At 36.3% G+C, this 72,089-nt stretch overlaps 2 protein-coding genes and 2 long non-coding RNA genes across 6 annotated transcripts; 1 reads left to right on the forward strand and 3 right to left on the reverse strand.

Annotated features, from left to right (window-relative positions):
- Nucleotides 1-2,369: 2,369 nt before the first annotated feature.
- LOC138910587 (uncharacterized) lies at nt 2,370-3,112 on the reverse strand. Its single transcript, XR_011415726.1, has 3 exons — nt 2,984-3,112; nt 2,761-2,892; nt 2,370-2,527 (listed from the first exon to the last, which is right to left on the reverse strand). It is a non-coding gene; the product is annotated as an uncharacterized lncRNA (long non-coding RNA).
- Nucleotides 3,113-13,887: 10,775 nt separating this feature from the next.
- LOC104111234 (putative GEM-like protein 3) lies at nt 13,888-24,393 on the reverse strand. 2 transcript variants are annotated; one of them, XM_009620890.4, is made up of 5 exons: nt 24,203-24,387; nt 23,747-24,122; nt 22,013-22,114; nt 17,361-17,632; nt 13,888-14,423 (listed from the first exon to the last, which is right to left on the reverse strand). In XM_009620890.4, exons 2-5 carry the CDS (start codon nt 24,066-24,068, stop codon nt 14,241-14,243), a joined length of 879 nt encoding a protein of 292 aa, XP_009619185.1. In that variant the 5' UTR covers nt 24,069-24,122; nt 24,203-24,387; the 3' UTR covers nt 13,888-14,240. The 2 variants fall into 2 exon arrangements, with proteins under 2 accessions (XP_009619185.1, XP_033515886.1); XM_033659995.2 differs by having other exon boundaries at nt 23,747-24,393.
- Nucleotides 24,394-26,172: 1,779 nt separating this feature from the next.
- On the forward strand, nt 26,173-29,734 carry LOC104111233 (uncharacterized). 2 transcript variants are annotated; one of them, XR_011415253.1, is made up of 2 exons: nt 26,173-28,266; nt 29,032-29,734. It is a non-coding gene; the product is annotated as an uncharacterized lncRNA (long non-coding RNA). The 2 variants fall into 2 exon arrangements; XR_689648.3 differs by having other exon boundaries at nt 26,173-26,479.
- Nucleotides 29,735-48,623: 18,889 nt separating this feature from the next.
- Nucleotides 48,624-57,459, reverse strand: LOC138909236 (COP1-interactive protein 1-like). Its single transcript, XM_070200423.1, has 7 exons — nt 56,719-57,459; nt 52,798-53,045; nt 52,431-52,536; nt 51,735-51,947; nt 51,029-51,083; nt 50,121-50,530; nt 48,624-50,027 (listed from the first exon to the last, which is right to left on the reverse strand). Exons 1-7 carry the CDS (start codon nt 57,457-57,459, stop codon nt 48,624-48,626), a joined length of 3,177 nt encoding a protein of 1,058 aa, XP_070056524.1.
- Between the last annotated feature and the right edge of the window lie 14,630 nt (nt 57,460-72,089).

Raw genomic sequence — 72,089 nt, forward strand, 5'->3', positions numbered from 1 at the left:
TTGTAAGCAAATAATTTTTTAAAAATATTATACAATGCATGTAATTTTCGTACACCAAATCAAACATTCGATAAAAAATAATCTCAGCATAACTAATATATGTATAGCTAATACTAGTATAACTAATACTATATAGTATAACTAATACCAACATTACTAATATATTTTAATTTAGCGTCTTTAGTTACTAGTTAGCTCCTAATCTTACTAGTGGACAAACCCAAAAATATCTCCCTACTAAACTCTTCAACTGATTGAACAAGTCCCACGTACATGTGCTCTTACATGTCCTTTGACCAATAAATTAGACAATACAGTACAGAATGCTATAAAAGAGCAAGAAATTATTACAGTATACAAGTTAGCAAGAATTGCAGTAAGGTTTTCAGAACTGCAAAAAAACGTCCTTTAAGGCCCTGAGTACTGACTAAATTCATGTGATCTCTAAAACATAGCCAACTCGGATCGAAAGACCTATGACTAGACATGCTTTCCAACAAAATATGCGACGAAAACTTACTCAGCACTTAGTATTTACACAAAATTGAGTAATGCAATATTTTTATTATGGCAAAATACATGAAGAACCCCTTTAAATTGTGCACAAAAAAAATCTTATCTTAAGGATAGAGAGCCCCGCTTGCCTTTTTAGATACGAGTGAGTGAGCGTTTTTTCTGCTGCCAAAAATCTATACTGGCATTTCAATAGGTCAAGCAAGTCCGTTGGCAAGCCTGTAGGCTATTGTCTTCTTCCTATATCCCTGTTCGGGAAAGCTATTGATTCCATTACCGAAACGACCAGATAGACATTTCAACTGAGCCAACTAGATACCTCAACCGTCTTTTAAGTGCGTCAACTAAACAGCCATGCATGACTTGGCATATCGCTTGCTGCACACTCATGTAACAGCACCAGAGGCGAGCATATTCATGTAGAAGAGGGGACACCGGTCCTTGTTAACTTCGGCAAAAATTCTGAATATATAAGTGTATATATGTTGAAAACGGCTATATATTTTGTTTGGAATCCTTAAGATTAATTAAAGCCCGATGAGGATACTGGTTGAACACTTTACTCATGTGCCCCGCCACCTTCAAATCCTGGATCTGCCTCTAAACAATACGTTGCCTCAAATTTTAACCCATCTCCAGCGATTTATCTGGTCATTACTAAGGTATTATTTAATTTCATGTAAACATTGAGTGTATATTAGTATTTATCCAAACTTCTCATTGCTATCCCCTCTCCAAGGGCGGATCTATAGTCTTGCATATGAGTTCACATTAACGCAATAGCTTTTTGTCCAAATCTTGTAGTATAATTTAAGAGGTTCACTAAATATTTGTAAATATTGATCGCAAATATCTAGTAGTTGTACTTTAATTTAACATCATTATAAAAATTCATAAACTTCAATCTTGAATTCGTTTCTAGGAGTCCGAAACCAAAATGTGGCTCTTTTCACTACAACAAATTTCATTATCAGTGATAAATTATTTTGTCACCTAAAATTCATATTTCGTCACAGAATGCTTTTTGTGATGATTTATTTTTTGTCAAACATTCATCTCTAAAACACCGTCACTAATAGTATGCAACGACAACTTTATGTTTCGTCACTAAATAAAATTATATTAACTACAAAAGCTGTTTTTGTCTCCAAATACATAGTATTTATGACGAACTTGTTTGTCATAAAAAGTGTAAAAATTTTGTAGTTAAAACATTGTGTCGTCGCAAGATCTTTAATACTAACAAATCTATTTTGTCACTAATTATCATTTTAATTGGTGACGATGTCGATTGTCTTTAAAGCTATGCATAATTTGTAGTTAAAAGAATGTGATTTTGTCACTAAATGGTTATGCTTTATGTACAAAAGAAAATTTTCGTCTCTAAATAGATAAATTAGTGACAAATTTGTTTGTCCGAGAAGGAAATAATTTCGTAGTTGAAAACTATTTTTGTGTCTCGACAAATGATACTATTAGTGATAAGACCAATTTGTCATTATATATTAGTCTTAATAGTGACAATTTCAATTGTCATTAAATATTAAATTAATTTGTAGTTAAAATATATTTCTATTATTAATATGAAGGCCATTTCTGGAGAAATAATTTTTTGTTACTAAATGTTTTTTGCGAGAAATTGCATATATATATTTATCGCTTTGTAATCGCACTATTCAACACTGTAGTTAAATAGTTTGTTATTAGTTACATGTCTATTCAGTTTTTTAAAAATTAGCTTATGCAAATTAAAAACATCACAAAAATAAAATAAAAAACGTAATACCAAAAATTCATACAAAATCAGATACTAATACATCTATAATTATTCTAAGAAAAACATGTGACTACAAATTCATTGAGTAAATAAAGTGAAATAACTAAAGCATAAAAAGTCTAATTGAAATACATGAACAATGGTAAACTAAAAAAGACAAGCATGTTGCTTCCTCATGTGCCAATGCAGCGTCCCTTATCTACAAACTTCCCAGACACTTTTTAGACCTTCATATACCTGTGTAAAGAAAAAAAATTATAAATACTTTTGATTTCATTATTTTAAATAAAATAAATCTTCAAACTGAAGTCATAAAAATAACTTTAATTAGTGAATCAATAATAATAAAATAAGAAAGAGATAGTAACTTCTATACAAAATCGTTAACTATACAATATACCCTACATCAAAAAATTTGAAGAACAAAAAAAGTATTTTAGAAAAAAAACACTATATCAATAGAAATTTACCTCATCGTCAAAAGAATATCAAGAACTCCTTCCTTAAACCATAAATTAAGGCCCTCAATTATAACAAAAGACGATTTTCTCATCAAAGGATTGTGGAGTTGCTCCTTGTGTTATTCAACTCCTGCATATAAACTAAAAAATAGAGCATTGGTAAATGTTGTTAGAAAATTTTATTAGGTAGAGAAATTAAGAAAGTCAAAACCAAAGAGAAGAGTTGGTTTACCTGGTTATAGAGGTCGAGGATGATGGCACCTGCGATAGTTGGATGTGGATGGCCATTAGTTGGGATAACAGAAAGCAATTAGGAGAAAAAGAAGAAGTAAAAAATAAATGGTACTAATTTCTCCTTCTTATTGGAGTGTATGTAGTTGTATTAGAGTTGGATACCTCACGCTTATCTAAGTGGGAGATTGTTAGTGGTTTATAGGGCGGGAATTGATGAGAGAGGGAATTTTACACGAAAATATTGGAGGGAAGATAAAATAATTGAAAGTTAAATTTTGTTATTTTATCTTCCCTTCAATATTTTCATGTAAAATTCCCATAATTATGACTTCCTTAAATATTGAGATAAATTATTTTTCGCGTTAATTTTTACCAAATATAGTGATGGAATTATGGCCAATTATTCTGAAAAAATAATTCAAAGTTATACAATAGAACTACGACAAATTTTTGTTGTAATAGCTTTTTACGAGATAAATATTTTATTTATTGCAAGGGATTAGTGACGAATTTTCCCTTGTAATTTTAATAAATTAGATGTGGCCGATAAATTTACGTCAAGAAATAATCAAGACTGCAGATATTGCAACAAGTATAGTATTTTATTTAAATGTTATAAATATTACAGTCTCTATAATTCCTCTGATTCTTCTTTTCAAGGATATAAAATAATTTTAGAGACCTTTGAACTTGATCTTGAGTCTATATGATTGTCACGAATGATAATCTTGAATTCAGCGAACAGATAATTTGCTTCACACTCCTTGAATCTTAATTTATTCTTAGTTCTTAATCGTGAGATTGATTTCCCAAGTGTCTTGTCTAGTATCCCTTCTTGCATTTTTATTAAGTACTCTTTTATTTTTCTTTCTTTCTTTTTCATTGATTTATTCTTTCAAAATTTTCAAGGTCATAATAAAATTACTTTTCTTATTCTGTCACCGTAAAATTTTATATAATTAAATTAAATGTGTATATAAAACTAGTAACAGCAGAGGATGTAGCATATAGTCAATGAAATTTGACTCATCCCAACTTTTTCAGCACAAAGTATAGATATATGTAAATCGTAAAAATTTATTATCTAAACAAATTAATTTTGAACCTATAATTTTAAAAAAATAATAATAATGGATTCAATGGCAAGAATTTAAAGTTTGAAGCCATGAAATTATATCTAAGAAATTCCTCTTCATAACAGTGCATCAATCTTCTCGAAATCTTGAATTCACCATAGTCCTAACAATCTCTAATGTAAATATAAAAGAACATATTTAACGAAGTTATAATTTTGTCCAATCTGACACATTATTTTAAATCGGTAAAAACAATGAAAGACAAATATATACCACTTTATTTTTTCAAAAAAAGAAAAACTTACATTCGCTTTTATTTACTCTAAAAACAGATAACAATTAAATTTGTTAGTGGTTTTAAGGATACATGGGTTAATTCAATACAAAGGATAAATTGTGTTAGATTAAACAGATAAAGGACGTAATAAATTATCAAACCAATCAAGATGAGTGATCCCGAATTTAGTAATAGCCTAATGAAATGCCTGCTTTCGATCCCGGTCTCACGTTACTGATGATTTGATGAACAAAAATAAGAACTATGAATAATAGAGAAAATAAGAGTATATTGCCTTGATGTGCGTGTTACAATATCTCTAATGAATAATCATACCCTCTTTATATAGTAGGGGAGTTTACCCTACGTACAATTCCATAAAAGGTAAAAATCGCATGTTTAACTAATCGTCGGTTCTCTGCCGATACGTGCCGAGATTCACGCCGTGACATCCGGCTGGTCACGGATATCACGGTCTTTTGTTGTCCGTGCTCGATTATCTCGTAATGCTCTCCGAGGCCTTTGGGATTCGAACTTGGGGGTCATGGTCCTGATACTCCCGAGGGCAGATGTTTTGCCTAGACCCCAGCTCTAGGGGCTCTTTGCCTCGACTCTGGTTCCTTACCGTCACGTCCCTCACTCCATTTACTTCATCGTAAATCGAGATGTCCCATGGGTTCAGTTTCGCCCGTATACAGCTTTCTCAACCGACGGAAATCTTCTTGTAGTATTTAAGTTGAAGTAATACGAAATTAAATTAAAAATGTATACTAATTTTGAAATCTAGATTCAAATTTACGACATAAATTTTTTATAAGAACCAAATTGAATGGTTTGTCTCCCACGCAGAATTAAATAAATTGATGCTTTCCCATAAGAACTTGAATTGTGCTCAAAGTAGAAAACAAAATTCCCAAAATTTCTAAGCAAAAAGGGGGTTTGAGTTTCTCCAAATTGAGAATTTTTATAAGATGATTATTTCAATCACAAGTGAAATTAGTCGTAAAGAAGTAAGTATATGTATCGTGCATGCATAAACTTCAGATTTATAATTAAATGCTAAGTATGAGTTTTTGATTTTGAACTACAATTATTTTTTTTGTAGCCAATTATTGCATGATTCAACTACAAAGTTAAGTCGTAGCCATTTAAAATTACATATTTTGTGACAAAATTTTATTGTGACTGAATTGTAAATTAAATAGAGACAATAAAATAATTATCACTAATTGCTTGCACTATTAGTGACAAAAACTAAGGTCACAATTAAATATAAAATTTTATTGCTGAAGTTTACAATGTTTAACTACAAATTCTAATTCGTCACTATTACAACAATATATATTTTGTGACGAAATGTTTTCGTGTCCAAAAGTTAAATAGTTCTAAGACAAATAATAGTTCGTCGCTAATTGAGTACATCATGAGTGACAAAATAATTTGTCATCAATAACTTTAAATTTGTGGCTAATATTACTCAATAAATGATGCCAACTCATTTTTTGGTGGGAAGCTTTAATGGACGAAACTTTGCTACGAATTTTTATGTTTCGTCAGTAAAAGTATGTGGTTCATATATTTAAAGACGAATTGTTATTTTTGTCACGAACAATGAATAATTAGTGACAAATTTTGTATCGTAACTAATAATTTCGTAGCTAAATTTTATATTTGTTGTAGTTTGGACTCAAAGAACTAAAATGTATGGAAAATAAACTGGTGATCATAATATATATAACGTCATTTTAAAAGGCGCTATACCTTAACGGCCGTTTGCCCAATTAAGTATAGCACCCTTATTTAAGGCGCTATATATATAACGCCCTAACATACCGCGCTATATATATTATGTGGCCCACCAATAATTCTTCTGGGCTTAACTGACATAACAATAATTCAACTGGGTATAGCGCCCATATTTAAGGCTCTATACCTCAAATAATTGCATCCCCCCCTCCCGGGACTAGTTTTTGCCTTATTTAAAGAGGTTAAGGATTTTGTAAAAATCCATCCATAAATATTCTCAAGTCTTCTGAAATATTTCTTCGTTAAGTTATTTTGCATTTTGTCATAATGTATGAAGAGCAAAGAATTATGGTTTCATTATATTGGGGGTGAGGGGGGTGAGGTTGTGGTGACGAATAACTCAGTAATCTATAGTTTATCTCCACAGTGTCATGTTAAGTTGCCACTTACAATGGAGTACGATACATTGGTATTGTTGTTATGTAAAAAAAATGAGTGTGAGCAAACGTTCGGTGAATATTAAAGTAATCAGAAGATATCCTGTCACTTCGCAAGGGGTTGCTTGTTATGTTGAGTTTAACATCGAAGACGATGAAACTTTGAGAGATTTTTTGAGGACTCCGGATGAATACCGGGAATTTCTTGTGATAAAAATGTTGGAAATATACGTCAAGGCTGAAGACGTTCGCAATAATGAGGTTGCGCAAAGTAGGGATATCCCTCAGTCATCGGGTGGTTATTTTGGAGCAGTTTTAGGCGAACAGGTTCCAGGTGAAAGAGTTTGGCATGATCTAAACTTATCTCCACGGGTGAATGAGGAGCGAGGAAATAGTTTCTCCCCTAGTTTACATACTCCACAAGTCGAGTGGTAAACTTCAATTTTTCTTTGTGTTACGATATTTATTTTTGATGTATCGAATTTGTATTAACACTCATATATTCGACAGGGGTACCGGCCAGATATGAATTTTACAAGTTATGAACCAACGTCCAGTTGGAATATGCCTAGTATTGATGTGTTGGATCATGGTGGTTCATCCGGAAGTCATCACTAACAGGATAATGTCCATCATGTAAAGTTTGGATCAATTTGAGTAACTTATTATTTTGTTGGTTGTGCAGTGAAAACGAGCAACTTGAAGGTACTGTCCTTATTCAATTGCCCGAAGACGACATATGTAATCGGGATCTAGCAGATGTGCATAGTCAGGAAGAGAATAGTGATTATAACAACAATGCCGATGAGTCTCGAGATGACACACTTTTCCCTAATGAGGGTGATGATGAGGAGGAAGAGAATGCTGAACCTGATTTGACGAGGGAGCATGCTCCACCTCCCGTTAAACTAAGAGTGTACGAGTCCCACGTGTCGTTTCATTCAGGGGAGATTCCCTACCTTGATCATTTGCCAAGTATACCGGATGTGGATGCCCTTACAAGGGATATTGACGAAATTCAGACTGCAATGTGGGATGAATCTAGAGCAACGATGCTGTCAAAGGGCATGCTTTTTTCTGATAAAGCATGCCTAAGCAGGGCGGTGCGAATGTACAACATAATAGAGTGTCGTGAGATCACGGTAGCACAGTCATCTCCGGATGTATATAAGGTTATTTGCCGTAGATGGTTTATGGGTTGTAATTGGATACTGCATGCGAGGAAGAAGAAAACAAATATGTGGGTTGTGGGTAAATACATTGGCACCCACAATTGTGAAATGGACACATTTAGTGAGAATCATTTTAACTTGAATGTTGACTTGATTTCTCTTGTCTTGATTCCACACATTGAAGCGTCCATAAGGTACAAGATCAAAAAGTATATAACATCTGTCCACCAGGAATATGTGTGTTCTATTACCAAAAGAAAGGTATTTCTCGGGCGCAAACATGCGTTTGATATTGTTTATGGTAGCTGGGATAAGTCCTTTGCATCTCTACCCAGGTACATGGCCGCATTGCAATACTTCAACCCCGGGACTATTGTTAAATGAAAGCTTGAGCGGAGTTCGGGAATACCAGAACATATATTCAGATATGTGTTCTGGGCATTTAAACCGGCAATTGATGTTTTGTGCATTGTCCACCGGTAATATCCATATACGGCACTCATGTCTATGAAAAATATTATATTAAATTGTTGATCGTTGTTGCAGTAGATGCTAATGGAAGTATATTTCCCCTAACTTTTGCTATTTGTGCCAATGAAAGACAAGAGACGTTGACACTATTTTTGAACCACTTGAAGGAGCATGTTATCAGACAACGTTCAGGTATTTGTCTAATATCTGATCGGCATGTCGGTATTTTAAGTTCTGTACAGAATTTGCCTGCATGGCAGGAATCATATGCCTACCACCGTACTATGTGAGGCACCTGAAGGCCAATTTCCAGAAGGCACATCTCAACAAGGATTTGCATGATTTAATGTGAATGGCTGCAACAGATCACCAAGAGTGTAAATTCAGGAGGCGCATGGAATCGATCAGGCAGGAAGACCAAAGAGCCTATCGTTGGTTAATGCGACATGAGCTTGACAAGTGGACTTTGCATGCCGATGGTGACAAAAGATGGGGAATTCTAACTACAAATATGTTAGAGTCTTTCAACTGGTTATTGAAGTTTGCACGTGGATTGCCTGTCACTGCCATGGTGCGAATGTCATTCAAGCAGATGGTGGAGAGGTTTTTTGAAAGGGCTAGAGGTGCATCGTCATTGATGGAAATGAGTGTTGAATTTATGCCAATACCAATGAAAAGATTTGAGAAATACAGGAGGCGAGTACATTAGCATTCAAATTTACAGTATTGCAACGAGCGAAATATTTTTGAAGTTCGCACCGCTATCCATCAAAATCGGGGGAATAATACACACACCATAAATGAAGCCATAAGATTATGCTCTTGTGGGAAATGATTCATCTACCACATGTCGTGCTCACATGCCATGAAGTGCTTTCAACATACAGGTTTTGCGGCAACCAGCTACGTTGATAAAGAATATAATGTTGCTGCATACTTAAACACCTATAGTGAACAGTTGCAGCCAGTGGGTGCTGAGCATTATTGGCCGCCAGAATAATTTAAAATGGTGTGTAATAAGGAGTATTTGCGTTAACGATAAGTGCAAAAACGAACGCGTATACGGAACCAAATGGATGTTGGTGATACCGTTTATGCGCGTAAATATGGCATATGCTGGCAAACAAGACACGACCATCGTAAATGTCATTCAGTTGGTTTGGGTAGCGGTAGTAATTCAGCTCCCGGTGGAAGTTCATGCAATGTGCCCAATTATCAAGGATACCCGTAGTGTTGTATTCCAATAATTTATTGTAATAAGTGTATGTACATGTTCATCTTGCAGAATGTATGAAATAAAATTATGTTTCCATTGGTGTTAAGTATTATTGATATTTAGCATTAATACTTCAGTACAACAATTTAACATACACCCCAAGAAAAAAAATTGTCATTTACCATTATCATCGCTGTCTGGCACTATTTCATTGTCTTCATCTTCTCCGTCAACATCGTGTACGTACCCTTTGGGACCGAGGGCATCGTAATCTAGGCTCAAGTTGACACACATTTTTTGCATTTCATCACTATCATCAAGAAGACCACTTGCTTGATTTCTACAGCAATATGGGATTCCTACGTCCAACGTCTGTAGTAGAAACTTAGGTAGTCCCTCCCACTCGACAACTGTTGGGAAAACAAGATAATCATTGTCTCTATGTATTTTATCATTTTCTAATAAATTCCAGTACTGAGTTTTCGTTCCTTCCAGGAAGTTAAGATCATCCATTGCATGATGAACAGCTAGTGCCTTTTCCATCTCTAGAATCTCCTTTATCAAATGTCGAATCACTTCTGGTTCTTCTTTGTGTGTGTTTGTTTGGAAGGTTGCAGAGCTTGTAGCACAACAAGTCCATGCCAGCGACATAGTACTTCGTAATCACACCGTTTTGAGTAAAGGGGAACCCATTGTAGTTTTTCGCCCCAAATTCACATATCTTCAGGCTTTGTAGAATGCGCTTCGCCGTCAATAATGTACCCTGCAACTTTGAGATCAGTGTGTATATTGATAGGCTTATTTTCCAAGGTACGCGGAACACCATACCACTTGTCATCAACCAAGTCAGTGCAGCAACCTAGCATATTTGTTTCAAGGTAGGGATCGATAGTGTTCCATTGGGATCTGTTGAACTACCTTCACCATTTTGCCTCTTTTTGAACCACTTGTTAAATGTTAGTGACATTTTTTAAATGGATGTTGTAATGTTTATTCAAAAGGTCACCGGCATAGTACTTCGTAATCACACCGTTTTGAGTAAATGGGAACCCACTGTAGTTTTTCGCCCCAAATTTGCATACCTTCAGGCTTTGTAGAATGCGCTTCGCCCTCAATAATGTGCCCTGCAACTTTAAGATCAGTATGCATATTGATAGGCTTATTTTTCAAGGTACACAGAACACCATACCACTTGTCATCAACCAAGTTAGTGTAGCAACCTAGCATATTTGTTTCAAGGTAGGGATCGATAGTGTTCCATGGGGATCTGTTGAGCTACCTTCACCATTTTGCCTCTTTTTGAACCACTTGTTAAATGTTAGTGACATTTTTTAAATGGATGTTGTAATGTTTATTCAAAAGGTCTTTGAAATACAGATGATTTGGTTCAGTTTAAGAAGTTGTTTTATATCCGAAAGAATCATTATCACGCGAAGCATAGCGCGGTGAAATACCACATTATGTGTATTGTCTTGTCGACCTGAAAAAGGTGAAGGGGAAGGGACTATTATTTATGTAAGTATAACGCCTTGGGTAAGGGAGTTATACTATAGCGCCTTAAGTTAGCACGCTATACCTTTATAACGCCTTAAATAAGGGCGCTATACTGGGCAAACGGCCGTTAAGGTATAGCGCCTTTTAAAAGGGCGTTACATATATATATTATGGTCATCAGTTTTTTTTCCCCACATATTTTGGTTCTTTGAGTCCAAAAGAACCACATTTTGGTTTCGAACTCCCGTTTCTAGTACCAAAGGGCCAGGGTTCACAGACTGGGACTCTCTCAGTTTTCTGTGTTATTGTCAGCTGGAAGGAAACCAATTATACTAGCTCTAGCCCCAGCATATATTTCTGCATTTGGAGTTGCAGTAAAAAACAGATAAAATATGACAGAAAACATTAGTTTTTTCTTTTGTTATGTCACTATACTTCTCTGTCATACGTTACCCTCTTCTTCCCATTATTATTCTCCCTTTTTCCTCTTTTATGTGGCCTGGTCTTTTCCTCTTTGTAAACTGCTCTGCCAATTGCTTTTCATGATCACACGTTACGCTATATATTTCCTTTGGTATGCTTTACACTATTTATAATCATTTAGTAAAAAAATTAATAGCGCATGATGTTATTATTAGAGGCGGACCTAGAATTTAAAGGTTGGACGTGTATTTTGCAATCAACCAAAATTTGCTTTGTATATAAAGTGTCACTACCAATATATTACTAATTTCTAAAGACATATACAATATACATAGAATTTTGCCAAACTTTCCTGATGTAGATGACCCCTCTTTACAACATAGATCCGTCTCTGATATTATACAAAATGAATGGATGGCAAGAACAAGTGTCCTTTGTATCGATATTTATCAATTAACATGGCTAATGATATACATTTTTATTTTTATTTTTATCTAATAAAGTAAAGTTATTTGGCTTAAGGTAAGTTTTTAAATTTTCTTGTGCCATGCAATATAGCTTTGAAAAAATAACATTGTATAGTCGCTCTCAAATAATAGCCAAATATATATATATATATATATATATTTGATATATATAGATGACCCCTCTCTTTACAACATAGATCCGTCTCTGATATTATACAAAATGAATGGATGGCGAGAACAAGTGTCCTTTGTATCGATATTTATCAATTAACATGGCTAATGATATACATTTTTATTTTTATTTTTAACTAATAAAGTAAAGTTATTTGGCTTAAGGTAAGTTTTTAAATTTTCTTGTGCCATGCAATATAGCTTTGGAAAAATAACATTGTATAGTCGCTCTCAAATAATAGTTAAATATATATATATATATATATATATATATATATATATATACACATTATATTTGTTATATATAAAAATTCTATAAATTTTATACACTTTTTGACAAATATAAATAATTTCTGACGCGAACTAAAAACGATAATACAACTATATCTTTTGCACAACAGTGAGGATCACTTAAATTCTATTGACAGAGACAGGACGAGGAAAAGATTGAGGACCCACTCTAAAGATATTGCTTTGCGTGATTTCATCTTAAATTACATGTAGGGGTGGCACAAATAATAAATACTAACTGATACTGTAATTCGATATCGAAAGTTTACACTTAAATTGACATTTTGGTATAAATGGGTAAAAAGAGGAAGATGTACTGATACTAATATTCTAAATCTAATTAAAATAAGTACTCCCTCCGTTCACTTTTACTTGGTATGTATACTAAAAATAGATTTTTATTTTTACTTGTCACTTTACGCATATTAAGAGAAGACATTTTTTTTTCATGTTATACCCACAATATTTATTACTCATTTAAAATTATTTTTTCAAATTCAATAAAATATGCATCAATTAATATGGGTATTATGGTAAATTCTGCGCTTCATTTATTATTTCTTAAGGAACGTGAAAAGTCAAAACGTGCCAAGTAAAAGTGAACGGAGGGAGTATATTGCACAAGAAACTTAAATATAATCCCAAAGTTATATACATTGTACAATAAACTTAAATATAATCCCTTTATGTGTAACTCATCTTTTTCAGAATTATAAATCCCACATTTTAAGAAAGCTTACCTATAAATTTTTGCATGGGAGCCGATAATGTAAAAGTTCCTTATTTGGATGATCGTCCCTCTTTCTTTTTCTTTCAGATTAGAAAGAGTGAGATTTTACCTATTCCGGGATGAAAGATAAATAAAGGGATTAAGAGGGCTTTAGGATCAGAGAAGAGAAGCGATTAGTAGATGTTGCTAAATTGGTTGAAAGAATTGATAGAAAGAAAAACGAATTACTGAATTCAGATCAGACATTGCTAATATTAACAAAAAAAAGAAAATCTTAAATTGCATATGAAATCACTTATATTCTCAGTATTTAAACAGACCTTAAAATTTAGGGCTTTGACAAAAAAAAGGTATAATTGGGAGGTGCAATTCTGATGTCATATAATAATATTCTACGAGAAAAAAAACTCTAATTCATCTATTTTAATTTTATGTGGCATAGTTCGATAGGTATGGAGTTAGGAAGGAAAAAAATACTTTTAAAACTTGTGATTTAAATATACTACGAAATTTTTGTGGCTATAAAAACATGTTGCAAAGAACAAAATAAAAAAGTTTCAATTTATTAAAATACAAAAAGATACACTTCTTTTAAACAAACTAATAAAAAAATATAATTAAATAGAGATGTGAACATGAGTTGAGCAAGATGCAACAAATGCTTTAGGCTATATAGTGGTGACTTCATTGAAGTAGAGTTTGGCCCCATTTTGGATGTACTTACGTTAAAAGAGAAGTAAGAGAGTCAAATGAGACATACGACTAAGCACTCTTCTCATGACCAACAACTACGTCCCAATCACAAACAAGTTAAAATCGATTAAACCAACATTTAGTGAATGCTTGCTGCGTGTGGGAGTGAAAAAATACAAATGCAGTGGTGATCGGTTGTGAATTGAACAAAGGTGATGGGGTAAGGAAAAAGAGAAAGGAAGGCAAAACAAGCTATCATAGCACAGGAAAAAATGTGTAGGAGCTATTATAAGTGCCTCACATTGTTAGGCATGTTAAAACTGCTAATTATGTTCATAAATATTCGCATACAATACAACAGAGACTAGAGAGGGAAGCAGTTCATTTTAACCTTGTATCTGCCAAAAGAGATAATCCACAAGTGAATACCATGAAATCTGAGTTCACTTCCAAGGATATCAGAAAATTTCATTTAGGCAGACATGTACTTCTGTTTCTTTCTAATATTTATCTTCAGAATTTTCAACAGTGATCACTCCATATAATGAATTATGCCCTCTCAGATAACCAAATTTAAGATCAAGAACAGACTCACACTAAGTTGCGTGCTTGTAATGCCTCCTGCAGGCAATTCACTGCACCAGTGTAATTTAGAAATCCCATAAACCAAAATTCATGGTTATCGACAGATATAGTCTGAACATATCTTTCGGATGGATTGGTCCTGCTTGATGAAGGATTAATTGCCTTAAGCTGGTGCAATGGGATAACTACCTGCAGATTTCATGGAAAAAGTGTGAAATGTTAGTATAAATAATGATTCGTCAAATGAAAAAAAAAAAATTAACTACAAGAATAATGACAAATGAAAACTTATAGACCTATTTACCACATATACATATACACATGCTCATTATCTAAATGAACGAACAGTTAATGAATAAGACAAGAATACTCAAAAGATATATGAGCATAGATTTCCCAGCAAGTAAAGTTGAATTGGCAGGTATTGACAAAGATCTAAACTGGTGGCGCAAGGAAACATCCAAGGTTATAAATGATGGTAATACCTGTTGATATCAAACGAAATACAAATGACACTTCATGCAAACAAGAGAACGTCCCTCGAACATTAAAGGAAACAAGCAAAGGTGAGATAACAGATGTGTTACACTTTGAATGGACTCTGCGATACACAAGTCATGAGCTAAAACATTGTTTTCCAGTATAGAAACAGCTTCTGCAAGGGCTAATTATCCCAAATTTTCCACATCTCAACCACTGTAATTGTAGTTTCTCAACCGAAGTTTCTGTCTCCAAGCTGTCTATGGCTATGACTTCACCTTTATCCTTATGATCTAACACTATGTAATGCAATACCTGGGCACTCTCGGGACTATCTAGATACCCTGAAGTGTTTAAGGAAGTGCTATCTTCACAAAAAACTGCAGTCAAGCAGAAGAAAGCGAATATTTGATGTGCAAGCATTTACAACAACAACAACATACCCACTAATATCTCACACAGTAGGGTCTGGGGAGGGTAGTGTGTACGCAGACCTTACCCCTACTTTGTGAGGATAGAGAGGCTGTTTCCAATAGACCCTCGGCTCAGGAAAGCAGCACCACATTGCTGTGCAAGCATTGATCCGCTTTAATAGTAGGCCTTTGAGGACATTTTCAGTTTTCACTGAACTAAGGGAAAAAGAGGCTATCATGAGGTAGGTAGCATGGAAGACGCAACTATCACAACCACTCATTCCTACAGTCTATTAATGGATAGCAAGACAGATCCTCCAATCATACATAGACAATCATTTGAGCTTGAAGAGGTTTCTTATAAGCAATCAATGAAATATATTTAAGACTTAAGATGGAGAATGCTACATTGTCAAATATACAATAATGTCTGCTCACTGCACGCAAAGTAAAAACTTCGTCAATATCAAAGTTTGTTTCAAATTGACATGACTCAAATTGCTTTGCAAGGTTAGAAGTTTTAAGAATGCGAACTACTTAAAAGTTCATTGACGGAACATGTTGAGCTTGTGACTTCATATACTATTGGGATTACCCAGGGACGCTTGAGAACTGACAAGTATAAATTTTCATATTATATTATATATAATGAGTTTTTCTTTGTAAGAAAAGAAACAATAGATTGGCACAGTCAATGGAGATGTGAGAATTCACTTTAACATACATGGAGTTTTTCTAATAAATAAGTTTGAGCACGGTTCATAACTCGGTGGATAACGCACCCTCTCCTCCCTCTTCTCTATCCTTTCTTCACTTAAATACTAGGCTTTTGCCTGCATCAAGATTCGAACTCGTGACGTGTGCCTAATCCAAACATTACTGGTTGCACTTTGCCACTGAACCAAAATACCTGGGGGAAAAACAACTGGCTTGACAGAAAAAAAGGATACATATGATAGCAAATGGCACCAAATGCTCTTGAGCAATTTTGTGAAGTGTAATATTATTCCTGTCTGTTGATTGTTAACCTCGAAGTTTCAATTATCCCCATTTTCCAGGTCTATTGCCTCTTCGTAAACTTGGCCACGGGAGGAGCATGTGTTATTCACATGATAGAATAAAGGGTGTTTCGATGGATTTCCCGTACAGATTAACTATAGAAAAACAGCATGTAACCCCTTCAGGCTGCTGCCACCTCATCAATACTGCATCCTCTCCCATTTCTAGCCAAACCTCCCTCCTCCCTGGTCCCCTCTGCCACAACGCCCTTCCACCATCTACAAAACCCCTATTGCATCCACTTTCATCCTCCCAAACTCTCTTTCCCTTTCCAAAACCTGGTGTAGACACAACACACACACACGAATATGGATATGAAGGTATATAAGAATCACTAACAATTATTTCCCCTTTTCAACTAGATGACACTAGTTTCATTAATGAGTAGAATGAATCCTCTAACCCTATCTGATGGTTCTTGTGGCTTCTAATTTGCATGAAATTATTATTTCCAAGTAAACTTCTCAGTCTCCAATCATTTTCACCTAATTAGTTGGACAGAGCAGATGATGATGATTGAGGTGCGGAATAGGAAAAAGGACACACTCTTGAAAATTTGGACCAGAGATGAAGATGATTCAAAAACCTGTGACACAATATATTTTGAGACCCAAGTGCTGCAGCACAAATTATTGGGAAGTGAAGCTGGGATGTTAAAGTGGATTTTAGGGGATCGCTACGCAGGAAAAGCATAGTCAGTAACTTTTTTCTGATCCACAGCTGCAGAAGATAATATTTATGTCAATGCTTGAATCCGGTTTTAACAAATGATAGTTGTTATGCACGAAAGCATTCTTCAACTATCTTAAGAATTACTTGAAAATATATGACAGGAAATTTTTTAAGGCAGTTACATAGCCTGAACATAAACAGCACGTATTTTAGTGTGACACGAACTACAACAAGATGAGATAGGTTAATTAAATAAATCTTGCGTGTTCATCCTGTCATCTAGGAATGGATGACCAGAAATATTAGCATCTACATTTTCCCATAGTTATAGAAAACCTACATAAGTGCAGATGTTCTCCAATGTAACAATCACCTCTCACGTTCAGCAGTAATTACAGAAAAGGCAGTATACGTGATAGTCACTAGTGCAGCTCTAGGCTGACAAATAATTAATTGAACACATATATGGGCTTCCAGTACTGAAGGACAAAGTCTAACATACCTTGTAATAGCTCCATTCAGTCTTGTCTTCTGCTTTATAGGAGAGAGGGTTATCACTACAAAATGCAAGCTTAGCTGTGGAGACATATAATACTCCCATAACCGGACCAGCTGATGTGGATAAGTAACATGCAAATGAATTCTGAAGTTGCTCCTCGGGAACAGTCTCAAATGTTTGGCGAAATATCTTATCATAACCACCTTCTGCTAAAACCTTTGTTCCCTGAGCAATTCTTCCCAAGGCAGCATCAGCAAGACTAGGGCCCGTTTTCACTATGTCAGCCAATAAAAGAAACAAAGTTATTGCATGTGAGTGGGTGGAACAGGAGCTCTTCATTTAATTGTATATGACCTAACGTATTAACAATAAACAAAGCTTGCAAGACAGGAAAGCATTAGAATCTTCAACAGATATAAGCCCTCCCCCTCCTGGCCCCAACCTTCACCCCTACCCACAAGAAGGAAAGAAAAGGTTAAGCTTTACATGCCTATTAAGGAAGTTGTCACAAGAAAGAAAAAAAGTTGACAGATGCAGAAACGTAAGGGGAGGATTCCGCACTTCTGAAGCTCACATCATATACATACATAAACTCACAGCAAGAAGGTATTTATAGGATCATATCCTCAACATAAACTCATAGCAAAGTTGGTGGCAACTCTAGAGAAAGTGCTATAAGTTGAGGTATGGCTCTTAGTTGCAAATGACCTATAAAGACATCCACATTGCAAATATGCTTATCACAGACGTCCTAAATATCAATTTAAGCAAAGTGAAATATATTATTATTATTATTATTATTATTGTTATTATTATTTTATCTTTTTGTAAATTTCTTATGAATTCGCAGCAACACCATCTCCAGGATGTGAAAAAATTTTGCCTGCATTGTGAGACTAGAGTATTTTTAAGCTTCACATCGTGGATACAGATAAGAGAGTCTTGTTAGGTAAAATTTCATTTATGGTACCTAATTTTTAAATAATGTGCATTTTTTTTCCTAATTTTTTGAATTATGCACGTAAAAACCTAACTTTAAATTTAGGTGCAAAACAAGATCTCAGCCTAATAGTGTTAACTATTGGAGGGAAAGAAACATGTGCCTTACACATGACCCATTTATTAGTCTATTTAATGGCTCAAAACTCGGTTTTATTTTTTTGAATAAAACTCATCTTTGACAGCGCCAAAGGGTATAGCAGGTTCAAATCCCAGTGAAGACAAAATACAGTTACTCGGCCCCGTGAAGACAAAATACAGTTACTCGGCGGTACTTGTGGTGGTAGGAGATAGCAGGTAACCGATGGAATTAGTCGAGGTCTGCGCAACTTGGTCCAGACGCCACCGTTATTGAAAAAATCATCAATTGACATCAAACCTTCAATATGCATACGAATCCTCTAAATATAGTGAGTAGATTTTTACAATATTCATCATAAAGGCCGTTTCTTTTTCCTTGTGCTTTTTCTTGGTAAATAAAGAATTTTATTGCAAGTAGAATATGTACAACAAAACAAAATAAAAGTACTACAAAGAAAGGAAACTGAACAACAGTTCCAGTTTCCAGTACATCAACTACTCATCCCTTAAGATTAACAACTAGCTACTCAAGGATAGAAATTGTAGTGCTGCAGCTTCCCAGCAACAGTTTCCAGTTTCTTTGTGCTTTTTAAAGTAGGACAAAATTGAAAAATCCTTTGATTTGAATATTAAAAACTCAAGAAACAGAAAAGGAATCTCATTATTGTAAAATTTTACCGTGCTATTTAAGAGGTGGATTTCATTGTTTTTCTACTGAATATGATAGCTTTTTTTTTAAGTAGCAAAGAAGTACAAAAAAGAAAGAGATGCTTTTTGGTTATGAATATATAGTAAGTAAAATTAAAATACTTTTAATCTGATTGAGATAAAACAACAAAAACTTATCGTAAATATTTTGTTAAACAAAGAATAGTATTTACTATATGAAAAGGATCTGTATGCAAATTAGATATTTTACACCAATGACAAGTTTTATTTACACAAAAAACTGATTAATAAGTAAAACCAAGTTTTGAGCCCTTAAAAAGACTAATAAACCCGTCATATGCGAGGTAGACAGAGTCTTTTCCATTCAAAAGTTAACACCGTTAAGATGAAGTCCCACTATTTGCACAAATGTTAAAGTTACGTTATTATGTGTACAACTTAAGAAAACAGGACAATAAAAGCACAAACTCTCGAATCTAGGTATCAAAAAAACAATTTTTCCTAATCTTTATCCTTGATTTTATCTTTGTCTCCAACTTAAAGATAAAGTTTCACGAGTTCAATCTGTTCAACATCCACTGTGATTTTATCTTTGTCTCCAACTTAAAAATAAAGTTTCACGAGTTTAATCTGTTCAACATCCGCTGCTCTATAAATATGGACTTATTTTTGACACTCTTGAGTTAGTGAATAACACTTTAAGAATTAAATCTTCCCTTATTCTTCTCTGTTTCTCCCTATTCTTATCCCTTTTCTCCTTTCTCCCTGGTGCTAGATCACCAAATCAAAACTTGAACTTTGATGGGTTCCTCATACTAGACTTGAACCTTTGACCTAATGGAAGACTTTGAAGCAAGTAAGCACCTATTCAACCACCACACCTAAGGAAGTCTGGTACCAAATCTAAACTTGAACTTAACATTTAAAGAAGTCATAGCATGACTCCTTTTATCCTTTTCTTTATAAGATAACCCAAAACATACTATCCAAAAATCCAACAGTTGCCGATCCCACTTTTGCTCCCTCATTGACTTGAACCCCCAACTTCACCACACATTTGTATATCCTTTCCTTTTTTTTTTATTTGTCTATTATTACCTTTGGATAGTTCACTTACACATGAACATCGCTGCTCAATCATACTTAAATCTTAATTAATATTACTTTTACCGTGCTGCACTAGTGGTTGTCTGCATTTTTCAGAGACAAACTTTCTAATAAAAATCATTAGAGTACTGCTGATATACTAATTTCTACCTTGGATTCCAAGAATTACTGATAATATCCAAGTGAGAGTATTAGAAGTCCATTGTAAGTGAACTCTGGAATCCTCAAGTATTAGGAGGATATACGTTAATCAAGTAATATATACTTGCACTAATAGAAGAGTTCTGCCCCTCTACGACTGCGAAGGTCCCTTTTCATAGGGAAACCCTTCATGACAACGTTTAAAATTTATTAGATTGACACTTCATGTATTTAAAACGTGAGCAAAAGAAGCTCATCTGAAATAAGGCACTAAAAGTCAAAGGACACCACCAAGTGGTCACTAAGATCACTTTCGCTGACCAAGTGACCACTAAGAACTATTAAGAAGTGGGAGGCAAAACTCTCCTATCCTAATAAAATGTTGTATGCTGAAATAAAAAGTTATCTTTCTAAACTCTCTCTCTCTTTCTCTTGTTTCTTTCTTCAATTAAGGGAGGTTGATCCTTAATTGAGTGTAAAATATTAAAATCATAGTAGGAATGAGTACCATGGTTTAAAGATTTTTATTTGGATAAAGGCCAGGCCAGGCCAGGCTAGGTAAATTGTTGGCAAGATGTGTCGTGTTAATGCTAGGCCAGGCAAACCTTCTAAGAAATAATCTTTAGCTATCGGTTCAATCGTAGTTCGCCTACTCAGTGCCACCACGGTACTACACTCATCTCTGAGTTAATGGAAATTAGGCCTTAAATTTCTGAGGGCCCATTCTAAGCGCAAAGCTAGCACTTTCTACAATATATGTTGTCTTATGTATCATATAATCAAGGTACATTTCAAAACAACATAATCTCAAGTTCACTTTATCATGCTCGGACTCTAGGATTCTCTACTCCAAACTCCAAATATATTGTCACAAATTTTGAAACTTGTGTAACACTTTACTTGTTAAATGTGAAATTGGAAGCATAAGAGTGTAGTAAAATTAAAAATTTGAAATGCTTTTCTCGGTCCTATATTACTGAAGGTTCATAATAGTTTTCTCACGTGCTACTATTAAAAGTTCTCTTACTAAATACCCAAACAAAAGAGACTTGTATCATCTCTTAGTTCTTTCAAAGATTTATCCATTGGATGAGAAAGAATACATGAATCTAGAATATTAAGCTAGCGTTTGGACATAGATTTGATTGAAACTTGAAAAAAGGGTTTTTGAAGTTGTGTTGAAAAATAATTTTTTAAATTTGAAGTTATGTTTGGACATGCATTTATTTGAAGAAAAGTTGATGTTTTGAGTGGAAGAAAATTTTTCACCCAAAAACTATCCTAAACCAATTTTTGGGAACTTGAAAATTTTTGAATTTTTTTCCCCAAAACATTGACCATATTTTATAAACAAACATTGTTTTCAAAATTGTTTGGAAAAAATGAAGCCAAAATCTATGGCCAAACGGGAGCTAAGTTTATGGGTTCTGGATAGATTATTTATACATATTTAGGTGAAGTTTTTAACACGAATAGACTGTTTGGGCCAAGATTCTACTGAACCTACAACTTCAACCGTAGATCCACCCTGTGAGCAAGGAGGACCAAATACATCATTGCCGACACCTTTTCTCAAACTAAAACATACAACTAAAAGATGTAACTAGAACATACACACAACTCAAAGAAGCCCAAAAAATGGAAGAGGAAAGACTTACAATGTTGCCATGTATTGCCAGCAAGATCCTCAGCTTTCTTAGTTGCTTCACCAACCTTCTTCCCCCATCTACCGAGCACACCTTTGACACTCTCCATTGTATCTGTTAAGCAAGATGTAGACGCTGCATTATTCTTCTTCTCAACTTGTTCTTTTTTTTTTTTTTTGAATTCTGTTATTTTGGGGGACATTCTATCTTTTAAAAGCTCTCACATCAAACTTTTCTATCCGTATGAACATAATGCAGTTCACGTCAACTCAGGGGCGGCCCTTCCCTAAAGCAAGTAAAGCAACTACTTTAGGCCCCACATTTCTGGGGACCCAATTTTTTGTTACACATAATAGGTTATATATAAATTAAGAAAAAGTTATGAGAAGTGAAAATATTTGATTTCTTTCTTTAACTAATATAGAGAAGAAGGACTTGCGGCGACTATGATTTAGGTCAAGGAAATTACATTTGAAATGAATATCGAACAGGAATTTCGTAAGAAACATGTGATATATAGGAAGAAACAATTTGATAAGAATGTTGATAATGAAATCTCAAAATCTCTCGAAAAGTTTTTAGAGTTGATTATTTTTTATATATAGTAGACAAGGCTATTTTGTCACTTCAAATTAGATTTGAACAATTCAAAGCACATGAAAATATTTTTGGTTTTGTATTTAGTAGTAAAAAATGAGATCACTCGATGATGGAAATTTAATTTGAAAAAATATTTCCTTAATCTTGAATGCTCCTTAAAGCATAATAATCAATATGATATTGAATGTTAGATTTATTTTTTGAATTAAAAGTGTTAAGAAAAATTGAACAATTAGAAGATAACAATTTAATTGATATACTCAATCAAATAAAATGATTTGATTCTTTTCCAAACGCCTACATTGCTTATAGGATAATGTTAAAGGCTCTTGTTACCGTTGCTTCAGCGTAAAGTTTTTCAAAATTAAAATTGATAAAATCTTACCTAAAATCAACAATTTCTCAAGAGAGGTTAAATTGATTAGCTCTATTGTTAATTGGAAAAGACTTATTAGGAGAAATTGATTATAAAAAAAATTATTAATAACTTTGCATCTTAAAAAAGCTAAAAATAGACTTCATATCAAAAATAATATCTTTTTTAGAAAACGTTGAGGCCCCTCGCAAAATTTGGCTTTAGGCCACAAAATTCGTTGGGCCGCCCCTGCGTCAACCTACTTGGTAATTATAGTTAAATTTCTTGATAAACATTAATTGATAATCTGGTAAAAATAGTAACGAATATGCTAGTAATAATTCATTGATAGTGTAAAAATTCTTTTGTATGTGTATATAACTTAAATCTTTTCCATCAACATTTCAAAGCCATAGGAATTGAGACTAAAAATTGCTAAAATATATCGCAATTTCAGATATCGTCAAGTGCAAGAATTCTTATTGCATATGCTAATGTTAGAAATGGTAACTTATTAGTTGCCATCACAAGTAAAAATTCATTGATAGAGTAAAAAATCTGACACTATCAGTGTACGTAACTTAGAAACTTCTATTAACAATTCAAAGCGGCGGGAATCCAGAGCTAAAACAAAAGCTAAACTGTACCGCAATTTAACAATTATCAAGTATACGAATTCGTATTGCATATGCTAATGTTAAACAACAATTCGAGAACTTGAACTGATTCAAAAATTAGATCTCAAGTATACGTATATTCAAACGAATAAAGAAAAAAACATGTATACTGACTTTTTATATTGAAGGAAGATGAATTGTCGGACGGAGCAGGAGAATAAGCCACATAAGGATTCGATCCACGGTCATCGGAAGGCATAGATCTTGGCGTCGGCGATTCCATCACCAATTCCTCGCTCCAGCTCACCGATTTCTTCGACTTATTCAAACCGTTCGCCGATTCGCCATTTTGTTTCTCATCGATAGCGGCAGTATTGTCCTGTAGTTGAATTTGCTCTAAATCGGGTCGCGGATCCGGTTTCGGAATTCGATCCGAATCCTGACCCGAAATATTTTTCTGATCCGTCTCTGTCGCTACACCGTTTGGCTGCTCCATTTAAAAAAAAAGCGGTCCGTGATGGTGGTGGCGCGTGAAGATGCGAGTGGAGACCTGGGAAATAACGACTTTTGATGTTGAAATGTGTGATCTGAAGAAAATGATTGGAGGTTTTATTAGATCGACGGTATTACCGGTTATAGCGGTGACGACCGTACGATGGAGGAGTTAGAGGGTGACCGGCTTTTTGAACGCGGGAAGACGCAATATGGACGGATTTCGTGTTCGCACCTTGAAATTCGCATGCAAAACGAGAAAAGCTGTGCCACATTAACTTTTGTTTAGCTTCTCTGCATCTAGGAGTGTTACACAGCGAATCGATATTAGTTTTCTTGTAAAAGAAATATAAATCTATATTATAGACCGATAATTATGATAGTTTTTTTATTTTATAAAAATAAATCGAAAAATATAAAATCGTACCGAATAAATTTTATATATAAAAAATATATTTATATAATAAGTTTAAAAATAATAATGCATTAAATTTTTCTTTGGGCCTTGAAACTATGAAAACTTTTACAAGTCAACAAGTAATTAAACTCAAAATACTAATTTCTAAAACCTATTATGCTACTTCTACTTAAAACAAGTTATTTCAAGTATCTTTGTTAGCAAGACACATTATTCTAGTGATTATGAATAACAAACTACAATGTATTGAATATGTTTACTTTCATATAATTAAGATTTATCTTTTTGAATATTTAGAGCCCGTTTGGACATAAAAAAAATTCACTTTTTTCGATAATTTTTTACTTTTTTCGAAATCAGTGTTTGGCCATAAAATTTTTAATTTTTATTTGAAGATGAATTTTGAAATTTTCGAAAATTTGAAAAACTCCAAAAAGCTATTTTTTAAAATTTTCACTCAAATCACTCACAAAACTTCAAAAACAACCCAAAATAATATTCATGTCCAAACACAACTCTAATTTTCAAATACCATTTTCACTTAAAATTTTTTTCACTTATTTTGGAATTTTACAATTCTTATGTCCAAACGCTCACTTAATCTTCTATAGACTTTATTCTTGAGTCCCATATATTTTTACTCGTGTGATTTATATTTTCTTTGCCTTTGCTTGGTTTCTTTTAAGTTGTTGTAGAATAGTTGATGGATCTATACTCTAGCCATCTTTTATTTTTTTTTAATTCATCACCCTTTAAATAGTAAAAATGTCTAGAGAGTTTTGCTAAGTCGTATAAAAAAACGTATGTTATTCCATTCTACTTCTACTGGTGAATTTTACATGATATTTAAAAAAATACCGAAAATTAACCGAACCGTACCTATACCGAAGAGAAACCGATATGATTGAGACGATTTAGAAAAGTCTAATTTTAGTTATATATAATAGAATAGCCAAAAATTTTGTATGGTACAAATTTTATAAAATAACCAGCCGAACCGAACCATTGACACCCTTATCTACATCCCAAGATTTCATTTTTTTCTTCATATACATATAATTTATATATATATATATATATATATATATATTTGCTAAATATAATTCTATAATAAGAGTCATTCATTGTAAAAGGTTAAAAGTCAAATTTTTTTCTCCGAACAGACTTTTATATTATATTTAGTATCATTATAACAAATTTTTACCTATAACAATGATAACTATCTTTAGTGGTGGCAAAATAGTTATAAGAAAATAGTTAACCACTCATATTATCCATTAAAAAATGGGTTGGATAATGAACTTTTTAAAAACGGGTCAAATATGGATAAGAACCATATTACCCATTTAGAAAATGGATAACCAATAAGTAACCAATGTATAACCAATGAGTTTAACTTTTACATTTGTAAAAACCTCAAATTGGGGATTCCTCAAGTTTGGAAGATTAGGAGTTCTCCCAAAAGTGATCATATTCAAAAAGTCATAGATAATATGGTTACCTATATTATCCGCCGGTTAAACCGTTTTTATCGTATTAAATATGGATCGGATTGAATAATTTATCCGTTTTTTTATTACCCGTTTTGACCCGAACCATTTTCAACCCAACCCGCCCATTTGTCACTCCTAGCTATCTTTATAGCAATACGATATAGAATCTCTAGGATTATCAATAATAAATCTAGATATTTTGATAAAATATATTAAAATGTTAATACGAATATCCACCGCCCCTTTTCAAGATTTTGTCTTTTTTCGTTCTGAAGAATTCTTCTTTAGAACAAGCAATTTAATAATCTTTTCTTGTAATTCGTCTAAACACTTGTCTCTGGCGGAGGAGGCAGCCATTTCTTCAACAGATTTGTTTCTTCTTTTTGTTCTTCATCTGCAGGAACGTCCATAACAGATTTTGAAGAAATTTTTATTCGATCAGTTGAAACGGTGACGTTTTGAGATTCAGATCTCCCCTGTCCGGCGATCAGAGCTTCCGACCAGGTTCAATCGTTCCTTTTCCTTATTTATTTCTAGTTCTGGTTATTGATTTACTTCGTTAATTCTTCTTCTGCTTTAATTTTTCTACCGCTTATCAATTTTTGGGAATTCTTTATGTTGGTTATATTCTTGCTTAGTTATTTTAACATTATTGCTCCTGAGTTTTGAATCTGAGTAGCATTCTTGCTTTGTTATTCATCGTTTCTATTGGGTATCCCGAATTAAATTGCATTGACTGGATTTCCCCCATTCTTGTTGTGTTCCTCTATTTAGGTAATTCCATCCTACTTGCTTTATTTTGAATCTTTATTGCACATTTTGTTTGTAACCTCTAGTTGTAGATTATAGCCCATTTAGCTCTTGTATTGTATTTTTTCATATATTTTTCTATCATTTAGTTGTAGATTATAGGTCCTTTAGTTCCTTTGTTCTATTTCTTCACCTGTTTGTCTGACCTTTAGTGGTAAATTATAGTTTCCATTAATTCCTTTATTTTATTTCTTCACCTGTTTTGCAACCATAGTGGTAGATTATATTTCGAAATTCATTTTATTTTTATCGCTTGTTTTCGAGATAATGCTTGCGTAGTGACTCCTAGATTATAGTGGCTTTGGTGAACGATGACAGGGTAAGGTCTTGTCCTCGGGGGTGTCAGTGCGGGGAGGGTGCGCGGGGAGGGGGGTAAGAGGGCTAAGGGAGCTACTAGGCTGAGACTGGGGTCTTGGAACATAGGAGCTTTGACTGGAAAATCTGTAGAGTTAGCGAAGATTCTCGAGAAAAGAAAGATTAATATAGCTTGTGTATATGAGACTAGGTGGGCAGGAGATAAGGCACGGGATGTAGGCAGTTTCAAACTTTGGTATTCTGGGAGGGTGGGGGGTAGGAACGGGGTAGGTATCTTGGTTGATAAGGACCTCCGGGAACTAGTGGTGGAGGTTAGGAGGGTGAATGACAGGTTGATGACTATTAAGCTAGTTGTTGGAGGTTTTACTTTGAACATAATCAATGCGTACGCACCCCAAGCAGGCTTGGATGAGGAAGTCAAGAAGCGTTTTTAGGAGGATTTGGATGAGATGGTGCGTGGTATCCCGCATACCGAGAAGCTTTTCATATGAGGAGATTTCAACGGACACATTAGAGCGATGTCTGGGGGGTATGATGATGTGCATGGTGGCTTTGGTTTTGGAGATAGAAACGGAGGAGGAACGTCTCTTCTGGACTTTGCTAGAGCATTTGATTTGGTGATAGCAAACTCGAGTTTCCCGAAGAAGAGGGAGCACTTGGTCACCTTCCGGAGTTTGGTGGCCGAGACTCAGATTAATTATTTACTCTGCAGGAAGTCCGATAGAGGTCTTTGCACGGATTGCAAGGTCATCCCGAGTGAAAACCTCTCGGCCCTTCATAGGCTCCTGGTCATGGACCTTGAGATCACGAGGAAGAGGGCGATGCATAGCCAACATAGGATCAAGTGGGGAGCCTTGACAGAAGTTAAAGCGCAGGAGTTGGGGTCAAGCTGGTGACTATGAAGGCTTGGAGGAGTAGTGGGGACGCAAGCGCTATGTGGACCACGACTGCGCAGTGCATTAGGGAAGCCGCAGGTGAGGTATTAGGGGTCTCAAAGGGTTACTCTGGTGGTCACAAGGGAGATTGGTGGTGGAATAGAGAAGTGCAAGGTAAAGTGAAAACCAAGAAAGCAGCGTATCTGAAGCTAGTGGAAAGTGTAGACGAGGAGGAGAAGATGGCGAATAGGGAGCATTATAAGTTGGCCCCACGATGTGAGTTAAGACTGGGTATGTTGTTGTTGTTGTTGATGATGATGTTATTGTTGTTGTATATTAAAATGTTAATACACCACATATAATAAAGAATATTATGTTACTTGCATAATTAAAAATTTCACCCAATTTTATTAAACGATATGTTTGTATATTTTTATTTAATTGTATAAAAGTTTCTATCATGCCTAATATTTAATATTTAAATATTTTCACTTATCATGACAATTCATATACCCAAGTATCACAACTCCTCTCATGCATAACTCTATGCACTGACTTCTTACTATAAAGAATCTTGACAAAGACACTAACAAAAAAATATTTGTTGTGGGAAAAACTTTTTCCTTTTATTATGTAAAATATTTGGGTTAATAGAAACAATAATAATCATAACAATACTAACTATGCTTTATGTCCCAACTCTTCCAATAGGCATTGGAGTACAAAGTTATAACTGACCGAGAGTCAAATAATAATATAAAAAATTAATTAATATTTTTTGGCTAAAACTATCGAGGGGTTGGTAACATGCAAAGAAAGAGATTGTTGGTATGTTATAGGTTTGAGCAACAGAAAAAATAGAAATTCTTCAACAGTAATGCTGTCTGCACATTCTGCTAACATAATAGTTAACACTTCCTAACATGGCAATTACATCTGTCAAAATGAATCCAGAATACAACTAGAGATAAAATAAAAATTTAGACATAAAATCTAGAACAATTGGAGACATCCAAAATACAACTGTTGCAGCTAACAGTGCTTTAATTTCTGCAGCTTCAAAGTTCAAACAACTTGCAAAGATGAGAAGAGGAATAAGTTGAGGAGCAGCAGATTCAACTGATGCAGCAACAGATTCAGTCAGGAGCAACAATATTCTTGATAACAATAAGCAGATTTAGTCAGCAACAACAATAAGTATATTCAAGCTTATATTCTTGACCAATAGAAGGACAACAATAGACAACAAAAGCCTACAATTAGAGCAACAGAAAAAAGACTTTATTAACTCATCAAGAAGGGACAGAACAAAGCCACAAAAACTTGAGAAAATGCAAAATATGGAAATGCATTATAGAAATGATGCGTGGGACAAATTGTGTTCCTACATGCCCAAGGATTACTACTTGTAGACAAAATGTAATTTACAAGGTCATACTGTTCCAGAAAGTTTGCTCGAATATCCAACTTGTACACAAAATGTAATTCGAGCATAACCAACTAGGGGTGTTCAAAACCGAACCGAAATCGAAAATCGAACCGAAATCGAAGCTTAATGGCTTATTGGTATCGGGTTAACGGTTTAACGGACTGGGAACAGATTGAAATTTTTTTATTAACGGCTTATCGATTTAGGGACGGATTATTCAATTTTCTTAACGGATAATCCGTTAACCCGTTAAGAATATATATACATATATATATAATTTATTTTTATCCATATATATATTAAATATCAAAAACTCTTCCACTTCTTCCAGCTATTAGCTTAGCTTATTCTCCCACCCTACTATAAGATTGTTTAAGCTGCTGTCTATGGTTCACCTCTGCTTTTGTTTTTTAAAACTAATGCCTGTTGTCTATGTTTAATAGAAGAACAACAGTGTTGTTGCCATAACTTTTATCCCACAATATTGACGATAGTACTGTCTTGAATTATGTTCTGGGAAATAGCGCATCTGTGTTTCCTGTAAATTGTTTACTGCTTATAATCCATCCCTATTTCTATACATAACTGCTTTTTGCTCGGTGTTGTTTGTATGGTTAATGATATAGCGTGAAATGCCTGGTTGAGAGTTTAAGTTAGAAATTTGAAGTTGTTGTTTGAACTTTGAAGCTACATAAATTCAAGCTATGTTAGGCGTTAGCTGCAGGCCAAACATTTCTGTGTAGTCTGCTCACTTATGGGTTAATCATTTTGAAATATGTATCCTGGACTCACTTTGAATATAGACTGGAATTTCCTATTTTGAATTTGTATGCTAGGCGTTAACAGACATATGTATGTCTGGACTCATGTAATGTAGTCTGTTTTGGGATTTAATGCTAGGCGTTAACATACATGTATGTCTGGACTCATATGTAGTCTACTTTGGGATGTAATCTAGCCTACAATGTGTTCTACTTTTTTCACTCTACAACACATGACACACTACATCATTCTTATATAGGCGTTAGCAGACATGTTTGTCTGGACTCAATGTGTAATTTCCTATTATGAATTTGTATGCTAGGCGGTCAACAAACAATTAATGCACGCAATATAGATTTAATTAGGCCGATAAACCGCCCGATAAGAGCTAAACCGATACCAATCCGCCCGATATCTTATCGGGTGGCTAGCGGATTAATATATTTAAAAGTCGATAACCGTTAAGCCAAACCGTTAAGAGTAATTAACCGTCCAATCCGCCCGATAAGCAGCCCTATAACCAACTAGACAAAATATAATTTACTAGTCCATACTATTCCAGAAAAGGGGCAATCACAGTATAAAGCCAGACTACCTCATAAACTAGTTCGGCTAGAACTTGGAACTAAGCACTAACACACACGAGTCATGCGATAAATATATTAACAGATTTATTAACACTATATTACAATTGGAATTCTTACTAGATATATTAACACTACACGTTAATTACGTAAGGGTCTTTTCCAACGCTAGCTAAATCTGAAGAAGAAAATTATAATAATGAGTCGTGCGATAAATATAAGCATATCCACAACACTAATATATAACAAATATAGTAACAATATTATTACCTTGTTCAAGCTGCTCAATTTTATCAAGATCTTCCTAACACTAATAGGTTGTTTTAATTTTTCATTTCAAAGCCAATCTTGAAAACACACTGGAGCTTGCACCAATTTAGAAGTTAATGAACTCCTAAATAAATCAAGAAGACGTCCTCCCGTACTAAACGCACATTCAGATGCCACACTTGAAACCGGAATAACTAATACATCACGAGCTATCTCCGTAAGAACAGGAAATCTAGCTGAGTTCAATTACATCAAATTCTTTAGTGTCATCCTTAGTTTCTTCACCAAAATATTTATCTAACTCTGTTCTATTATCCACACCTCCACTCACAGTTTTATATTTTTTTATATCTTGCATGAGTGATTCTAAAAGTCCTGTATTTTGGGTGCTTACTTGACTGCCAAAAAGCCTGGAAGTAGAAGTTTCCAATGAAGAACAATCTGAAGATGAAGCAAACACGACACCTTTTGAGCTGGACTTTACATACTCACTAAATAATGAAGTCATGTACTTCTTCACTTTTGCTTGTATAGTTGCCCCCAGATCTTTACCAAACATCGTTACAAGTGCATAGCCAATTGATTCGAGCTTGTAACGTGGATCCAAAATACTATCACGACCCAAAATCCAACTAGTCATGATGACACTTAACCCAACCCGCTAGGTAAGCCAATTAATAACTATCCAATTCCAATAAAATTCAATAAGACAATTAAGTGAAAGAATATATTTGAATCTTATACATTCCCCAAGGATTACTAGTACAAATCATGAGTTTCTATGATTAGAATTTACAAAGGTGGTATGAAACAAATACATCATCTGTTCGAAATGTACATAAACAGATTTTCATAAATCTAAGGCTACCATGAACAACAGGCAGCTACAACCGGAACACAAGTACGTCTTCAAATCTAGCTCCCGTCGATCACATCAACATCAACATCCAACATCTGCACGCAAGGTGCAGAAGTGTAGTATGAGTACAACCGACCCCATGTACTCAATTAGTAACAAACCTAAACTTAGATTGAAAGTAGTGACGAGCTGGGACAAGGGTCAGAGTCCAACTCTAATAACCAGCAACAGTTCATAACAATATAGTAAAGATGGTGCAAGAAATAACTCAATAAATAAATGCTCAGCTCGTATAAAATTTCGAAAAATAAATGCTTCTTTTCAAGTATATAGTAAAATTCAAATCTTTTGCCGAAATCACCAAAATATGACTAGGTTTGTAAAAATGTGATTATTCCCAAAACTTTTCAACAATACTTAAGATGTTTCATTTTTCAGATAGCATGAGAAAAGTACATCTCTATACCTACATGTCACTATGCATGTGAAATCATGAATGACGCAATATCGTACAACATGATGAAAAATGCATCTCTATGCCTGTATGTCAAGTGTGCATGTCAAATGCAATGTATCTCAGAGATGAACTCATGTACTTACACTCTTAGAGTACTCAATCTCACAGTCTCACACTTTTCACTCATCATGCCAATCACTCAGTACTGTATATGGTCAATTCATCCCAGGGAAGATCCATCCCAAATATATATAGTAACTGACAGGTCAGTCGCTCAGTACTGTATAAGGCCAATCTAGCCCAAGAAAGATCCATCCCCAAATATAAATGCTTCAGGCAAAATCCATGCCCGGGGAAGATCCATCCCTCAATATAATCAACTGCGCTCACTAGGGGGTGTGTGCAGACTCCTGAGGGGCTCCTTCAGCCCAAGCGCCATAATAAACCAGATCCAGGCATAAATCAATATAACATGCTGCGGCGTGCAGCCCGATCCCATAATATCACTCACAATCAGGCCCTCGGCCTCACTCAGTCATCAATCTTTCCAGCCTCTCGGGCTCACAATGCCATGAAACTAGCCCAAAAATGATATGATGTGTTAATATATAGCAACAAAGACTGAGATATGATATGAAATGAATGAACATGACTGAGTATGAAATTGCAATGTAAACAAATAACTCAACAACAGTAATGACCTCAGTGGATCCCAACAGAATAAGCATGTAGCCTAGACATGGTTTCTAACATGGGTCACAACTCAATAGTTCTAGTACGTAGAGATTTCATAGTTACAGATAAGATCAGGTAGCTACACAGTACCACAGAAATAACGGAGTTACGATTCATACGGTGCACGCCCACACGCCCGTCACTTCAACAACAAACAAATAACACGAAATTCGGGGTTTCATACCCTCAGCACCAAGTTTAGAAGTGTTACTTACCTCGAACAAGCCAATTCCAATACCGAGCAAGCCAAGCGATGCTCCAAAAATTCCATATCGCACGTACCAACCTCTGAATGGCTCGAAACTAGCCAACATCAACTCAAATACATCAAATAATGCCAGAGAAAACAAACTCAATCGATAAAGATCAGATTTTTAATCAAAAGCCCAAAATCAACCCAAAAGCCCAACTCGGGCCCGTGCCTCGGAAATCGACAAAACTTATAAAATTCGATAACCCATTCAATTACGAGTCCAACCATACTAGTTTCACTCAAATCCGACTCCGAATCGATGTTCAAAACTTAAAAACTTACTCTATAAAACTTTAGGCTAAAACCACCAATTTCTCTTTAAAATTCATCAACACTTTGCCAAAAATGAAGATGGATTCACGAAATAAAACCAAAACCAAGTGTAGAACACTTACCCCAATCCCTGTGATAAAAATTGCTTCAAAAATCGCCTCAATCCGAGTCCCACATCTCAAAATATGATAAAAGAACCAACACCTCGAAATATATAGAGTTTGCCTAGCAATTTCGCATATGCGGTCACATTGTCGCATCTGCGACCTCCGCTTCTGCGAAGCCCTCTGAAGACCATACTTCCGCACCTGCGGAGCATTCCCCGCTTCTGTGCACACGCAGGTGCGACAAACAACTCACGCTTCTGCGCCACACGCCGCTTCTGCGGCTCAAAATTATGCTTCTGAGGACGCGCATATGCGCCCATCATTCCGCCTCTACGATCTTCCTCACCCAGCTCTCACCTTGCTTTTGCGACTCCTCTGTCGCTTCTGCGACCATCGCACCTGCGCAAACCAGCCGTAGGTGTGATCATACCAGATCCGGCCACCAGCTGCCTTAGCCAAAAATTGATCCAAACGATCCGAACTTCGTTTGAAACTCTTCCGAGGCACTAGGGGCCCTGCCCGAATATACCAACAAGTCTCATAATAAAATACGGACCTAGTCGAGGCCTCAAATCACACATAACAATATCGAACCGATGAATCGCACCTCAAATCGAACTTAAATGAACTTGAACTTTCAACTTCCAAAACTAGCGCCGAAACACATCAAATCAACCCGGAATGTACTCAAATTTTGCACACAAGTCCCAAATGACATAATGAAGCTATTCAAATTCCCGAAACCACAATCCTAATCCGATATCCACAAAGTCAACGTCCGATAAAACTTATGAATTTTTCAAGCTTTTAAATTTTCAACTTTCGCCAATTAGTGTCGAATCCTTCTACGGACATCCCAATGTAAATACGGGCATAAGCCCAAGTCCAAAATAACCATCGAGACCTAACGGAACTATTAAAATTCCGTTTTGGGGTCAAATTCACTAAGTCAAACTTGGTCAACTCTTCCAACTTAAAGCTTAAATCATGAAATTCATTCTTCCAAATCGGTTCCGAATAATCCGAAAATCAAAATCGACGATTCTCATGAGTCATAGTACATCATATGGAGCTACTCAGGCCCTCAAACTACCGAGCAAAGTACAACTGCTCAAAACGACCGATCGGGTCGTTACACCTTCCCCCACTTAAACATACGTTTGTCCTCGAACGTGCCCTGAGTTGTTCTTAAGCCATCAAACTGCCGTGTAACCTTACCATGCACATACCCGGGGGTGATCCCACATCACCCTATTCCATATAGGTCCCATAACACAACATACTAAAGATCATTACTTCAACCTTAGCCCGTAAATCACAAAATCTAATTTCCAACTTCCGAAATTTCCTATAAGACCCGAATCTTGCATCTACACACTGTATAAGTCTGAACAACTTGTATCAAGCCATAACCATAACCCAAGATTTAATCACATGATACACCGCATAACTCGCATATTTGTACCAATAACTTCTGACCACAATAACTCCCCAAACAAGCCCGGTACCGATAATAAGCCTCATATCAAATAAAATCTCGTTCAAAAACTTAGTACACTGCCGATGATGAAAGAAACACGCAGAAACTTGTAACCACTTATCAGATCAACAAGTCATGGAACTCTCCCTCCTTCAACAAGAACTATAGCCAATTTCTAAGCCGACTTCCGATATTATCCTCTCTACATGCTGTAATCAAATCCGATAGCACCCATCCTAGATTCGACCACCTCATATTGACAAATACCAGCTACCCTACAGACATGCCACACCAATACTACCCAGAGCCACAAACCGTGCAATTCGTGCCCCAATACGCAATAATTCAAATGTACTCAATCATGAAAAATGACTCAAACGAGAGAACCATCCTGCAAGTTCAACAAGTACCACCACAACCGAAATACTACGAACTTATCATACATAGTAGAACCAAGACAAACGAATCTAACACAAAGAATCATATCTTAACATAACCTCGTTGCAATGCGTGACCCCATCTAAACACTGGTCTATATGAAATACCTCAGACACCATGCTAAAAATCAATAACCATGCGAAATTCGACATCAAGTACCCAAGGTGCATGACCATAATCACGGAGAGACAAATAACACAATACCACAATCTGGAAAGAACATAACTAATGCGCAATCAATCATTCAACACCCTAATACCCATCTCGCTCAAACTCCGCCATAAAGCCCAAATCGAACCGCACCATGTGTGCATATAACTAACGAATCACAACCCCTCGTAGCATAGAGGAGTAGCATATAGATCCTATCAGAACACGAATAAGCTCAACTCTAATTGAATGGCACACCCCCAACAATAGCAGTATGGAGTCAACCAATCCGGCCTGCTATAGAATGCACATCCTCATTGGGCCTAACACTGAACCCCAAATCAATTCTGGTCACCCACAAATAGATACACAACCCTCTGAAAGTCCACAACGACTGAACCATAACACATGCTATCACCTGGCTAGCTTTGGCCACAACTTCACAGTCCACAACCATGAAATAATCGGCTTCTGAGAACTCCCAGTCTCCAAATTCATAGAACACACGAATCACCATATCTAATCCCAACTCCACCCTCCCGATTGTCTAACACATATCTCATACATGATCATCCCACGAGGAATACTTCTAAAATTCTTCCATGGCTTTGAATGATCCTTTCACTCTTCGAAGGTGAGCGCCCTTTCCCTTCTAGTAGCCCTTCATCGTTATTGAAACATAGGTCCTCGACAGGCAGGAACAAAAAGACCACATAACAAAATCTGAATATCAGCAGCCGATCAACCAGGCGAGTACCGCAATACCAATGAAGCATCCGTACGTCAACACTCAGTGCACCTTCTGAAATATACGCTCTCCTCAGGCAATACTAAGTGGTAATATCTAGTCATCTGAAACCGCCAATGTTGTCTAAGAATTCATGCCCTTGCTTTCAAAACTAAACCGTGACCTTGCACATGCAAACCTCAATCCCACACAACACACCACCGTTATCATGCCATCATATGAAAAATACGAGAATCTCATAATCAACCCTGAGTCCAGCAGGAATACATACTCAATTAGCCAGGAACCTCTATTTGATCTAATCGAGGAGAAAATCACAACACGCAACACGCTCTTCACGCCAGCAGAAAATATAGACCTCGAACCGTGGTAGAAACTATTGGGAACACTTTGAAATCCATTTGTACATAACCTAGCTATCAGAACCGAATCCCTCTAACTCAACAAAGTCACGCAGGTCGCCAAAACCCAAGATCATTGCCACGAAACACCTGTAGAGGCTCACCACATCATAAGTACCCGAAGAACCGATCATATCTATTACCTTGATGATCCAACCTACCACTAAACTGTACTATTTCTCCGAGTTCCTTCTGAATTACCCTCAAAGTGACACTTCTTATTGCCAGAACACCACGATCCTTAACCAAAACTCACCCCACGAGATCCTAGAATAAAATCACACCGCCCCAAGGCCCATAAGCCTCTGCATTCTCCTTTAAGCACCCCCAAAAGTACCACAACTGAGACACCCACTCTGAAAAGACCTTCTGTGAGTATAAAATCGTTTCCTTCACCTTCCTGATGCTGAAATGTATAATCCATAATGATATAGAAATACCGCGAGTCCCGACACCATTCAACTTAAATCTCAGATTCTAGCCATATACAAATCTGCGAAATTCTCAATCGCTACATATTAATCTGGAATCCATTAGAACCTTCTCGAGAGTCATTCATTCTGCTCAAATCTCAATTATACCGCCCAAATGGGCCAAACGACATGTGCCCTATTAGCACAACAACACCCAAGGAAGTAGCATTACCTTAACACAACCGATTAAATTCATACTCCATGCACACTACATCCTTCGCACATAACAACTCAATCATTCCACGATTTTCATATACCCATAAAGTGCAATACATCACGCATCTCGAAATTTCTTACTGATTCAAAAGTATGCCTCAAACCGAAACCAGTACAACACATAACCAAGCAATCCAATCGTCGATAGCAAACTCCCCCATTTGGCTCAAAGCCATAGAACAAAACACTCGATAACCCATAATACCCATACTCTATTACAGTATAAAGGGAAATTATCCTAAATGCCCTGTAGCCTCTCGAAGATAGGTATGGACGTCATCATACCGATCCGCAAGACTCTACTAGACACTTGCTCATGACTTATAGAACCTATGAACTTAGAGCTCTGATACCACCTTGTCATGACCCAAAATCCAACTAGTCGTGATGATACCTAACCCAACCCGCTAGGTAAGACAATTAACAACTATCCAATTCCAATAAAATTTAATAAGATAATTAAGTGAAAGAAAATATCTGAATCTTATACATTCCCCAAGGACTAGTAGTACAAATCATAAGCTTCTAAGATTAGAATTTACAAAGCTGGTATGAAACAAATACATCATATGTTCGAAATGTACATAAATAAATTTTCATAAATCTAAGGCTACCATGAATAAGAGGCAACTACAACCGGAACACAGGTATGTCTTCAAATCCAGCTCTCGTCGATCACAACAACATCATCATCCAACATCTGCATGCAAGGTGCAGAAGTGTAGTATGATTACAACCGACCCCATGTACTCAATAAGTAACAAATTTAACCTTAGGTTGAAAGTAGTGACGAGTTGGGACAAAGGTCAGAGTCCAACTCCAATAACCAGCAATAGTTCATACCAATATAGTAAGGATGGTGCAGGAAATAACTCAATAAATAAATGCTCATATCGTATAAAATTCCATAAAATAAATGCTTCTTTTCAAGTATACAGTAAAACTCAAATCTTTTGCCGAAATCACCAAAATATGAGTAGGTTTGTAAAACTGTGATTTTTCACAAAAACTTTTCAACAATTCGTAAGATGTTTCATTTTTCAGATAGCATGAGGAAAGTACATCTCTATGCCTACATGCCACTATGCAGGTAAAATTATGATGCAATATCGTACAACATGATGAAAAATGCATCTCTATGCCTGTATGTCAAGTGTGCATGTCAAATGCAATGTATCTCAGAGATGAACTCATGTACTTACACTCTTAGAGTACTCAATCTCACAGTCTCAGACTTTCCACTCATCATGCCAATCACTCAGTACTGTATATGGTCAATCCAGCCCAGGGAAGATCCATCCCAAATATATATAGTAACTGACAGGTCAGTCGCTCAGTACTGTATAAGGCCAATCTAGCCTAGGAAAGATCCATCCCCAAATATAAATGCTTCAGGCAAGATCCATACCCAGGGAAGATCCATCCCTCAATATAATCAACTGCGCTCACTGGGGTGTGTGTGCAGACTCCGGAGGGGCTCCTTCTGCCCAAGCGCCATAATAAGCCAGATCCAGGCATAAATCAATATAACATGCTGCGGCGTGCAGCCCGATCCCATAATATCACTCACAATCAGGCCCTCGACCTCACTCAGTTATCTATCTCTCCGGTCTCTCGGACTCACAATGATATGATACTAAGCCAAAAATGATGATATAATGTGTCAATATATACATATAGCAACAGAGACTGAGATATGATATGAAATGATTGAACATGACTGGGTATGAAATTGCAATGTAAGCAAATAACTCAACAACAGTAATGACCTCAGTGGGTCCCAACAGAATAAACATGTAGCGTAGACATGGTTTCTAACATAGGTCACAGCTCAATAGCTCTAGTACGTAGAGATTTCATAGTTACAGATAGGATTAGGTAACTACACAGTACCACATAAATAATGGAGTTGCGATTCACACGGTGCTCGCCCACACGCCCGTCACCTAGCATGTGCGTCACCTCAACAACAAACACATAACACGAAATTCGGGGTTTCATACTCTCAGCACCAAGTTTAGAAGGGTTACTTACCTCGAACAAGCCAATTCCAATACCGAGCAAGCCAAGCGATGCTCCAAAAATGCCATCTCGTGCGTACCGACCTCTGAACGGCTCGAAACTAGCCAACAACAACTCAAATACATCAAATAATGCCAAAAAAACAAACTCAATCGATAAAGATAAGATCTTTAATCAAAAGTCCAAAATCAACCCAAAAGCCCAACCCGGGCCCGCGCCTCGAAACTCGACGAACCATATACAATCCGACAACCCATTCAATTACGAGTCTAACCATACTAGTTTCACTCAAATCCGACTCTGAATCAATGTTCAAAACTCAAAAACTCACTTTATAAAACTTTAGGCTAAAACCACAAATTTCTCTTTAAAATTCATCAACAATTGCCAAAATTGAAGATGGATTCAAAAAATAAAACCAAAACCAAATGTAGAACACTTACCCTAATCCTTGTGATGAAAATTACTTCAAAAATCGCCTCAATCCGAGTCCTACATCTCAAAATATGATAAAAGAACCAAAACCTCGAAATATATAGACTCTGCCCAACAATTTCGCATATGCGGTCACATTGTCGCATCTGCGACCTCTACTTCTGCGGACAATTCTCGCTTTTGCGAAGCCCTGTGAAGACCAGACTTCCGCACCTGCGGAGCATTCCCCAGTTCGGTGCACACGCAGTTGCGACAAACAACTCACGCTTCTGCGCCACACCGCTTCTGCGGCTCAAAATTACTCTTCTGCGGACACGCAGATGCGCCCATCATTCCACCTCTGCGATCTTCCTCACCCAGCTCTCACCTTGCTTCTGCGACTCCTCTGTCACTTCTGCGACCATCGCACATGCGCAAATCAGCCGCAGGTGCGATCATACCGGATCCGACCACTAGCTGCCTTAGCCAAAAATTGATCCAAACGATCTGAACTTCGTCCGAAACTCTTCCGAGCCACTTGGGGCGCCTCCCGAATATACCAACAAGTCTCAAAACAAAATACGGACCTAGTTGATGCCTCAAATCACACATTACAACATCAAAACGACGAATCACACCTCAAATCGAACTTAAATGAACTTGAACTTTCAACTTCAAAAACTAGCACCGAAACACATCAAATCAACCCGGAATGAACTCAAATCTTGCACACAAATCCCAAATAACATAACGAAGCTATTCAAATTCCCTGACCCACAATCCGAATCCGATATCCACAAAGTCAACTTCCGGTCAAACGTATGAACTTTTCAAGCCTTCAAATTTTTAACTTTCGCCAATTAGTGTCGAATCCTTCTATGGACATCTCAATGAAAATTCGGGCATACGCCCGAGTCCAAAATCACCATCCAGGCCTAACGGAACCATCAAAACTCTGTTTCGCGGTCAAATTCACAAAGTCAAACTTGGTCAACTCTTAACTTAAAGCTTAAATCATGAAATTCATTCTTCCAAATCGATTCAGAATAACCTGAAAGCCAAAACCGACGATTCTCATGAGTCATAGTACATCATAAGGAGCTTTTCATGCCCTCAAACTGCCGAGCGAAGTGCAACTACTCAAAACGACCGGTCGGTTCGTTATAAATACATGAGATGAAAATTATCTTGTTCATTTTTCCTGGATCACTCGAATACTTATCACACTTTTCTTTAATCTTCTTTGCCATTTCCCTTAAAACTATATCTTTATTTTCTATCAATTGCTTCAAATAAACAGCAACCGCACAAATTTCAAGAAAATGATTTTTAATGTAACATAACGTGATCCAGATATTTTCAAAGTAAGAAGATAGAAGATTTCAAGAAACTTTGTAATTATTTTTACATTCTCCCAATCACTACTCAAAAGTTCACTTGTAAGAATTCCAACTTCAATATAAGAATGCTCAAGATAATGCCCCAGGCCAATTTCACAAGAAGCATAATGTAAAAATGCACTTTCAAATTCAACAACCCTACGCAACATCAAGTAGGTAGAATTTTACCTTGTTGGAACATCCAAACATAAAGTTTCTTTTTTTATAATTGAGTTGTTCATCATCAAAACATTCTTGAAACCTCTTCAACCTCGCAGGAGACTGCCTAACATATCTCACTGCATGCCTAACACGTTTAATAGACACTGAAGATTTTTTTTAAACCATCCCAGACCACAAGATTCATGATGTGAGCCATATATCTCACTTGAAGGTGATTATCGTCCATCAAATTAGTTCTCATTTTTGTTAATTGCTTAGACAATTCTTTTACTGTCACATCATTTGAGCTTGCATTATCAACGATGACATTGAAGATCTTATTTATCCCCCCCTCACGTAAGCACCTACCAATATCATTTGCCATATATTCGCCTTTATGGATAACAATAGGACAAAAATTAATTATTCTCTTATGCATATTCCATTCACTATCAATCCAATGGGAAGTGATACACATGTAATTGATTCTTTGTATTGAAGTCCAGGTATCAGTGATAATACATACTCTTTGTTTTGTTTCTATAAACGACCTATTCAACGTTTGCTTTTCTTCATTAAAAAGATCAAAACAATCCCTAGTTACAGTATTACGGGAAGGGATCCGAAAATAAGGTTGCGCCACTTTCATAAAGTCTCTAAAACCTTCTTTATCAACAAAGTTGAAAGGAAGCGCATCAACTATTACCATACGACATAACACCTTCCTACACTTTTCTTGATCAAATTTCCAAGTAACAATAGTACGTCACCATGACTACCCCCAAAACAGATTGAAAGCCTAAATTTGATTGTTTTTATCAACAATACCAGCACGTTTAGGACACTTAAATATATGAGAAAGAAGTGTCGATGTACCGTTTTTTGTCTTAAAACAATACTCACGAAAGCAACCGTCACATTTTGCTTTTGTACTCCCTTCGGAAGTAATAATTTATGTAAAATGATCCCACGCAACAAACCTTTTTTTCCTTTTTTGGTTATATTTGACTCCGTTGTTTTGGCTTGACTTATTGCATTTAAATTAGAATCCCCATTTTCAGCCATCGCCTTATCACTTTGTATATTTTCAGCCATGCTATGAGTCACTGCAACAAGAAAAGAAAAGGAATGAATATGAATGATAAAAAGCTACACTCTTTTCAATGAAGAAGAAGTATTTTTCATTTAGAACTGAATCGAAATTGAATTAGAAAGTAAATTTATTTTCAGACAAAGTATGACGAGAAAATGACATTCTTCTGCCACAAAATCCCTCTTTTAATCCCAGAATAATTTTGACATTTAGAAACCATATAGGTAGTTGGATACTAGATTTTTCCAAATACTTTACTTCTACTTCTATTACTACAACGAAACTTTATTACATGAATTGCAACTGACCAAGGATTTGAACATCACATTTGCACATTGAATCTGACTACATATCTTATACTAATATTTGGTCTTTATATATAAAGCATATCCACTTTACCTTTCGCTGCACTAGCTATGGCCGTAACTGACGGCTGGGTTATGAGATTAGAGGAAACGAGGAACAAATTACTAGATTAGAGAAGAGAATGGGAGGCGAGGCGTTGTGGTGTTGTGGTGTTGTGGTTGTGTTGACTGTTCCCTCAACCTTTAGAGAGTAGAGGGTCTGAGAATGAGGGGTGACGCGAGAGGGAGAGGCGAGAGGGCTGAGTTCTGAGATATGAGGGAAATTAGAAATTAGGAATTTAGATTTTAGGGTTTCTAATAGTGGATAAGTGGAAGGGCTATTTAATATACGTATGGATACAAATATATAAATATAAAAATTCTTAACGGGTTAATGGTTTATCCGATAAGAAAATTGAATAATCAACCCTCAAATCGATAAGCCGTTAATAATAAAATTTCAATATGTTCCCCACCAGTTAATCCGACACCAATAAGCCATTAAGCCAATCTTGCGATTCGATTTTCGGTTTCAGTTCGGTTTTTGGTTTCTGTTCGGTTTGGAACACTCCTATTTCCTGTTTTGTTTTCAGTTGGTTACTTCCTTCTACTTTCTTGGGCCTGCCATGCATTACTCTTATTTCTGGCGGTATAATTGAAGGGTTTTGTGATTGTGGCCATGATAAGTGTGAATTTTGACTACTTATTAGTACATTTTTACTTTTGTTTAAGTCTGAAAGTATCGATTTATGTTCCCAAAACTAATAAAAGTGTGCAAATTGTCGGAATGTTGGAAATTTGGGCTCTTATGAATAAATCCAACTCAAAAAGGAATGATCCGACTCAAAAGGCAAGAAGGGGCACAACACACAAGAAGTGCGGTCCGCAGAAGCAAGTGCGGACCGCAGAATTCCCTCTGCGGCTGCAGAACTGATGAAGAAGCCAGCAGTACTTGAAGTAGAAGTGCGGACCGCACACAATTTGTGTGACCGCAGAACATAGTCCGCACTGACAAGAATTCAAAAAGTTCACAGAGTGTGCAACTAATCAAGACTTAAAGCCTTGCCTAATGTGCGGACCGCACATAAATTGTGCGGTCGCAGAAGCTAAATCACAGCCGCAGACCAAATTGTGCGACTGCAGAATCCATTTCTTTGCAGATTCAAGCAATAAGCGGACCACACATGGAATTGTGAGGCCGCAAAAACCTCTCGAGGAGCATTTTTGCCAGCGAATTTTGAGCCACTATAAATAGACGAGAATCACATTTTTAGGTCAAGTTGAAGTTCTAGCAACAATAGCTATTGTAGTTTTCCATTTTAGGAAATTTGTGATCATTTTGGGATTAAAACATCATAGTTTATCATTTTAATTTTATATTATGGGTTTAATTAATGTTTCTTCTTTGTTTTCTTCATTTTATACTATGAGTAGCTAGACTTTTACTAGGGTTGTGACCCAACCCTAGTGTGTAAACCTTATGGGTATTTCATTTAATACTTGTTTATGGTTGGGTGTTTGTTATTTAGAGTTTTTTATTCTTTAATTATAGAATTAATGGTTGCAAACATTGATTCATGCCTTTTTGACTTGGTCTTTACTTGAGAAAGAAGGACTTAGTTTAGAAAAACTTGGCTAGTTAAGGATTTGATTAGCCTAATTAAAGAGTTTGAACTAGAGATAGGGAAAACCTAACTTGAGCTCTTATCAACTATTTAGCTTGATACCCATTTGGGCTTGAGAAAGCCAAATTGGGCAAAATCACTCTATGACCGAAAGGTATTGATGCGTAACTTAGAGTTTAGAGGTATAATACACCCCAATCAATAAAATAAGTATTAACGTACTTAACCCATTAGGCAAACACCTAGGTGAAGTTCACTACCCTAGGCCTTTTAAACATTTGGTAAAAATAACAAAAACAGTTACTCGCTTTCTAGTTTCTTTTTTTTAGTTTACAATTGTTAGTGTTAATTTAGAAGTAGAAAATAAAATCCCTTGTTTGGAAGCACAATTGAGTTATTTAATTTACTCTCATCAAGTGTACACCCTAACACCCATATTAAACTCCTTTTGGAAATCGACCCTGGCTCTTGTTGGGTACTATTCTTCCAACGACTGTTTTCACTCACTATTGAGTGCGAATTGGACGTGGATAAATTTTTGGCGCCGTTGCCGGGGATTGGTTGGAACAATTGCCGAAACATTCAATTCACACTTGGGATGAGTTGGCAGAAAAGTTCATTGCTAAGTTTTTTCTCCCGGGCACATGGCTACACTTCGAGATGAGATCTTGGCATTCAAGCAAGAGCCGAATGAACCACTACACAAGATATGGGAGCGTTATAGAACAATGGTTGAGGAATGTACCAACAACGATATGACGAAAACATAATACAGCAAACCTTTTATCGTGAGATTAATACAACCAACCAATGTGTAGTGAATCAACTAGCCTGTGCGAACTTTATGACTACGCCTTATGCGGAGGCGTGTGAAATCTTAGATGAGATGGAGGAAACGTCATCGACTTGGAAATCCCGGGCCAATGTTCCACAAGGTGATCCGAACATGATCCACCTCTACAATGAATTGCATGACCATGGGCAAGTCATTGCCGAATTGACCACTACCATGAATCAACTAGCAAAAACTTAACTTAGTCAAGTGCAAGCCCCTAAGTAAGTTCATGCTATGGAATGAGTGAATGTTTTGGCAAACAAGAGGAGGACTAAGGGTCCACAAGTGCAAACTCGAGTGGAGAACTATATGCAAGACAATGGTTGTTTTGATCAAGATGATTCTTATAATGAGCAAGAGGAGGAAGTGCAACATGTGAACAATTTTCAAGGGCAAAGAAACAACTTCCAAGTGATTGCATCCTAGGAAGATGAAATCTATTTAAGGACAAGGATGAAGCTTTGAAATCTCAAAGAGGGCCTTTAACAAAATGTCAAGCTAAAGAGTTACAAAACAAGGTCATTTGACTTCAAGTGCAAATAAAGAAGTTGTTAATTGGGAGGAAGAACTCAAGGATAAATGATATGAATTGGCTAGGGTGGCCCAAATTTATGTTCAAGAAGAGGAGGATTGGATCTCAAGAGACATCATTTGAAGAAGCCTAGCCAGTCCACCTGTGGACCAATTTGGCACCTAAAATGTGTCCAAACTTTCAGCCCATGAAATCCTACATAAATTCATGTTTTATAACATAAAAAGGACTTACTTGATGTCCAAGAATGGTACATAGGCGTGCTAAATGTTGAGTTCAAGTTGGTGCCAAGTTGCTTTCAAATTTCCTTCAAGATTTTCAAGATTTTTAAGATTCTATCCAAGATTGGTTTGGGGCTTATTTCCATATATTTTGGGACTATATTTATTGCATTCCTAGTTAGTTAAGGTCATGTTTTTCTTTTCCTAAGATTGTTGGAATTACTTTCTAAGAATGACTTGATTTTTGCTTCCTAGTATTTTTCTTTTTTTAAGGTAGTTGGACTTATTGTCCAAAGTAGTTTAAGACTTTATTTCCTTGTTATTTTAGCCTTAATTTCGTGACCCCTCCTACCTATATAAGGGACGTCTTCTTTATTTTTAGACATAGATTATTATAGACAATATCAATAAAAAATGTGAGATTTTTCTTGCACTCTTGTGTGTGTCTACTCTTGGATTTATTCTTCAATCTTCAAGACTCAACTTAAGGTGATAAGATTAAACCCTATTTGAAATCTTAGATCACTTCTAGGTATTCAAGAAAGTTGATAAGTTTAGGCTTATTGTTGTTCTTGTTATTCTAAAGGGTTGGGTTTCACAATCTATCTCTTGTTTTTAGTTCTTTATCAAAGGTGATTAGTTCTTCGTTAGCTAATTGTTGTTGTTATGATTCAACTTCAATAATAGACTTCTTGAATTCAAGAAACTCTTTTCTTGAATTCAATTTATCTTTAATTTCTATCTTTTTTTTTCGTTTCCCTATTTTCTTTTAGCTTCCGCACGTTCCTTGATTTTCTTATTGTTTCTTTAGTAATTCTTGAATCCTCTATCGTGTTGTTATCAAGTGGTATTAGAGCATATGCTAGTCAAGATTTCAATCTTGATAATCTTGGGAGGTTCTTGAACAAAAAAAACAAACAAAAAGAAAAGTGTTATTGTTTATTATTATATCAAAATTCAAGTATTATTTAGTTTCCAAGTCAAGAAAGGAAACAAGAAGAGGGGATTCGTGTTTTATACTTTAATGCCACACATGATTGGGGGGAGGGGGGGGAGGGATGATTTGTGTGATGTCTAATTTTTGCGTGCACTGATTTTTGCGTGCACTGATTATAGTAAATGCGAAAAGTAAAGAACACAAGTATTTTTACGTGGATAACACCCGACTCAAAAGGTGAAAAAAAACCATGACCTACTACTCAGTAGGAGTTTTCCCAACACTTCAATCATTGAGCCAAAACAACATTTACAAAACTCTTTGTAACCTAAGGATTAACTCTAATCTCGTTGTGGCAACCATCCTCTAACTGTTGCGACAACTTCATGTTAATTCTAACTTGAACACTCATAGTACCTAATACAATTGCTTCTAGATAAAGCTGAAAGGTACAAATTGAAACCACCTACTACAATTGAACTAGAATAAAAGACAGACGCTTGGAACTGGTTCTTCTATCTGGTTCATGTAGCTTCAGGTTCACACATTTGATTCACACAAGAATTATTTGCAAAATGCCTTGCTATTTTGCTCTCAACTCACGTTTAACTTCAGTGTTTATGTGTACGTGTAGAATGAGAACATCCTGCAATATATAGAGTTAGTAGAATAAGAAATAACTAGAGTTCTAATGGTACCCTTCATTGTGGGAGAGTTCTAGTTATCTTCAACTTCTAACTCCTCCCTTATCTTGGATAAAGTTCTCTTCGAGTAAGGAGTCCTTCTCCTTATCATTTATGCAACCTTTTCAATCAGGAGATATCAGATATAACAACTTAAGCTTATCTCCTTCACGTGCACCCCTTATGCTCGAATCTGCCCGTGTCTGTGTATACTGTGTATGGACCTAGTTCATGCACAAGTTCCTTTGTCAATCATCAAAATAAAACTTCACTTGGGCCAACAAATTTCTCCCATTTTGATGATGACAAGCTATGCGCTTTTCACAAGCATAGGCCATGTGTCAACTTAGCTCAACATCAGCACAATGTTAGAACACTTTCCATTTTAAAGACACTAATCATCAAGGACCAGGTTCATTAGGTTATAAATATCACAGTCCAAAGTAAAAAAGCACAACCTATCTTTCCCCTTTTGGCATCATTGAAAAGTTGCATAATTATGTTAGATAACCAGATTTTAATAGAAATTACGCATGGCCACTGGGCTACTTCAAATGCAATCATGGAATCAAGTATCATTTATCAATCTAATGATATTATCCATCTAAGAAGCATCAACAAACAGTTAGAGCACAAAAACAGTCGATTATCGTTGATACTTAGTCATCCACAAACATAAAGAGAAATAAAAATACTGGATCATGTGCAAAAGAAATAAAAAAATTCCATCCGGGTCACTGGTTGATCTAACTAGGCTAGGAAGGTCTTAAGGCTGGGAAGGACCAGATTTTTGGTTCTTGGCTTTAAGTAGTTTCAACATATCATGAAGAACACCATCATTCTTCTCCTTCTCCTTTGGTATCTCAGCTCTGAGAGCATCTCTCTCAATTTCCACTTCTGCCAACCTCTTCTTTAGCCTATCAATTTCAGCATCCTTAGCCCCACTCTCTTGCACTAAGGCTCGCACTTTGCTGTTCACATGTACCTTTTTGGATGAACCAGGTTCTTTGGGAGTGGTGTGGACTTTATAGTCACAAGCAGTCAAAGTATTTGCCCCAAAGTGATCCTTGCTTGTACCAACCTCCCATTTTCTGATGGGTATCTTGAAGTGTGCAAGTACAATCGTGAGAATAATAAATCCAGGCCAATTGATTTTTCTCCCACTGTCCAAATATTCCATAAGGACCAGGTCCGTGAATGTGGCAATGTGCCTCATTTCCTGCCTAGGTAGGACAACTTTGTTAACAAATTCTAAAAACACTTTGTGGGGTGGTCTCATCTCACTTTTATACACAACCTTGGGCTCAAGCTCTTCATCATTGTCACCAAACTTTCTTGAAATGGCAAGAGCAGTAGGAAGATTCTCTAGACTTTGCCATTTGAGCTTCTTGTAATCATTGTACCCTTCAGCAGGTACACCTAAGATCTCTCCCAGTTCTTTGTCATCAAAACTCACTGTCACCCTCTTTACCACACTGATGACCCTACCATCTTTGATCTTACAATTTGCCATGAACTCTACAATCTCAGTTCTGGCCAGCTTTCCATCCATCTGAAGGACCATGTCCTTCCATCCTTGCAATTGTAACTTCTCCAGCAGCATTAACATACCTTCCTCCTCCAAGTCTCTGAGGAGTCTACCTTTCAAGATGGTTCTCTTCCTAAACTTAATCATTTTTTCCTTCTCAGCATCAAATTCTTGTTCTTCTTCTTCCTCCACTATTTTCACTTTTCTTGATTTCAATGCAGACCCGGTTCTTTTAGTCAAAGTAGATAGCTCCGCAGAATTTGTTTTGGAAATAGACTTCTTTGTGGAAGTCTTGGCTTTCTTTGCCTTTGGAGTCACAACCTCCATTTCTTCTGTCTCCTCTTTATCCCGAAAGACCAGGTCCATCTCGTCAATTTCAACAGCCTCAACCACCTTCTTTTTTCCTTTAGCAGCAGCGTTTTTCTTACTTTCTTCTAAGGCCCTTTCCAGTTCAGCTTCACTCTGCTTCTTTTGACTCCTTGTAGCTCTTCCTCTTGTAGGATGAATCTCTACAAGGATAGAAGAGGCAAACTTTCTCTTCTTGTTTGCGCTAGCAGTGCCAGAAACTTTGACTCCTGAACTCCTTTTCCTTTTGGGATTGTAACTGCCAGTTACCTTTTTTAGTAGGTCTGCGAGGGTTTCCTGGTCAGATGTAACAGTTTCTTGAACATCCTTTCCTAATCGAACCAACCCCTCAGCAGCTTATCCAAACCCACTTTCCTCTTTTTCTTTTACACTTTCTCCAGCAGATTCCTCACTCCACACTACCATTTCTCTTGTTTCTTCAATCAGACTAGTAGGAGTGGGTGAACCTTCAACCACTCCTTTTCCCATACCCCTCACAACATCTTGAACATCCTCACTATCTTTTTCTTTTCTCTTTTTATCTTTATCACCTATTCTCCCAGACTCAGTAGTCTCAACCCCAGCCACAATTCCCACCAGAATGAACATATTTTCCAAATTAGCAATAACCTCATAGATGATTTCAGTAGTAGTATTTGGGCCAGATATTACCTGTTCTGTTTCAGAAGAAACAATTTCTTCCCCCTCAGTAGAAAATTTGAATGATTCATCAGATTTTTGGGGTTCTTCTTCTCGACTTGCTTTCAATTTTTCATTAATTTTCTTGATTTGTTCTCTTCCTGCAACAACCTTGCGACTAGCATCTTGACTCTGTTTTTCTTAGAGGTGGGCGTGGTTGAAGGTGTGATAGATGGTGTGGGTGTGATTTCCTTGGGTAGTGATGAGGGATTCTCAGAAGGGTTTGCCATTTTTGTGCTTGGGAATTTGAGAAAAGGATGATTTTGTGTGTGTTAGGAAGATGAGAGAAGATAGAGAGAGTTTTGACGACTTGTAAATTTAGAAGTGAAGAAACAACTAAAGCCTAATCAATTTAAAGTGGAGGTGTTTAATTGGGTAATGACAGCCTTTTTAGAAGTCTAATCAAACTGGAATTCAGTTTGAAAAGACGTTGAAGAGTGTCCCTAGAATCTAGGCACTTATTGCGTTTTGGACTCTTGTTTGAATGAAACCGGTTCATTTCGTAACTGATAAGGTCAAGGAGTTTAGAATTGAATGTGACTTTCCTCTTGATCATAATCCAAATATAATTATTTCAAAATATGCACAGTGGAGAGTACGTTCCAAGTAATCTTGATGAACCAGGTTCTTCACTGAAAAATCTCTTGTGTAAGTCTGAATTTTCCAAGAAAATAGAGATAATATCATTAGAGATTAATGAATTATTTTAGCACACGGCACAAGAGTATACTGATGAAAGTATGAGACTGAGCAAAATCTAATCTAATTATTTACAAAAATTCACAATTTCTCTAACCAATTTTTGAGTTAGAACTGGTTCCTTTTAGGTGATCTTAATCTTCCCTAATTCTAACCTGTTCCTTTCAAAGTGATCTCTACTTAGAGATTTTGTGAATATGCCAGCTATATGCTTGTCAACAGCACAAAATTCCACAATGATAAAACCTTTTTCATAGTTGTCCCTCAAAAAGTGATGCCTAACATCTATGTTCTTAGTTCTTTTGTGATGAACCAGGTTCTTGGTCATACTAGTCGCACTAGTGTTGTCACAAAAGATGGGGATACAACCTATATCAATTCCAAAATCCATTAATTGTTGTTTGATACACAACAATTGAGCACAACATGAGGCAGCATCAACTTACTCAACTTCAGCAGTAGATAAGGCCACAGAATTTTGCTTTTTGGTGGCCCAAGACACAAGACATGAGCCAAGAAAGTGTGCCATAGACAAAGGTTAGTGGTGCCTTTTAGGTATCTCAGGATTCTCTTGACAGTAGTCAAGTGAGACTCCTTTGGACTTGCCTGAAATCTAGCACAAAGTCCTACACTGAAAACAATGTCAGGTCTGCTAGCAGCGAGATACAACAAAGAGCCAATCATTCCCCTATACAACTTCTGATCAACAAATGAACTAGGTTCATCTACATCCAATTTTGTGGCAGTTGCTATAAGAGTGTCAATTTCTTTGGAATCTTCCATTTTAAACCATTTTAGCAACTCTTTCACATACTTATGCTGATGGATCATAGTACCATTTGAATTTTGTTTAATTTGTAAGCCTAAAAAGAAATTAAGCTCATCCATCATACTCATTTCAAATTTATTCTACATTAGTTTAGCAAATATTTTACTTAACTTATCAGTTGCTCCAAAGATTGTATCATCAACATATATCTGAACTACCAAGAGATCTTTACTTTTTTCTTTCAAGAATAAAGTATTGTCAATTTTACCTCTCTTGTAGCCATGCTCAAGAAATATTTTTGATAATATTTCATACCATGCTCTTGGAGCCTGCTTTAGCCCATAAAGTGTCTTGTCAAGCTTGTACACATGATCAGGACATTCCTTGCTTTCAAAACCCGAAGGTTGCTTGACAAACACTTCTTCCTTTAGATAGCCATTGAGGAAGGCACTCTTGACATCCATCTGATGGAGAGTGAATTCCATATAAGCAGCAAAGTCTATAAGGAGTCTAATTGCTTCCAATCTTGTAACTGGAGCAAAATTCTCATCATAGTCTATGACCTCTTCTTGACTATATCCTTGAACCACCAATCTTTCCTTGTTCCCTGTAACTGTTCCATCTTCATCAAGTTTGTTTCTGAAGACCCACTTTGTGCCAATTACTGATCTGTCCTTGGGTCTTGGTACCAGATGCCAAACTTGACTTCTCTCAAATTGGTTGAGTTCATCTTGCATTGCATTTAACCAGTCTGCATCCTGCAAAGCCTCAACAACATTTTTAGGTTCAATTAGAGATAAAAAAGCATCAAAAGTACAAAGATTCTTCAAAAAAGATATGGTTTTGATTCCAGAGGTTGGATTAGTGATTATGTTCTCAATGGGATGAGAACTTTGATACTTGTAAGGTTTCACAACCAGTTGGTTTTCCCTAAATGTTCCTTCAATGTTTTGTTGTTGAGGAACAGGTTCATGGACAGGTTCCCTTAAGGTTTGAGGATCACTTCCGTTTTGTTCAGTTCCCCCTGTCAAGTTGCCCTGGGTGGAAGGACCTGTTCCATCACCTGTTCCTACTTCTGGTGCAGATTCAGTCTGGGTTGTGGTTTCATTTAAGTTTATCACCAGCCCAATTGCTTCATCTTCATGTTCCTGCTTCTCAGAAAGAATGCTAGTTTCATCAAAAATCACATGTACACTTTCATATGATGTAACATGCAGTGTTCACAGCTTCTGTCCAGAAACTATGGGGCGATTTACTAGAAAGAAGTATAGTCCTAGCCATATCTTCAAGTGTCCTATTCTTTGTTTCAACTACTCTATTTTGTTATGGAGTCCTAGGAGCAGAAAAATTATGATTTATGCCATGCTCATCACAAAATTCAGCAAATTTAGCATTCTCAAATTCAGTACCATGATCAGACCTAATTGATGCAAGTTGATTACCTAGTTGTTGCTGAGTTTTTCTAACAAAAGAAATGAACATGTCAAATGCTTCATCTTTAGATGATAAAAACAATGTCCAAGTAAACCTAGAGTGATCATCAACAAGCACTATCACATATCTCTTACCATCTCTGCTTAATATTCTCATTGGTCTACAAAGATCCATATGAACCAGTGCCATCGTCCTGGTGGTGCTTACCACTTTCTTGCTTTTAAAAGGGGATCTTACCTGCTTCCCCCTTTCACAAGTCTCACAAACTTTATTTTCTTTGAACTTAATGTTAGGCAGTCTTATCACCAAATCCTTAGAGACTAGTTTCTTTAGTTGACTTAGACTGGCATGTCCAAGTCTCTTGTGCCAAAGGAGGGGATCATTATCCAACACACTTAAGCAAGTGGGTTCATTTTCTGAAAGTGTGGACAGATCTACAACATATATGTTGTTCACTCTTTTTTCCTACAAAACTATCTTGTCAGTGGTAAGATTAATCACAAGGAATTTGGTAGATGTGAATGCTACCATGTTACCTCTATTACATAATTGTGATACACTTATTAGACTGTACTTCATTCCATCTATCAAGTATACATTCACAATAGAGTGAGAATCAGTCTTACCTACCTTTCCAACCCCAATGATCTAACCTTTCTCCCCATTTCTAAAGGAGACATTACCTCCTTTAAGGTTTTGAAGTGAAAGGAATTGGTTCTTATTGTCACGACCCAACTGGAGGGTCATGACTAGCACCCGGGCCATACTTGCCGAGCACCAACGTACATTTTATCTAACCTTCCTTATTATCTTTAAGGGCCGACAAGATCAATATAAATGGTAGACATGGATCATGAACATCCAACAATGAAAGATAATGTCATGAACATACATAACATGGGACGACAAGACTGTCAAGAAACTATATATAAGGTACGAGCTACCATGAGTCAACACCTGTCTATGAGCCTCTAAAGGAACATAAGTTCTACAACATTGCCGGAACAGGGCCCCGACATACCCATAATGTCTATAACAAAAATGCATACCAAGACCACGGCAAGTCCGGAGAAGGGATCTCGCCAATAACCGCTGAACTGGACAGCCTACTGTGGTGGGGGAGCTGCGTCTACCCATCTATCAGGACCTGCAGCACGACATGCAGCTTCCACAAATAAAAGGGACGTCAGTACGAATAAAGTACTGAGTATGTAAGGCAGAAAAGCATAAGTAAGAACAGTATTGTAAACAGGGATAGGGAATATACAACCTGTGACATCTGGGTACCTCTGAGGGCTACTAACATGAAACACATGATACATACATATATATACATAAACTTTTAAAATATACGCCTTTGTGGGCATCACCATCATCATATCGTACCCGGCTGTAATAGGCTCGGTAAAACGTACCCGGCCATCATAGGGCTCGGTAGAATCATACCCGGCCACGTGGAGCTCGGTAAAACCCAACTGATCAGTGGTTGCACAATAGGTGCCATACCCGGCCGACTATAGCGCGGCTCGGTAGAGTAAAATAGATACATATATATGATGCATGCTGGACTCATTGGAATCACATTTTGAACCTTTCGGAGTGACGTAAGGTCGGTATCCTTCGTACACGTTATTAGGATTAACTCTTCATCAAGAATCTTATAAGAATCAGGAACTACCAACAACATTGATAATATAAGAATAAGAGAAGTAACATCAATATCAATCGTTTCATAAGAAGGGCAGCAATGTAAGTACTGCTAGCTTCTAAGAGTAGAGTATCTTTGGGAGCTCGTTCATTACATTATGTACAATTGGAGTCGTGCAAAAGAATGAAGGGGATAGCCTCACATACCTTGTATATACTGCCCAACCTCAAGCTATGCAAATGTCACGACTCCTTAGTCTACAATAAAAGAAATGACACTATCATTATCGTTTAAGCGTCGTAACTATTATGTATCGACCGCAACCTATTTTACGATGAAACGGACAGCACCTCCCCTATTTATATGACTTCACACAAGTCAATACAATCACCAAACAGCCCAAACAACATCATTAATAATCATATTGAGCCTCCCAAAACAGTCCACCAACCAACAACATTACTACCAAGCCTTTCGATATATATTTCACAAGTTCTAGCTTCAACGACTTAGCCGCAACTTGGATAATCTTAAATATATATATAGAGTAAGAGGTTCCTTACCTTTAAACAGAAATAAAAACTCCAATTTGACCTTAATTTTCCACGAAATATCTCTCCAATTCTGCCACAAGAACAAGGAAGCGAAACTAGCAATCAATTCGGGTTTTTCGGCACTAGAATTACTTTAGAAGACTTGAAATCACCTAGGGTTGATATTAAAAACTTGAAGAAGTATTTACAGAACATAAAACACTTAAAACAACCTCCCACACGAGCTGGAACAACACAAAAATCAGCAACAACAAGAAGAACAAGAAACTTACTAGCGCCACGGGATTCCCGATACTTGATTTGTGTTGTTTGCCCTTTGTTTGGGTCTTGGATCATGAGAGAACCTTGAGAGAGTGTTTTTAGGGTTCTAAGGTCTGAATATACTGAAAAATAATGACTTAAAACGGGGTTGAGGTATCTTATATATATCCATATATCTTAAATCGCCTATGTGGGCCCCATAGAGAGCTGCTTGGCGCACTCTCGCGAAAACGCGAATATCTCTCTATTTCGAGATTGTATCGACGAACGGTTTAATACGTTGGAAACTAGACTCATAGATCTTCAATTTTATAGGTAGATAACCCCATAATTCCAAGTATATTGGGATAAAAATGTAGTAACATTTGACCTAAAGTTTAAGTAAAATTATAAACGTAAGTTGCGACAACTTTTATCGACTTTGTTTCATAACTCGCTTGACTTCAAGACTTATGATACGGATATTATATGATTCAAATACATTAAAACATGACCTCTTGGGACAATTAATCACCTCTAGTGTTACCCGAAAATACGGGTTACAACATCCTTGATTCGTTTAACTTCTAATACTTGTTAACCACTCTTATACACCCTTGTATCGTTTAAGACCAATAGGATTAACTTCTTATCATCTCAAAGATAATCTCTTCTTGGATTTACGTCGACTAACTTACGGCGTGATCTATGGTATGCGAATTTGGGTTGTAACACCCTCTCCCCCTTAGGAACATTCGTCCTCGAATGTAAGGGTTTTGGCTGCTCCCCTTCACTTGGACCTGCAAAAGGAAATCAGGGGTTAGTCTTAGGAACCCAAACTAGTTTGGGTCCCTTTCTATAGGAAAAAGGGTAAATCAAATTCTTTTTAGCCCAACTTGGTAGCCTATTCTTCCCTTGAACAAATTCTTTATTTTTTTGACTTGCCTTTTCTTTTGCAGTGCATTCACTTTTATAGTGACCTATTTTACCACAGTGTGTACAAATCTTGTTCTCAAGAAGTGTGAGGTACTTTCTTTTGGGATCCCATTTAGGTGCAGAGTTCCCAAATCTAAGTCCTCTTCTGTTGCTAATATGATGTTCTTGTAGCCATGAAAGAGCATCAGAGGACCTGTTCAATTTACAAGTTTTATCTAGCTCATGCTTGACCTTGTTCGGATCCTCCGTTAGGATTATTACATGTTCATCCCTCTTATATAGCTCATCTTTTATCTTTCCAAAATCTTTTTCTAGTGTGAGTTGTGTGACACTAGCTATTTCTTTACATGTTCCTAACTTTAATTTTAGATTATCAGATCTAAGTTCTAAGACAATTGCGTCAAGTACATGAATATGGTTCTTCAAAATAGTATTTTCTTTTCCAGTTTCACAAGCCCTAATTTTCAGGTTTTTGCACTTTGATTTTAAAAAGTTACACTCTTTTGATAACTGTTCTTTTTCAGAACTTATATTCTTAGATTCATCAATTAAAGTTAGCAACAGTTCTGATAGTCTATTTTTAGAAAGGAATTTAATTTTATCCTTTAGGTCCAGAAGACTTATCTCAGATTCTTTATCAGGTTTATCTTCAGATTCTTGAATTGCTATAAGAGCTTGTTCAGTATCATCATCATCATTATCATCATCATCAATGTCCTCATCTGAATATTTTTCCCAGTAAGCAACCATTGCTTTAGATGGCCCTTTTGTTGTATTTCTTCTTATCATGGACATGCTCCTTCTTTCTGTTTCTTTTATTAGATCTCTCCTTAATCCCCTCGACTTGCCACATAGGACAGTTCTTGATCTTGTGGTTCTTTTTACCACATTTGAAGCATCCATTAGTCATCTGCAAGTGATCTCTTCTCCTCTCCTTCCACAAGCAATAGTAGTGATCACTGGATAGTGGTGACCTAATGGCGGATTGCTCTTTACAGTTCTCAGGTAGTGCACTCATTTTGATCTATTCCTAAGGTGTTAGACTCTTCAAGGATAACCTGATCTGATACCAAATGGTGTTTTATATTTCAATGCCACACAGAGGGGATGTGGGGTGATTTGTGTGGTGTCCAATTTTCGCGTGCACTGATTATAGAAGGACCTGGTTCTTCTAAGTGTTCCTTATAGTACTGTTGCGAAAATAGTAAATGCAAAAAGTAAAGAACACAAGTATAAAAACCACGACCTACTACACAGAAAGATTTTCCCCAACATTTCACTAAATCATTGAGCCAAAACAGCATTTACAAAACTCTTTGTAAACTTAAGGATTAACTCTAATCCCGTTGTGGCAACCAACCTCTAACTGTTACGACAACTTCAAGTTAACTCTAACTTGAACACTCAGAGTACCTAATACAATTGCTTCTAGATGAAGCTGAAAGGTACAAATTGAAACCATCTACTACAATTGAACTAGAATAAAAGACAGACACTTGGAACTGGTTCTTCTATTTGGTTCATGTAGCTTCATGTTCGCACACTTGATTCACACAAGAATTATTTGCAAAATGCCTTCATATTTTGCTCTTGACTCATGTTTAACTTCAACGTTTGTGCGTACTTATAGAATGAGAATATCCTGCAATATATAGAGTTAGTAGAATAAGAAATAACTAGAGTTCTAATACTACTCTTTCTTGGTGGGAGAGTTCTAGTTATCTTCAACTTCTAACTCCTCCCTTATCTTGGATAAAGTTTTCTTCGAGTAAGGATTCCTTCTCCTTATCATTTATGCAACCTTTTTGGTCAAGAGATATCAGATATAACAACTTAAGCTTATCTCCTTTACGTGCATCCCTTATGCTCGAATCTGCCCATGTGTGTGTACACTGTGTATGGACCTGGTTTATGCACAAGTTCCTTTTTCAATCATCACAACCAAACTTCACTTGGGCCAACAGGGATCCTAGTTCTTGAAGATTAAGGTACTTCTTTCCTTATTCTTGTGGGTTTTGAGTTTCCTAAATTATTTCCTACTAACCAATTCCTATTCTTCCTAGTTTTGGTCCTTCACTTTCCTTTTCTTTTTCTAACTCCACATTCTTATCACTACGGTTGTGACTAGTAAGGTTTATTAATAAATCTAAAGATTAACGATCAAGAGTTGCTTTGAGTGAAAAAAAGGCAAGATATGTGAGAACATTAGAGGGAAAAATGCAAATTTAAAAGATACATATTTCTTCTAATCTATGTCAAGATGTCTCAAACAATAAATTATAGTGAAAGGAGGCAAGCTATGACTCAACAACTTGAAAAGTCAAACTTACATTATACCGAATGGAAGGAAGACAATCGTAAAGTTATTTTTCAAACAAGAGCTAAAGTGATATATGCGATTTGTGCCCTTAGAATTGACAAAAAGTTTGGCTATAACTCAATTAGCACTTATATGGTTAAGAAATTGAACTTGCCTTGTGTTGAGCATATTGAACCCTACATGTTGAGAGGAGTAAAGGTATATAAAAGAGTGCTATTACTATTCTCTATTGGAAGGTATGTAGATGCGATCTGGTGTGAAGTGATCCCCATGAAAAATTATCATATCTTGTTGGGAAAGCCATGGTATGTCTACAGAAGAGCTTCATATAACATGGAAAAAAAATAGATACTCTTTTGGGGTTAACGGAAATAAATGCATTCTTGGACCTTTGACTCCATCAGAAATCTATGAAGATGAAAAGTCTATTAAAGAGAATATGAAAAAATATGAGAGAGAAAAGAATGAGAGGAGTAGGGGAGTGCATGTCGACATCCCAAGAAAGGAAAAAGGAGAGGTTGTGTTGAATGAAAATAATGGGATATCAAGTGAGGAAAAGAGTGAGCTTGAGGGAAAAGAATAGAGAGATAACAAAAGTCTGTGAGATAACAAAATCTATGAAAAAGAGTGAGCTTGAGGCAATGAGATAACAAAAGTTTGTGAGGTAGAGAGAGAAAAACAAGAGGGTTTGAGTGAAGAAAAAGAAAAAAACTTTAGTGATAGAAAAGAGGCTAAGGGTGAGGAGAAAGTTAGTATTGTGATAAAAGCTAAAGAGAGTGTAAGCAAGAAAAAGTTTTCTTTACATCCCAACCCATTAACTCTTTCTTGTATTAGTTCTTGTCATTTTGTGCAGCTAAGTGTGGAAAGACCTTCTGAAAGGGGAGGTGAGGCTCAAGAGATGGTGGCAAAGGATCCAATTGTATTCCAATATGAATTTTTTCAAATTAATTCTTATTGGATGGTGAAAGATAAAAGCTTGGTTAAATTCTTTGTTATTGAACCTTTTGACTATTTTGATCCTTATTTACAGGTTTATAACATGAAGTTGCCTAAAGACATTGCTAAGTTAGAGCCATTGCATAAAACAATACAAGGTGATGATGTTTCATTGGTAAATAAGTCCAACTATGGTATGTATAATTGGTTTATTCAATTTCTTGGTCTTTCTATAGCACCTAAGGTATTTTTAGAGGTAATGAACTATACTCTTATTTCTTATGTTGGTGACTTTATAATTATATTGGATGATGATATTTTCTTGCATATTAAGTCATTAACTGTAATATTTAAGTTCAAGTGCAAGAGTAATTTGCTTCCTATTGAAATTGAGTATGACATAGATGATTATGAATTCCAACTTAGTAGAAAAAGGCATGAAATTTATGAGAAGAGGCTTGCGAATGATTTAAATATTTCTTCTTCTCTTATTCAATTGTCTAGTGAGCTTTCATGTGATAAATTGCTAGAACATGATTTTTGTTGTGTGATAGAGAGTCATTATTTAAGTCATGTTGATTGTGATCTTGTAAAAGTGTTTTCTACTAGTAAAGAGGATATGCATGGTTATTGTGACGCTTGTGATCAAGTACTCTTTCATGAACCTATCTATGACTTTCTGTGACAGTTTGAGCAATTGTTTAGAATCCATTGATGTTGCGAATATTATAAGGGAAAGTTATAATCATGAGCTTGAATGTATTGAAATTTTTATTTTGGAATTTATGGGTTTTTCTGGCCTTTCTGAGAATTTATGTGCTTCTTTGAATAACTTACATTTAGAAGAATCCATGAGATTTATAATTGATACTTGGTAATATCATAAAAGTGTCTTATTTGATACATGTGGAAGAGATACTTGTGAAGCATGGCCAATATTTTGTAATTTCTTTGGCATGCACATATTTGGACTACCTTATTGACAAGATCACATTGCAAATTTCATTACATAGTGCATCTAAGAGAGGTTTTTATTGGACAAATCAAAGTAGGCATAAATTTTATTTGGATGATGATGTCCATATGTTTTATAAAGGAGTATTTACACCTATTAAGATTAGTTGGGTTACGTGGATACAAGGTCACTATCTTATTTTATTCCTACCATTTTTCAGATAAGTGGATGCCATTTACTAGTGCATGTTTTCTTTTTCTTGTAAGGTCGAAATTCGAGGACTAATTTTTTTCAAGAAGAGGGGAATGATAGCATCCTAGGAAGCTCAAATCTATTCAAGGACAAAGATGAAGCTTTCGCACCTCAAAGAAGGCCCTTAACAAGATGTCAAGCTAAAGATTTGCAAAACAAGGTCATTAGAGTTCAAGTGCAAATAAAGAAGTTGTTAATTGGGAGGAAGAGCTCAAGGATAAAGGATATGAATTGGCTAGGTATTACAATTATTTTATGGCCCAAATTTATGTCCAAGAAGAGGAGGATTGGATCCCAAGAGTCATCCTTTGAGGAAGCATAGTCAGTCAAGTTTTGGACCAATTTGGCACCTAAAATGTGTCCAAACTTGCAACCCATGAAGTCCTACGTAAAGCCATATTTTTATAAGATAAAAATGACTTACTTGATGTCCAAGAAGGGTACATAGGCGTGCTACATGTTGAGTGCAAGTTGGTGCCAAGTTGATTGCAAATTTCTTTCAAGATTTCCAAGATTCTTTTTAAGATTGGTTTGGGACTTATTTTCATATATTTTAGGACTATATTTATTGCATTCCTAGTTAGTTAAGGTTATGTTTTTCTTTTCCTAAGATTGTTGGAATTACTTTCCGAGAATGACTTGGTTTTTGCTTCCTAGTATTTTTCTTTTCCTAAGGTAGTTGGACTTGTTGTCCAAAGTAGTTTAGGACTTTATTTCCTTGTTATTTTATACTTTATTTCGTGACCCCTACTACCTATATAATGGGTGTCTTCTTTGTTTTTATACATAGATTATTATAGACAATATCAATAAAATTTGTGAGATTTTTCTTGCACTCTTGTGTGTGGCTACTCTTGGATTTATTCTTCAACCTTCAAGACTAAACTTAAGGTGATAAGATTAAAACCTTATTTGAAATCTTAGATTACTTCTAGGTATTCAAGAAAGGTGATAAGTTTAGGCTTATTGTTGTTCTTGTTATTCTAAAGGGTCGGGTTTCACAATCTATCTCTTGTTTTTAATTCTCTATCAAAGGCGATTAGTTCTTCGTTAGCTAATTGTTGTTGTTAGGACTCAACTTCAAGAATAAACTTCTTGAATTAAAGAAACTCTTTCTTAAATTCAATCTATCTTTAATTTTTATCTTCTTTTTCGTTCCCCTATTTTCTTTTAGCTTCTACACGTTTCTTGTTTTTTTTTTATTTTTTCCTTAGTAATTCTTGAATTCCCTGTTGTGTTGTTATCAAGATCCCAAACCAATACCAATGGCGACCACAAAACAATCATGGCAATTGGAATTCTAACAATCAAGTGAATTGGAATAACAACGACAATAAAAAAATTGGAGTGGAAACAATGATCAAGGGAACTGGAGTGGAAACAATCAAGAAAATTGGGGAGGCAACAATGAAGGTTTTTGGAGTAACAATCAAGGCAACCGGGGGTCGGGTTTTCAAAGTCCCCCAACGTATCAACAATCTAGCAACCCACCTCCTTATCCTTCCCATGGGTCAAGTTCTTCAAATAATGAGATGGGACGTATTGAGAACATGTTCAAGCAAATGATGGAAAAGAATGCATGTTCGGATGCCCAACTTACCTCACACAACACACAATCCGCAACCTAGAAGTTCAAATGGGGAAAATCTCTCAAGCATTAAATTCTCGTCCTAAGGGGGCACTACTAAGTGACACGGTGGTAAACCAAAAGGGTGGTAACAAATACAGGCATGGTATGGCGGTTATCACAAGAAGTGAAAGAGACAGGAATGCACCCACCTAAAGTGGAAGGCGACTTGTTGATGATGATCAAGTGATGCAAGAAGAAGAGATCCCGAACAATGTTGTTCAACCTAATGAGGAAGTTCGGATTGATATTGATGATATGGAAAACATTATTTACATACCGGAACCAGTAGTGCAAAAGGCAAAGGTACCATTTCCTAAGCCTCCACCTCCATACACTCAAAGACTTGCCAAGCAAAATGGTGAGAACCAATTCAAGAATTTCATTCAAATGATGAAGAGTCTTTCAATCAATGTGCCGTTGGTAGAAGCTTTGAAACAAATTCACAGTTATGCAAAGTTTATGAAAGATCTTATGAACAAGAATAGGTCAATGAACTTTGAGACTATTAAAGTCACTCATCAAGTGAGTGCAATTGTTCATTAAATGGCTCAAAAGTTGGAGGATCCCGGTGCTTTCACGATTCCTTGTACAATTGGAAGTGCCGAATTTGCTAAAGCTCTTTATGATCTTGGGGCAAGTATAAATTTGATTTCCTATTCGATTTTCAAGAATTTGGGATTGGTAAACCAAGACTCACCTCTATGAATTTGCAAATGGCTGATCGTATCATGAAAAGTCCGTTGGGTGTGATTGAAGATGTTTTGGTCCAGGTTGATAAATTCATTCTTCCGGCGAATTTTATCATTCTAGATTGTGAGGTTAATTATGATGTGCTAATTATTCTTGGGAGATCTTTCCTTGCTTCGGGTAAGGCTCTTTGTAATGTTGAAGCGGGAGAACTCACTTTCCGGGTTGGTGATAAAAAAATGGTATTCCATGTGTGTAAGTCCATGAGGCAACCAAATAGCATTGAGGTGTGTTCTTTTGTGGATTTGGTGACCGATGTCATTATTGATGATACAAGTGCTATAATCAATGTTTGTGATATGTTGGAGGCCGTTTTGCTCAACTTTGATGATGACGAGATGGACAACTTCATGGAGTGTGTGAACTCTTTGCAAGGAATGGGGTGGTACAACTATGCACCCCAGAAATTGTGTTTGGATCTTGAAAATAGGAAGACTTCTCCTACAAAGCCTTTTATTGAAGAGCCACCTACCTTGATGTTGAAGCCATTGCCTCCACATCTTCGGTATGAATTTCTTGGCCCTTGTTCTACTTTATCGGTTATTCTTTCCTCTTGTTTGACTAACGTGCAGGTAGATTCCACATTGGCGGTGCTACAAAAAAGGAAGAATGCTATTGGGTGGACCTTGGTGGATATTCGGGGTATAAGCCTCGCCTTTTGCATGTATAAGATCAAGTTGGAGGATGGTGCTAAACCATCTATTAAAGATCAAAGAAGACTCAATGAGGCTATGCAAGAAGTTGTTAGGAAGGAGATTATCAAGTGGTTGGATGCCAGGGTTGTCTACCCCATCTCCGATAGTTCATGAACTTCTCCAGTTCAATGTGTCCCAAAGAAGGGGGCATGGAGGTGGTCACTAATGACAAGAATGAATTGATTCCTACAAGAACGGTGACCGGTTGGAGGGTGTGTATGGATTATCGCAAGCTGAACAAACTCACAAGAAAAGATCACTTTCCACTTCCTTTCTTAGAACAAATGCTCAATAGATTGGCTGGCCGTGCTTTATATTATTTTCATGATGGTTACTCGGGCTATAACCAAATTCTCATTGCTCCGGAAGATCAAGAGAAAACAACATTTACATGTCCCTATGGTACTTTTGCTTTCTAGCAGATGCCATTAGGTTTGTGCAATGCACCAATGACTTTTCAACGGTGTATGATGGCTATTTTCACGGACATGGTGAAGGACTACCTTGAAGTTTTCATGGATGACTTCTCGGTGGTTGGGGATTCTTTTGATGATTGTCTTGCAAATTTGGATAAAGTGTTGGCTAGTTGTGAAGAAACCAATTTGGTACTCAATTGGGAGAAATGTCATTTCATGGTTGAGGAAGGTATTGTCCTTGGCCATAAAATCTCAAGGAATGGAATTGAAGTTGACAAAGACAACTTATTGGATGCAAAAGTTATGGATGTAAAAGTTATTGTCCACACGGATCATATGGCGCTTCGTTATCTTATAAGCGAAAAGGACTCCAAAGCTCGGTTGATGAGATGGGTACTCTTGCTACAAGAGTTTTATATTGACATCCAAGATAGTAAAGGTAGTGAAAACCAAGTGGAGGACCACTTGTATCATTTGGAGGAGGAGGGGAGGACGCACGATGGCCTTGAAATCAATGACTCTTTCCCCTATGAGCAGCCTTTGGCAATTTCAATGAAAGAGGTGCCATGGTTCGCGGACTTAAGCAGATTTTCTTGTGTGTGGAATCATTCCGGATGAGTTCTCTTCAAGCCAAATGAAGAAGCTCAAACGGGATTGTCAAGATTATTATTGGGATGAACCATACCTTTTCTGGATTGTACGGATAGGGTGATTAGAAGGCGTGTACCAGAATAAGATCAGGGTGATATTCTTGGGGCTTGTCATTCTTTGCCATATGGTGGCCATCATGGTGGAGCAAGAATGACGGCCAAAGTGTTTAGTTGCGGTTTTTATTGGCCTACTATTTACAAGGATGCTAGCGAGTTGGTGAAAAGATGTGATGAATGTCAACGGGCCGATGGAATCTCAAAGAAAAATAGAATGTGTCTCACAACCATCTTGGAGATTGATATTTTCGATGTTTGGGGCATTGACTTCATGGTCCCCTTTGTGAGTTCTTGTGGAAACAATTACATCTTGGTCGTAGTGGATTATGTGTCCAAATGGGTGGAGGCCTCGCTTTACCCAATAATGAGGCGAGAAGTATAGTGGCATTCTTGAAGAAGAATAATTTCACAAGGTTTGGTACTCCACGTGCAATCATAAGCGATGGGGGGTCGCACTTTTGTGACAAAGTTTTTGACACTTTCCTTATCAAGTATGGTGTTACTCACAAAGTCACGACTCCCTGTCACCCACAAGCTAATGGGCAAGTGAAAGTCTCCAATCGGGGGATAAAGAGTATCTTGTCTAAAATAGTGAATGCTAATCAGATGGATTGGTCCAAGAAGCTTGATGATGCGTTATAGGTTAATCAGACGTCTTACAAAACACCTATCGAAATGCCGCCATACCGGTTGGTGTTCGAAAAAGCTTGTCATCTTTTGGTGGAATTAGAGCACAAGGCAATGTGGGCTCTTAGGAATTTGAATCTTGATTGGGATGTAACTGCTAACTTGAGGGTTGCACATTTGAATGAATTGGATGAGTTCAGGTACCATGCATATTCTAGTTCATCCTTGTACAAAGAAAAGACGAAATATCTTCATGATAAATATATTTGGAACAAAGAGTTCAAGGTGGGTGATCTTGTATTGTTGTTTAACTCAAGGTTGAGAATGATTTTCGGCAAGCTAAAGTCCAAGTGAAGTGCACCATTTGAAGTTGTTTGTGTGACACCTTTTGGTGTATTAGACTTGAAGAACAAGGACAAGTATTCTAAGTCAATGGTCACCGGGTGAAGCACTACTTAAGCAAGGTTGGAGATACCCACGTGGTGGCGGTCATTCACTTCACTTGAGGGTATTTTGAGTCGTGCCGCGATGTTAAATCAAGTACTTCTTAGGAGGCAACCCATGTTCTTTTCCTTTTTCCTTTGTAGTTAGGTGTTATTTGTGTTCTAACTTGAATTGAAGTGTGCTACAGGAAGAGTGTGACTTGCAAGAAAGGTGAACAAATATCTGGCTAAAAGTCGAATGATCTGCGGACCGCACTTTATTTGTGTGGACCGCACAATTATGTGTGCCACAATAGAAGGGAATCGCGGCTGCACATTTGGAATATTGAAAAAGTGTCAAAATGTTAACTCTCGTAAGTTTGAGATTGTCAGTGCGGAGGCTGATCTGCGATCGTACGTGAAATCTGCGGCCGCACCTGAAAATGTGCAGACCGCATATTGAGATCAGAAACTTTCAACCCAGGTGACAGAGTGCAGACCGCACATGAAAATGTGTGGCCGCACTCGACTCTTTTCCCTTTTCAAATCACTTGGTATAAATAGAGGAATAAAGTTCATTTTACACTTTTCCGTCTCTTAACAAACACTGATGCTCTGTTGATTTTCCTGAGAGATTTTAACTGTCCTCACACAATCACCTGTGATTATTCACTCATTGCACTCACTCTATCTGGTATGCTTTAATTCTTGTTAAATTTTTGTGTTAGTTTAATTTTTATATTTTTAATTTTTATTAGGCCATATGTTATTAGAGTTCATCCATGTATCCATGTAGGGTATATCTGAACTGGGTAATCATAATACATGCTCTAATGAGACTGGGTTAGTGAAATTACATGTTTATACTATGTTGCTATGTAGATTTATGCAAGTAATTGAAAAATCTATGATGAAAAAGTTGATTATACGTAGTTTTTAAAAATCTACGGCTGCACTTGAATTTGTGCGGTCCGCAGATTAGGAGTTTTGGAAATTTAGTGAAGCAGTGCATCTGTGGCCGCAATTTAAAATATGCGGACAGTAGATTTCTCTTGCGGCCGCAGATCGGCCATCGCACTCTCTTCAGAGAGTCTGAACTTTGGGAGTCTAAAGTGCGGCCGCACTTGCAATTGTGCGGACCGCACTTCTTTTCTACGGCCGCACAATCAAATTCTACGCTGCAATTCCTTTCTGCTGCCGCACATAAAAAATGTGCGGACTGCAGAACCCAATACCTGTAAAACCGGTGTTTTAATAGCAACCCCACGCTGTCCTCATGTTCCTCCCTTGCCTACATAAGTTCTGAATGTGCTGAATGATGACTTACAACTAACAATATTCTTTGCTTTGATACAGACAATGGTTAGATCACGAGGCCGAGGCGACACTACAAAGGGAAAAGGTGAATCTTCTAGGGGTCGAGGTAGAGGTACCTTGCCCCTTGGCCAACCTAAGACCATCAGAAAGAAAACCACAGCAGCAGAGAGAGAGAGAGGTGCAGACCTTTCCGAGTCGAGTTCCTATGTCTCGTCTAGGGAAGTATCAGAGGGCAACTCAACCTCTCTTTAGGAGAGTCGCCAACCACACAATAGAGGCCTAATGGGAGATACAAGCTCAGGGATGGGTCCTTTTCATTTCACAGCACCTCCGAGGGATCGGAGAGTACTATCCAGACCTCTGAGCCAGCAACTACACCACAAACAGAGGCACATACGGCACAAGAGATCCCCGATGATGGTATATGGGGAGATGGTACATTCACAAGTGTGGAAAGATCAAAGAAGAAGGAGATCTGGGAGGATAGGTTTGTCAGTTTTTCTACCTTCACTGATTTTCGTATGTGGTCGCCAGTGAGTTCTTTGACACTTGAGAGACAGTTCCTATTGAAGGATTTGGAAAAATATAACCCGGCGATCTTGAGGTACTTCAAAGAAAGAAAGGGTTGGATGTGGTTTACTGAGAGAGTTGAGGATGCCAAGAAATACCTCGTCCGAGAGTTCTACGCTAATGTTGCTCACATCAAGAAGGGGACGAAGGTGACAAAAGTACGCAACCTCAAGGTGAGGTTTGATCAGCATACGCTAAACGTGTACTTGGGATTTGAGTACTTGGAGACAAAGGAGTATCTAGAAAAATGTGCTATGAGGAAGAAGTCCGACCTTGGCTGGTTGAGATCTTAGCTCCACCAGGGCTACCACCACCATGGATTACCGCTGGAGTTCCCATTCAGAGGAACACATTGAGCTTCGAGGCGAAGGGGTGGCTGACCTTTGTTTGCATCATGTCACACCTCGTTTTCCCCCACAAACCTATTACGAGGTAGAGTTAGAAGAGTTTTTCCAATTGAAGTGACGTTTTGAAAAGGAATTATGTATTACTTAGAGTCGCCACTTAGAATTGAGTTTTGGCGTTCTAAGTCAACTTTTATTGAATCCCTTATCAAAAGGAAGATTTGACTCCTAATTTATGATCTACAAAAATAAAAAACCGAGTAAGAAATTCTGTTGACCGAGGGTAAGGTGTAAGGCACCCCTCGAGTCCCGTGGTTCTAGCACGGTCGCTTTATTGACTAATGTAAGGCTTAAATTAATTTTTAGCTATTCTTGTATTTTATTGATTATGGCTTATTTATTACCGCTTCACTTGATTTATTATATTTTATTAATTATGTTGACCAAGATGCGGTACGCACACAAGGAATTCCATTGAAGGTAGATGTTAAACAAAAGTGCGGAATGTACACATGGTTAAAACATAATTAATTTAAATTTAAAGGTATCGAGACGCAGGAATGCGCACATGACTCTTTTATTACTTAAACATATAAATCCAAAGTTTGAGTATGAATACATGGGCTAATATTTACAGTGCGTGTAAAACGTTTCTACCTTTTTTTAAAAGTATTCCATTTATTTGTCTCTTTCAGATCCGAGACATTTATTTATATATTGTTTAATAGTTTTTATTTATTTATTGCAACAAGTCATGAATTAGTTTGTGACATATTTCACTCACTCACAATTATTTTTCTTACCAATCAATCGGCCTTGACTTTCACCTAAGCTCAGTTTATTAATAACTTTCCCATAATACAGTTTCAACATTAATGTAAGAATAATACTTAAACTAATCAAAATAATATACAAAAGTAACAATAATAATTATTTAATGCAAATTATGAGCTAAACCTTTAACTACTGAAAGTTCCATTAAGTTAGTTTCAAAAAACAAAAATCAAAATATGAGGGCATGAACTACATGGTACCATATCAAGTAATACCGTATCTTTATGGATTCGAGAGTGTCATAGAATGGAAAACTTAACGTGTACTTCTCATAGATTAATTAAATAATTTATTATATCATAACCATAGATTAATACTAATTCTTTAGTTAATACACTTTAAAGTTGACTATTCAGAAACTTGTTTAAACCATAGCTACTGAATACTTGAAACAAATATTAAAAATGCTCTCGATAATCAAAGAAGTTATATATTGTCACTATAAAATATTTTATTTTTAATAATTAATTTTAATTAAAGATATGCATCCCAACGAACAAATTCACAATAGAACTAAGTTTCTCTACAAATTATTAAACACAAAAAGTAACTATAACAAGAGAAGAATAAGAACCTTTGCGGTGAAGATGTTTACTATATATTGAGAAAATACCAATAAATAGATATCCAATATCGAACTTGAAATAGCAACGAACAACAGTGAACCATAAACCGAAAACTCAACGAGAACTTTTAAAACCTGGATCTTGAACGGAAAATCCCAACTTTTTGTGCTTTGTGAGAATAGAACTCGAGATTGGGTTAGTCCTCCTCTTTGATACCAATTAATATTTGTGCTCTCTTTTCCGTGAAAATGTGTATTTTTCTATGTAAAGTACCAATGTGTTGGGTGCTTCCTTTTTCGTTTTTCCAGTCCTCACTTATGTAGTGATCAGAAACTAGTATTTTTGTGAAGTGGGGGGAAGATCATGTGTAAGTTAGTAGGGGACGTGAGGGGAGTGGCAATATGGGATGGATATGTGGTAAGATATGTTAGGAAAAAATGTGGAGATAATGATGGAGTTGGAGAAATGGGGCTTTGGGAGGAGGGAATCATGGGTGGTATTAGTTAGGAATTGTTTGAATTTTAAAAAATAAAAATAAACAAAGTGAGTGAGGGAGTCGTTTGTATAAATGACGCGATGGAAAGGGCTGATAGTTTAGCACATATTTTTATTTTAATATTTTTTACTCTTTTTATTTATTTAAAGAAAAGTAAGGTAAAATACATAAATAAAAATGTTAACCCACTCCTTTTAGACAAAGAAAAAATATAAATAAACTAAATTAAATATCTACACTATAATTTAAATTATACAAAGAAAAATATAATAGTTTACTTATTAAAATTCTAATTAAAAGAAACCATGTATATATGTACATATATATTTTTGATTTTGTTTTAGAAATAAACTTTATATTCTAAGAATGTAAGTAATTTTGTAGTTTTTTTTCAATTAAAATTTTCTTTTAAATAAAACTTATTAAGAGTAAGATAAAAGTTTAAAAAATCAAGATTAGACCTAAAAGAAATAATTACACTAAAATAGTATAAAATTCAGGTGCGGTCAAAAATTAGTTGTTCACATCATGCCCCTCTTTGCTTGGAAACATGAAGAGTTTTCAGGCAAAGAAAATGAACAAGGTAACTGATTTTTGACCACCCTATTATTTAAAAGGAAAAAGAAGTGAAAGAAGGTATTGCGACCGAGACTTGGTTTTGGGCAGCCTACATATCCCGGGTTATAAGGGAATCAGGTCACGTGTAGTTCAAGTGGAAAATGACTGATAGAGTATGCTTAGATGGAGAGTCAAGTGAAGTTCCATCGAGGTTCCGATCCGCAGTTTCTACTATTACATCAAAATGAAAAGAAAATCACATACTCTTGAAATCTAAGAATTACAAAATTCCTATCTAAATGTCATCTTGAGTCTTGTCTTGATTCTTGACTTGCTTCTCCCATTGACTTTAGACTGAAACTTGATGCTCTCAATGCAACAGACTATGAAGTATTCTCGCAGGCTTGTTTCTGGATCAGATGATGAGAAAATGGATCTTGACCCTATGTCTCTGCATGCCTTATGTCAAAGCTGGTTGCGGTGGGTATTGAGATCAAACGTTTCACTTTCTCTGGCAAGAACCGAAATCTTATTTCTGCACATCCAATCTATGCTTTGCAGAAAAACCTACAAGCCAGCACAAACAAACAAAACAAACAAAACTTTTCTGCTCCAGTTTGCACTAGAAAAATTTTGTGAGTTATTGAAAAATACAATAAACTATATTTGCTATTACAGAATAAAGAATTGAAAAAGAAATGGCTCCCTTTTTTTTTTTTATAATAGGAGATGTCGTACCCTATGTTAACAAGATTGAAGGCAACCAGGAGATACAATACCCTGTGTTGGCAATAAGATGAGGCTCGTGGCACTCTGAGATGCTACTAGGGAATGTCGTACCCTATGTTGGCAATAAAATATAACCATGGGATGTAGTACCCTGCGTTGGTAATAAGATGAGGCTCGTGGCACTCTGAGATGCTACTAGGGAATGTCGTACCCTATGTTAATAATGAGAAATGTAACCAGGGGATGTAGTACCCTGTGT

Source organism: Nicotiana tomentosiformis, chromosome 4 (assembly GCF_000390325.3).
Source record: "Nicotiana tomentosiformis chromosome 4, ASM39032v3, whole genome shotgun sequence".
Taxonomy (NCBI): Eukaryota; Viridiplantae; Streptophyta; class Magnoliopsida; order Solanales; family Solanaceae; genus Nicotiana; species Nicotiana tomentosiformis.

Bases quoted from the DNA above. Each gene is read 5' to 3' on its own strand.
- LOC138909236 (XM_070200423.1), bottom strand. From the start codon at position 57,459: ATGGTTGCTTACTGGGAAAAATATTCAGATGAGGACATTGATGATGAT. The intron at 51,948-52,430 runs GTTACAAGATTG...ATGATCCATCAG, and splicing joins ATGATGAGAATTTTGCTCCA to CATAAGTATGTGAAAGAGTT. The intron at 50,028-50,120 runs GTAAAAGAAAAA...ACATCTGACCAG, and splicing joins AGGAATCTGCTGGAGAAAGT to GAAACCCTCGCAGACCTACT.
- LOC104111234 (XM_033659995.2), bottom strand. From the start codon at position 24,068: ATGGAGCAGCCAAACGGTGTAGCGACAGAGACGGATCAGAAAAATATT. The intron at 22,115-23,746 runs GTCAGTATACAT...CTTGCTTAACAG, and splicing joins ATCTTCCTTCAATATAAAAA to ATACAATGGAGAGTGTCAAA. The intron at 14,424-17,360 runs GTATGTTAGACT...TGAAATCTGCAG, and splicing joins CTGAATGGAGCTATTACAAG to GTAGTTATCCCATTGCACCA.